This window comes from Scyliorhinus torazame, chromosome 20 (genome assembly GCF_047496885.1).
Source record: "Scyliorhinus torazame isolate Kashiwa2021f chromosome 20, sScyTor2.1, whole genome shotgun sequence".
NCBI lineage: Eukaryota > Metazoa > Chordata > Chondrichthyes > Carcharhiniformes > Scyliorhinidae > Scyliorhinus > Scyliorhinus torazame.
In genome coordinates, this window is record NC_092726.1 from 118939921 (window position 1) to 119012009 (window position 72089).

A 72089-nucleotide genomic window follows, 5' to 3' on the forward strand; every position below is an offset into this window, starting at 1 on the left:
TTTTAGAGAAAAGGCACGCGACAAAAAAACAGTCCTTTTCAGTGCAGAGAATCTCGCAGCTTGTGGTCGATGCGGGAAGTGGGTGGACTATTTCACCGTCCAGTCTTTTCTTTACGACAACCATTGATGATTGAGGCTCATTCTTAACTCGCCGAATTTTAGGGCGGCCGGTTTTGTAAAGTTTCTTCGTCCCAGGGTCCAGAGGTGGTTCGCGTACAGCAGAATCTGTGGCACCCAAGTGTGTCAAACGTGTAAATCGCAGGTGGGGTCGCGGAAGGTAAAGGGATGAGTGCACAAACTGTGGCAAAGGGCATTCTTTAAACCTCAATAAAGAGCAGAGCAGGGAATACTAAGACCCGCAAAAGACAGTGCAAAGTGTAAAGAACCATTTCGGAGTACTCAAAGTGACGGGAACATGAGGTAGGTGTGGGCCGCGGCAGGGCGAGACTGGGTGGGATTTCCGTGTCATGCGGAGGTCAGTGCCGTTGCTCCATACCCGAGCTTAACTGGCCGGATGCACTTGGGGTCCTCAGGCAGGGCGGGGATTAGTGCCGTTACTCCACTATCTGGGTGACCGAAACGAGCGGAAAGAATTTGTAATACATGTGAGATCCAACAATTGTTCCTTTAACGGCCATTGGTCAGTAAATTACATCGGACGAGTAAGTATGACTGTATCAAGAAATTGCGTGTTCGGCCGACATTAATTATAACCATGTAGCAATAGGAAAGACAGAAGGAAATAAGGCGGGCAGGCTCCATCAGGAAGTAGGACACCTTAATTCTTATGCTGCTCCTTTTTCCTCATCACCTGGACACCATAGGGTTCTGTATCAAAAAGCGTTGTAAAAGGGGAACCGTAACGGGATGAAGACTCGGAATCGTCACCATCTCTCGGTTGACAGACTCGAGTCTGCCGTTTTCGTGCCGTGGCCGCGTGGGCCGTCGTGGAATCCGAATCGTCATGTCTTACGAGTCTACAAAAGTTGTTGCGGTGCCAAAGAGGGGTTCGCTTGTCTTGAGAGGCGGCGGCAGCAAAGGGCAAATCACTGTTGTCTGGCGGTGGCTGTGACTCTGGCGTTGGAAGGGAATATTGGAGGCCAAACATGTCCTGGTCTTGGTTCCAGGGGCTGGAGTGACTGGGGCCGGGGAGGTTGTACCAGTGGTCAGTGATCGTGGTCAATTCGGGAAGGCTGGCGCTATCGCCTGAACCAAGCTCAAGGTGGAAAGTGATACGTGTGGGCAGAGACAAGGTCTGGTCCGTGGGCGTGGACGTGCTGTCATGGCTGGGGGAGGGTTGGACTAGGTTGTCGATGGGCGGGGCGGAACCATCTGCTATTGCCAAGGAGACGTAGTGGGAGTGGCTACATTGGGTTCCATAGACTTTGAGGTGGTTGATGTGGAACCAACCAGGTTTACAATTGGCTAACGTTACGTTGTACACAGAGGGGCTCACTTTGTCCGAAATGGAGTAGGGTCCTGCAAATTTAGAGGAGAGGTACGACATGGGATTGTACACGGAAACTATCATTTGCTCATCGTATACTCTACGGGTGCACTGTTTTATCAATGCAGGCCTTACTCTGCTTTTTCCTAGCGCCGAGTCGGACAGCTGCAGCGAGCTGTGCTTCTTTAATATTTTCCGTGACTTGATGGACTGCGTTTTTATGGGGAGGGCGGTGACAGTGGGGCTTGCCAAATCGAGACCTAATAAATATTCAGTTCCTTTCAAGGGCCGTCCGGTCATGAGAGTGTGGGGGGTGAAACCTCTGGAACTGGATACTGTGTTCCTAATAAACATGAGGGCGAATGGGAGGACTTTGTCCCATGTGGTGATAGGCTGTTGCACCATTTTCCTAATAGTAGCTTTCAAGGTGCGATTCATTCGTTCAACAATGCCGCTGGATTGGGGGTGATACGCTATGTGAAATTTTTCGTGATTCCAAAAATCGTTAGGACATTTTGCATGGCTCTGCCGGTGAAATGGGAACCTGTGTCTGACTCAATGCTGCGGGAATACCACAGCGTGTAAATATCTGTTGGGTCAAAATCTGAGCTCCGGCTTTCGCTGTGTTCGTCCGGGATGAAATGCTTCTACCCATTTTGTAAAGGTGTTGATGACTACGAATACATATTTACACCATTTCTGCGGGGGAGGGGGGGGAACGGGGGGGTGGGGGGGGGGGGACACACACCAATGTAGTTGAACTGTAAATTTGCCCATAGCCCATTAACAGGTCGGGTATTCCTCAATTGTTCTTCCTTTAAGTACATTTCAGAATTGTTCTATGCACAGATTAAACAATTCTCAACATAATGCATGACGTCGGCTTTTAAATGAGGCCACCAGCACAAAGGTCTTAAATGGGCAATTGTATTGTCTATCTCCTGATGTCCGTGTCCGTCACGAAACTGGTAAATTATCTGGTTTCTGTCCTGGGTGGGGACCACATAAATTCTATTTTTCAAAATTATTCCGTCCTGTACCGTCAGTGTGTCCTTGAATTTGTCGTAGGGGGCTGGGACATTACATATAATTTACAGTGCAGAAGGAGGCCATTCGGCCCATCGAGTCTGCACCAGCTCTTGGAAAAAGCACCCTACCCAAGGTCAACACCTCCACCCCATCCCCATAACCCAGCAACACCACCCAACACTAAGGGCAATTTTGGACACTAAGGGCAATTTAGAACAGCCAATCCATCTAACCCGCACATCTTTGGACTGTGGGAGGAAACCGGAGCACCCGGAGGAAACCCACGCACAGACAGGGAGGATGTGCAGAGTCTGCACAGACAGTGTCCCAAGCCTGAATCGAACCTGGGGTCCTGGAGCTGTGAAGCAATTGTGCTATCCACAATGCTACCGTGCTGCCCTGTCTAAAACCTGCTTTAGAGTGTCGTCTGCCTTTTGGGCCTGGGCTAAGTCTTCGATATGTGTCTGTTAAACCTGGACTGCGTGTATCGGTTCACTTTTGGGGGGGTTACAAAAAGTGTCCGTGGCGTGATCCTGACTTGGCTAAGTCCTTTACGTTACCCGATGGGGAGGAACGATGATGGGTTCTCACTTTGATTCGGCCATATGGGCGGTCTCTTGCTGTCTTAAGGATATGCTTCAACAATGGGGCTGAGGGTAGTGGTTTACCATCAGCGGATACGAATCCTCGAGATTCCCATAGGGGCAGGAATTCTGTCAGACTATTGCAGATATATAACCTGTCCGAATGTATGTCCGCTGGACTCGGAAATGAATCTGGCTGCTGCACTACATATGCTACAGCTGCTAACTCGGCTGCTTGTGATCCTGGTGGCCGAGTAATTTTTAGGACATTTCCTCTAATGCGCTTCCCTGGGCGTCTTCCTCATACATCCCACAACCAATCATTCTCTTTCCATTCTCAATGGTGAAGGAACAGTCTAAGTAAATTTTTAAAGCGTTGTCCGTGGTCTGGGGATTCTGTGTTCTGATGCTTGCTCGTGAGTGTAGCGACTTCGGAATAAAGGTTCCTGTGTGGTGTTTGGCTGCAATGAGCTGGCACTCATGTGCGGATCCTGCATACTGAAGGTTGTCTACTAACAATGTGTGTGTCTTTGTACGTTTAACTGTCATGTCCCTTCCCTGTAACAACATTGGCCAGCCACCTGCTCTAATCCTGCTGACTGAACCGCCCTTCAACCTACTATCGAACAACAGCTGCGTTGGGGTGTGCTCAGTTACAACCCTTACTGGGTTAAGGCCTTTGATATAATCAAAATACTGCACTGCCCAAAAGACTGCGAGCAAGTGCCGCTCGCAGGCTGATAATCCTTGCTCTACGGGATCCAAAATTCGTGAGGCATAGGCTACGGGTCCTAAGCAGTCATGTCTTTCCTGTAGGAGTTTTGCTGATAGATTCGGTCGATGGTCGCTACTACTATGGCGTAGGGAGAATGTGGGTTTCGAACTTGCAAAGCAGCGGCTCTGCCCAGGGCGCCTTTTAATTCATCGATGGCGTCCGTGTGCTGAGGAAGCCATTTAAATGGGGCGTTCTTTTTAAGGAGCTCTGAGAGTGGGGCTGCTTTTGTGGCAAAACCATCTATGCAGTTCCTACTATATCCAACTATTCCTAAGAATGACCGGAGTGCAGTGACATTGTGGGGCAGGGGCAATTTAAATATTGACTCAATTAGATTGTTCAATCTCTCTATTCCCGTGGGTAGAGAAGTGCCTAACCTAATGGTGCCTAAATAAAGGACCTTTCGTTTTAGGATCTGGGATTTTTTCGAGTAAACCTTGCATCCAATTGATTGTAAGAGACCTAGCAATTCTGAAAGAAGCTTAACATGCACTTCCTTTGTGTCCATCTGTAGGAGTAAGTCGGTCACATACTGAATAAGGCATTCGGGGCGGGAAAAATTGGAAAGTTCGTTGGCCAAATGTCGGTGAAAAACGGAGGGGGGGTTGTGGAAAAGTTTGCGGCAGACATGTCCACGTATACTTCTGCCCTTGAAATGTGAACGCGAACTTGTATTGACAGGCCTTATCTAAGGGGATGGGCCAGAAGCCATTGCTAATGTCCAGCACTGTAAAGTACTTTGCGTGTACCCCCTGTTTGAACATGGTTTCGGGACCCGTGGCAACGGTGGGGGCTGCTCATGGCGTGACCTTGTTGAGCTCTCGGTAGTCAATGATTAATCTCCATGAACCGTCGGGTTTCTTTACGCGCCAAATTGGGGCGTTGTTTGTTGAGGCTACGGGCCAAATTATTCCTTGATCTCGTAAGCTATTGATGACTTTTCAGATCTCACCTTCGGCTTGCTGTGGGAAACCGTATTGCTTCTGGGACTTGGGATCGGGACCTGAAATTATGACCATGCCAGGGATCGTCCCACAATCGTGTTTGTGTTGGGCGAAGGATGCTTTATGTTTTCTCAGGACCTCCCTAATTGTCTGGTCTGTACTAATTGTTTGCGGACCAAACCAATAGTCTCCTACTGAGCAAATCCGATGTTCGTAGTCCCCTACTGTGAGCGTGGGGAGGGCTCCCGCTGTTTTGGCCATTTTCCATACACACCAATTCACGGGGTCAAAGGAAATGTTGTGGGAGCTCATATAGTCGATTCCTAGAATGTGCTCGGCTATTTGGGGCAAGTCGACTAAAACAACGGAGTGCCTGGTGTTTATGGTTCCTATCTGAATATCTACGGGGGAATATCTATCCCTGCTGTAATGTCCTGTAAATCCACTAAGGGTGATGGTGTCTGTGGTGGGCCATGTGTCGCACTGAAACATTGCGGAGGAGTTTAACGTGGTGCAGAACCCTCCTGTGTCCCAAAGGAATGTCCTACTGGTGTCCCCGGACTGTGCCTGTGACTACTGGTCTGCCTGATTTGTCCAGAGTGTGTCGCAGACCCAAGTTGGAGAGTCTGAACACCGTCAATCTGTGGTGATGATTAATGCATTATCTGAACGGGCGCTGATGCAATGTATGGGCCTAACATTGTTCCGAGTTGGGGCGTTCGATTGCTGGTGCCATTGCTGGTTCGGGGGTTTTGGCTGCATTAGCGGACGTAATGTCCCACGTGTCCACAGTTACAGCAACCTGGTGGTGCCTGTTCTCTGTGATGCTGTCCTTCATGTCCGCCCTCTTTTACCCATGCTGTGTCCTGGTTAGTCCGGACTGGGTGCATATTCGCCTCTGCCTTTTCCTGATCTGCCTTCCTATGTATGGATTATCCCCAAACTCTGGAGAGTCGCTTTAACACCCAAGCTTCATTATGTGTGGCGTCTGCGGGGTGGTAATTTACACAAGCCTTTTTACCTGCTTCTGGGGCGTGGGAGACAGAAGTGCGAGCCCATTTAATTGTGTCATCGTAATCTAAGTGTGCGTGGGTCAAATCCCCAAATACGGCTTTAAAATGGACCCAGCGGCGACCTGCAAATGCAGTCGGATGCTCTCCCTTCTTTTGCTTACTGCGGTTCAAACATTCTATGGGGTCTCCCTTGTTGTACAATCGGATCTAAATTAGCTGTTTTCATTTCTTGTAGAGGTTCTCCTCCTACATCCTGTGGTTCTGGTAAAGCTGAGCTAACGGACGGGTCAAGGCTCATGGTTGTAAGCTTAACTTCCTCCCTTTCGTGCAGACCGTACATAACCGTTTGCCGTCGTACTCTCTCAAATAAATTATGTGGGTCTGCTGTGGGTTCGATTGGTTCAATTTTGGCGCAGGCATCTCTCAATTGGGTGATGGTTAGTGGGGTGGTGTACACAAAGTCAGGCTCATCCCGATCCGATGACCTGCGCTGTGTGGTTACTGGATTCATGGGGGTGTGTGCTGCCTGTGCAGTCGGTGATGCGGGGGCTTTCCTTTTCGGGGCCGGGGGCTCTATTGTGATTTTCGGTATCCTCCACATATCTATGGGCGGTTTCATTTAGTTCTTGCCAATTGGGGCCATTCTCCTCATCTAACCCTTGTCCAAAGGTATCTCTGAATCCGTTTTGCACTGACAACAGTGACTGCAACTTCTCTATTTGTCGTCTCCATTTCGCGTGATCTACTGTGCTCTGTCTTTGTTCTGTGGTGGAGCTATGGAGTGCTCGTAAAGCTGCCTTCAAATCCGCACACTGTCTCGTTAACTGTGCTACCTGCTGTTCTGTCTCGTCTCGTACCAGGACTGCGCGCTGTGTATCTTGGTCGGCTTTATCGTACTGGGTCTGAAAGCTGCTAAGGTGAAGTAAACAAGATTGGTGTGCCCGTTGCACATCAGCCATCTCTTTATCTTTAGCTGCCAATTGTTCCCGGAGTGCTCATTAATCTTTTCACATTCACTATAGTTCCCCTCATTCGTCTCTTTCCCAACTAGCTCTCTGCGGAGCGTCCTCACGACCTCCGCTGAACAAAGAACGTAAAACAAAGAAATGTACAGCACAGGAACAGGCCCATCGGCCCTCCAAGCCCGTGCCGACCATGCTGCCCGACTAAACTACAATCTTCGACACTTCCTGTGTCCGTATCCCTCTATTCCCATCCTATTCATGTATTTGTCAAGATGCCCTTAAATGTCACTATCGTCCCTGCTTCCACCACCTCCTCCGGTAGCGAGTTCCAGGCACCCACTACCCTCTGCGTAAAAAACTTGCTTCGTGCATCTACTCTAAACCTTGCCCCTCTCACCTTAAACCTATGCCCCCTAGTAATTGACCCCTCTACCCTGGGGAAAAGCCTCTGACTATCCACTCTGTCTATGCCACTCATAATTTTGTATACCTCTATCAGGACTTCCCTCAACCTCCTTCGTTCCAGTGAGAACAAAACGAGTTTATTCAACCGCTCCTCATAGCTAATGCCCTCCATACCAGGCAACATTCTGGTAAATCTCTTCTGAACCCTCTCTAAAGCCTCCACATCCTTCTGGTAGTGTGGCGACCAGAATTGAACACTATACTCCAAGTGAGGTAACTAAGGTTCTATACAGCTGCAACATGAGTTGACAATTCTTATACTCAATGCCCTGGCCAATGAAGGGAAGCATGCCGTCTGCTTCTTGACTACCTTCTCCACCTGTGTTGCCCCTTTCAGTGACCTGTGGAGCTGTACTCCTAGACCTCTCTGACTTTCATTACTCTTGAGGGTTCTACCATTCACTGTATATTCCCTACCTGCATTAGACCTACCAAAATGCATGACCTCACATTTGTCCGGATTAAACTCCATCTGCCATCTCTCCGCCCAAGTCTCCAAACAATCTAAATCCTGCTGTATCCTCTGACAGTCCTCATCGCTATCGGCAATTCCACCAACCTTTGTGTCGTCTGCAAACTTACTAATCAGACCAGTTACATTTTCCTCCAAATCATTTATATATACTACACACAGCAAAGGTCCCAGCACTGATCCCTGCGATCACCACTGGTCACAGACCTCAAATTAGAAAAGCATCCTTCTCTTGCTACTCTCTGCCTTCGGTGACCGAGCCAGTTCTGTATCCACCTTGCCAGCTCACCCCTGATCCCGTGTGACTTCACCTTTTGTAGTAGTCTACCATGAGGGACCTTGTCAAAGGCCTTACTGAAGTCCATATAGACAACATCCACTGCCCGACCTGCATCAATCATCTTTGTGACCTCCTAGAAAAACTCTATCAAGTTAGTGAGACACGACCTCCCCTTCACAAAACCATCCTGCCTCTCACTAATACGTACATTTGCTTCCAAATGGGAGTAGATCCTGTCTCGAAGAATTATCTCCAGTAATTTCCCTACCATTGAAGTAAGGCTCACCGGCCTGTAGTTCCCTGGATTATCCTTGCTACCGTTCTTAAACAGAGGAACAACATTGACTATTCTCCAGTCCACCGGGACAACACCTGAAGACAGTGAGGATCCAAAGATTTCTGTCAAGGCCTCAGCAATTTCCTCTCCAGCCTCCTTCAGTATTCTGGGTGTAGATCCCATCAGGCCCTGGGGACTTATCTACCTTAATATTTTTTAAGACGCCCAACACCTCGTCTTTTTGGATCTCAATGTGACCCAGTCTATCTACACACCCTCCTCCAGATTCAACATCCACCAATTCCTTCTCTTTGGTGAATACTGATGCAAAATATTCATTTAGTACCTCGCCCATTTCCTCTGGCTCCACACATAGATTCCCTTGCCTATCCTTCAGTGGGCCAACCCTTTCCCTGGCTACCCTCTTGCTTTTTATGTACGTGTAAAAAGCCTTGGGATTTTCCTTAACCCTATTTGGCAATGACTTTTCGTGACCCCTTCTAGCCCTCCTGACTCCTTGCTTAAGTTCCTTCCTACGTTCCTTATATTCCACACAGGCTTCGTCTGTTCCCAGCATTTTAGCCCTGACAAATGCCTCCTTTTTCTTTTTGACGAGGCCTGCAATATCTCACGTTATCCATGGTTCACAAAAATTGCCGTATTTATCCTTCTTCCTCACAGGAACATGCCGGTCCTTTCAACTGACACTTGAAAGCCTCCCACATGTCAGATGTTGATTTGCCCTCAAACATCCGCCCCCAATCTAGGTTCTTCAGTTCCCTCCTCATATTGTTATAATTAGCCTTCCCCCAATTTAGCACATGCCTCCTAGGACCACTCTTATCCTTGTCCACCACCACTTTAAAACTTACTGAATTGTGGTCACTGTTTGCGAAATGCTCCCCTACTGAAACTTCTAACTCCTGGCCGGGCTCATTCCCCAATACCAGGTCCAGCACCGCCCCTTCCCTAGTTGCACTGTCTACATATTGTTTTAAGAAGCCCTCCAGGATGCTCCTTACAAACTCTGCCCCGTCGAAGCCCCTGGCACTAAATGAGTCCCAGTCAATATTGGGGAAGTTGAAGTCTCCCATCACCACAACTCTGTTGTTTTTACTCTTTTCCAAAATCTGTCTACCTATCTGCTCCTCTATCTCCCGCTGGCTGTTGGGAGGCCTTTAGTAAACCCCCAACATTGTGACTGCACCCTTCTTATTCCTGATCTCCACCCATATAGCATCACTGCCCTCTGAGGTGTCCTCCCGTAGTACAGCTGTGATATTCTTCCTAACCAGTAGCGCAACTCCGTCACCCCTTTTACATCCCTCTCTATCCCGCCTGAAACATCTCTATCCTGGAACGTTTAGCTGCCAATCTTGCCCTTCCATCAACCAGGTCTCTGTAATGGCAACAACATCATAGTTCCAAGTACTAATCCAAGCTCTAAGCTCATCTGCCTTACCCGTAAAACTTCTTGCATTACAACATATGCACATCAGGCCACCAGACCCGCTGTGTTCAGCAACCTCTCCCTATCTGCTCTGCCTCAGATCCACATTTTCCCTATTCCCTAGTTCTCCCTCAATGCTCTCAACTTCTGACCTATTGCTCCCGTGCCCACCCCCCTGCCATACTAATTTAAACCCTCCCGTGTGACACTAGCAAACCTCGCGGCCAGGATATTTATGCCTCTCCGGGTTAGATGCAACCCGTCCTTCTTATACAGGTCACACCTGCCCCGGAAGAGCTCCCAGTGGTCCAGATAACGGAAACCCTCCCTCCTACACCAGCTGTTTAGCCACGTGTTTAGCTGCTCTATCTTCCTATTTCTAGCCTCACTGGCACGTGGCACAGGGAGTAATCCCGAGATTACAACCCTCGAGGTCCAGTCTTTTAACTTTCTGCCTAGCTCCCTGAACTCCTGCTGCAGGACCTCATGCCCCTTCCTGCCTATGTCGTTAGTACCAATATGTACAACGACCTCTGCCTGTTTGCCCTCCCCTTCAGGATGCCCTCTACCCGATCGGAGACATCCTGCGCCCTGGCACCAAGGAGGCAACATACCATCCTGGAGGCTCTTTCACGTCCACAGAAGCGCCTATCTGTGCCCCTGACTATAGAGTCCCCTATTACTATTGCTCTTCTGCGCTTTGACCCTCCCTTCTGAACATCAGAGCCAGCCGTGGTGCCGCTGCCCTGGCTGCTGCTGTTTTCCCCTGATAGGCTATCCCCCCCCGACAGTATCTAAAGGGGTATACCTGTTCGAGAGGGGGACAACCACAGGGGATTCCTGCACTGACTGCCAGCCGTTTCTGATGGTCACCCATTTCTCTGCCTGCACCTTGGGTGTGACCACATTTATATAACTGCAATCTATGACGCTTTCCGCCACCTGCATGCTCCTAAGTGCATCCAATTGCTTCTCCAACTGAACCATGCGGCCTGTGGGGAGCTCCAGTTGGGTGCACTTTCTGCAGATGAAGCCATCCGGGACGCTGGAAGCCTCCCGGACCTGCCACATCTCACAGTCAGAGCACTGCACCCCTCTAACTGACATTGCGTCAATTAATTAGTAAATTAAAATTAAAAGTTAAATTTTTTTAAACAAAAAAGTTACTGTTAACTATCTGTTTCCTAGCACTAGATTTCTACTATAAATGTGAAAGCTAAATATAGTACTCTCCGATCTCTGGCTTAGATACCCCTCTGAATTATAATTAAGCACATTATGTTTAATTACAGTCACCCCAGTCACCCCAGTCCAACGCCGGCATCTCCACATTATGTTTAATTAGTTAGCAATGCTTAATTTTTTTAAATTTAGTGTAGATTCCCAACCAGCCACTCAGGTCACAGCTTTTATGTGATGTCACTTCAGTTCCCCCCCCCCTCCCCCCCCCTCACACACACACACACACACACACACACACACACACAATTTGAAAAGGTAATCAAAGTAAAAATTAGTAAAAATCACTTACTTACCTTCTGAGGGCCTTACATGTTCTCAGGTTCTCTCCCTGGCAGAGAATGCTCCTCCTCCGCACGGCTCCCGAAACTAGGCTGCGATCTTTTTAAATCTCCGCTCCAACTCGCAGCTCCCGCTCTTTTTAAATCTCTGCTCCGACTCGTAGCTCCCGCTCTTTGTAAATCTCCGCTCCGACTCGCAGCTCCCGTTCTTTTTAAATCTCTGCTCCGACTCGCAGCTCCTGCCCTTTTTAAATCTCCGCTCCGACTCCCAGCTCCTGCGCTTTTTAAATCTACGCTCCGACTCCCAGCTCCCGCACTTTTTAAATCTCCGCTCCGACTCGCAGCTCCCGCGCTTTTTAAATCTCCGCTCCGATTCGCAGCTCCCGCGCTTTTTAAATCTCCGCTCCGACTCGCAGCTCCCGCGCTTTTTAAATCTACGCTCCTACTCGCAGCTCCCGCGCTTTTTAAATCTCCGCTCCGACTCGCAGCTCCCGCGCTTTTTAAATCTCCGCTCCGACTCGCAGCTCCCGCGCTTTTTAAATCTCTGCCCCGACTCGCAGCTCCCGCGCTTTTTAAATCTCCCCTACAACTCGCAGCTCCCGCGCTTTTTAAATCTCCGCTCCGACTCGCAGCTCCCGCGCTTTTTAAATCTCCACTCCGACACGCAGCTCCCGCGCTTTTTAAATCTGTGCCTCGCAACTGTGCCAAACAGGACACGATTGGCATCGGCTTTCGAACTTACGCGGCGTTTTACTTATGTACCTCGGTTAGGTTGTCCCACCAGGTTTGTCCAATATTTCCTGCACCTGAGTCATCATTTCTTTTTTTTTGTTTTAAAAATAAATAAATTTAGAGTACCAAATTCATTTTTTCCAATTGAGGGGCAATTTAGCATGGCCAATCCACCTACCCGGCACATCTTTGGGTTGTGGGGGCGAAACCCACGCAAATACGGGGAGAATGTGAAAACTCCACATGGACAGTGAGTCAGAGCCGGGATCGAACCTGGGACCTCGGCGCCGTGAGGCTGCAGTGCTAACCCACTGTACCGGAGGAGGTATCTGGGACGGATGAGGTGGTGAAAAAATCCATCTTAAGTGCATATGAACTAGTGCCTGAAACGTACAGACAAAGGTTTAGAAAATTAAGGAAATAATTTGGTCAAACATACATGGAGTTTGAAAGGGTCAACCAATAATTTTGATAGGTGGATAAGGACTTTGAAAATAGGCCAAACGTATGAAGCTCTCAGAGGAATTATACTTTTGGAGGAGGTTAAAAATTCAATTCCTCATATAGTGAGAACTCATGTGGAAGAGCAGAGGGTTAAAACTGCGAGATTAACAGCGGAAATGGCAGATGATTAAGAATTAGTTCTTAAATCAAAGCTTGGTTTCCGACATCAGTTTCAGCCTGTGAGGGATATAAACTGGGGACATGAGAAATACTCAAGTGGTAAAGGTACCGGTGATCTGTTGGGAGATAAAAAGGAGAGTATACCTCAGATTTAAATTGAAATCCAGGAGGGTGGAAAATAAATGAAAATTTTCAAATGTTTTGACTGTAATCAACTAGGCCATGTAAAGTCACAGTGCTGGTGGCTGAAGAAAAGCACTGGGAAGGTTGATGTGGTAAAACAGGATAAGGGTTTCTTAGAGTGGTAAAGGGAATCCCAAGGGAAACGAATTAGGTGCAATAGATTGCACAGACTGTTCAAGAGGTGATTGATAAGAAGGTGCCAGATGTGTTTCAAGAATTTACTTGTGTGGGTAAAGTTTACTCACGTGTATCAGGAGGAGCAGGCAAATAAGTCACAATTTTAAGAGATACGGGAACGAGTCAATCTTTAATGGTAAGAGATGATGAGTTATACATGTTCGGAAGAATGTTGCCAGTAAAGGTGGTAATATGTGGAATTTAGGCTGAGAGGAGTGGCGTTCCATTATACAATGTAAGGTTGGAAATTACAGTGAAGAGTGGTGAAGTGGTAGTAGGAGTAATAGAGAAACTATCTTGTCCAGGAATACAGTTTACCTTGGGTAATGATATAGCTGGATCGCAAGTGGGAGTGATGCCTAATGTGGTTGATACGCCAGTGAAAAATCAGACACCTGAAGTGTTGAAGGACTAATATCCTGGGATTTTTCCGGATTGTGTAGTAACAAGGTCGCAAAGTCATTGGTTACGTCACGAGGAGAAATCTAAGAGTGAAGATGAAGTTGAAGTGCAATTATCAGAAACGATTTTTGATCAGATGGTTGAAAAAGAACAAGAACAGGAGGAGGATGAGGCGGTTATTTTTAGTTCAGGAAAATTGGCGGAGTTACAACAGAAAGATATAAAAATAAAACGGATATATCAGAAAGCATATACGGTAGAGGAATGTGAGTATAAACCAGAGTGTTATTACCGTGATTATTGATGAGAAAATGGAGACCTTTACATATGCAGGCGGATGAAAAGTGGGCATAAGTTCATCAAGTAGTATTGCCGGTAGGGTAAAGAAACGAGGTGTTGCGAGTTGCACATGAGGTACCAGTGGGAGGTCATTTGGGGAGAAAGAAATCTCAAGCTAAAATGCAGAAACATTTATTGGCCTGGACTATATAAAGATGTAGTAAAATTTTGACAATCATGTCACAAATGTCAAGTGACAGGGAAACCTTAAGCAGTGATAAACCCAGCGCCCTTAATATCCAATCCAGCATTGGATGAACCTTTTACAAAGGGTCCTAATTGCGTAGGAACGCTTCCGAAATCTAAAAGTGGGAATCTATATCTATTGACTATAATGGATGTGTCTACTAGGTTTCCAGAGGCCATTCCAGTCCGTAATATTACAGCTAAAAAAGATTGTGGAGGAATTACTTAAATTTTTTACGAGATTGGACTTCCCACAGAAATACAACCGGATCAAGGATCAACTTTTACATAAGAACATAAGAACTAGGAACAGGAGCAGGTCATCTGGCCCCTCGAGCCTGCTCCGCCATTCAATGAGATCATGGCTGATCTTTGTGGACTCAGCTCCACTGTCCGGCACGTACACCATATCCCCTAATCCCTTTATTATTTAGAAAGGTATCTATCTTTTTCTTAAAAACGTTTAAAGAAGGAGCCTCAACTGCTTCACTGGGCAAGGAATTCCAGAGATTCACAACCCTTTGGGTGAAGATGTTCCTCCTAAACACGGTCCTAAATCTACTTCCCCTTATTTTGAGGCTATGCCCCCTAGTTCTGCTTTCCCCGATCAGTGGAAACAACCTTTCCGCATCTATCCTATCTATTCCCTTCATAATTTTATATGTTTCAATAAGATCCCGCCCCCCCCCCCCCCCCCGCATCCTTCTAAACTCCAATGAGTACAGTCCCAGTCTACTCAACCTCTCGTCAAAATCTAATCCCCTCAACTCGGGGACCAACCTAGTGAATCTCCTCTGCATTCCCTCCAGTTCCTAGATGTCCTTTCTCAGGTAAGGAGACCAAAACTGAACACAATACTCCAGATGTGGCCTCACCAACACATTATACAATAGCAGCATAACGTCCCTTGCCTTGAACTCCATCCCTCTAGCAATGAAAGACAAAATTCGATTAGCCTTCTCAATCACTTGTTGCACCTGTACACCAACATTTTGCGACTCGTGCACCAGCACACTCAGGTCCCTCTGCACAGCAGCATGTTTTAACATCTTACCATTTACATAATAATCCATTCTGCTGTTATTCCTCCCAAAATGGATAGCCTCACACTTGGAAACATTGCATTCCATCTGCTAGATCCTAGCCCATTCACCTAACCTATCCAAATCCTTCTGCAGACTTCCGGTATCCTCTGCACTTTTTGCTTTACCACTCATCTTAGTGTCATCTGCAAACTTTGCCACATTGCACTTGGTCCCCAACTCCAAATCATCTATGTAAATTGTGAACTGCGGGCCCAACACTGATCCTTGAGAAACCCCACTAGTTACAGGTTGCCAACCAGAGAAACAGCCATTTATCCCAACTCTCTGTTAGTTAACCAATCCTCTACCCATGCTACAACTTTACCCTCAATGCCATGTATCTTTAGTGTATGCAGCAACCTTTTGTGTGGCACCTTGTCAAAAGCTTACTGGAAATCCAGATATACCACATCCATTGGCTCCCCGTTATCTACTGCACTGGTAACGTCCTCAAAAAATTCTACAAAATTAGTCAGACACGACCTACCCTTTATGAACCCATGCTGCGTCTGCCCATTGGGACAATTTCCCTCAATGTGCCCCGCTATTTCCTCCTTAATGATAAATTCCAGCATTTTCCCTACAACCGAAGTTATGCTTACCAGCCTATAATTACCCGCTCTCTGCCGACCTCCTTTTTTAAACAGTGGTGTCACGTTTGCTACATTCCAATCTTCTTGGTCCACCCCAGAGTCTAGTGAATTTTGATAAATTATCACTAGTGCGTTTACAATTTCCCTAGCCATCTCTTTTAACACTCTGGGATGCATCCCATCAGGGCCAGGAGACTTGTCTACCTTTAGCCCCATTAGCTTGCCCAATACTGCCTCCTTAGAGATTACAATCATCTCAAGGTACTCACCTATCATATCTTTATTTCCATCAGTCACTGGCATGTTATTTGTGTCTTCCACTGTGAAGACTGACCCAAAAAACCTGTTCAGCTCTTCAGCCATTTCCCCGTCTCCTATTATTAAATCTCCCTTCTCATCTTCCAAAGGACCAATATTTACCTTAGCCACTCTTTTTTGTCTTATATATTTGTAGAATCTTTTACTGTCTGCTTTTATGTTTTGAGCCAGTTTACATTCATAGTCTACCTTACTCTTCTTTATAGATTTTTCAGGAGCTTTCTGTTGTCCCCTAATGACTTCTCAGTCCTCTAGTCTCCCACTAATATTTGCCAATTTGTATGTTTTTTCCTTCAATTTGATACTCTCCCTCACCTCCTTAGATATCCACGGTCGATTTTTCCCCTTTCTACCTTCTTTCTTTTATGTCGGTATGAATCTTTTCTGAACACTGTGAAAGATCGCTCGGAAGGTTCTCCACTGTTCCTCAACTGCTTCACCATGAAGTCTTTGCTCCCAGTCTACCTTAGCTAGTTATTCCCTCATTCCATTGTAATCACCTTTGTTTAAGCACAAAACACTAGTGTTTGATTTTACCTTGTCATCCTCCAACTATATTTTAAATTCCACCATATTGTGGTCGCTCCTTCCAAGAGGATCTCGAACTATGAGATCATTAATCAATCCTTCCTCATTACACAGGATCAGATCTAGGAACGCTTGTTCCCTTGTCGGCTCCATTACATACTGTTCCAGGAAATTATCCCGGACACATTTTATAAACTCCTCCTCAAGGCTGCCTTTACCAACCTGGTTAAACCAATCGACATGCAGATTAAATTATCCCATGATAACCACTGTACCATTTCTACATGCATCCGTTATTTCTTTGCTTATTGCCTGCCCTACCATCCTGTTACCATTTGATGGCCTATAGACTACTCCTATCAGTGACCTTTTCGCCTTACTATTTCTGATTTCCACCCAAATTGATTCAACCTCGACTTCCATAGCACCAATATCACCCCTTACTATTGCCCGGATGCCATCCTTAAACAACAAAGCTACACCACCGCCCTTACCATCCATTCTATCCTTTCGTATAGACTGATACGCTTGGATATTTAACTCCCAGTCGTGACCATCTTTTAACCATGTTTCAGTAATGGCCACTATATCATAGTCATTCACGATGATTTGCGCCATCAACACATTCACCTTATTCCGTATACTACGAGCATTCAGGTAAAGTACACTTATGCTGTTTTTTATGTCTTTGTTATGAATCCTAACACCTTGATCTGTAACTTTTCGCAAATTATTTTTCCTCTTATCCTTTCTCCTAATTTTCCTTGTCTTTGAACCCATATCTCTACATAATAACCTGTCACGTAACCTGCTGCCTTGCTCTCCATTAACCATTATACTGTCCATAGCTTTACCCTTCCCTTCCCCCCAACTTGCTAGTTTAAAGTCCTTGTGACCAACCTATTTACCATATTCGCTAGAACACTGGTCCCAGAATGGTTCAGGTGAAGACCGTCCCAACGGTACAGGGCCCTCCTGCCCCAATACTGATGCCAATGCCCCATTAAATGGAATCCCTCTTTCCCACACCACTCCTTCAGCCACGTGTTAACTTCCCTAATTTTTACAACCCTATGCAAATTGGCACGTGGCTCGCGTAGTAATCCAGAGATTATAACCCTGGAGGACCTGTTCTTTAATTTAGCCCCTAGTGTTTGATAATCCCCAAACAGGTTCTCTTTCCTAGTCTTACTTATGTTGTTAGTCCCAAGGTGGGCCACAACAACTGGATCCTCCCCCTCCCTCTCCAAAATCCTTTCAAGCCGTTTTTCAATGGGTAGGTTAGGAATAAAACAATTTAAATCAACTGCGTACCATCCAGAATCGCAGGGAGCGTTAGAAAGGTGGCATCAGACATTAAAGACAATGTTGAAGGTTTATTGTCAAGATTATCCAGAGGATTGGGAGAAAGGAATTCCATTCGTACTGTTTGCAATTAGGGATGCTTCTAATGAATCAACCAAATTTAGTCCTTTTGAACCAATTTTTGGTCATGAGGCCAGAAGACCACTCAAATTGATTAAGGAAAAATTGGTGGGTGAGAAATCGGAAATTACACGATTGGATTAAGTGTCAAATTTTAGGGAACGAGAAAATAGAGCAGGTGAATTGGCTGGACAACATTTGAGAGTTGCACAAAATGTGATGAAACGGGTAGTGGACAAGACATCCAAAGTTCGTAGTTTTGCCAGTGGGGATAAAGGTTTAGTGTTGTTACCAGTGGTAGGGGAGCCTTTAAAAGCTAGGTTTTGTGGACCTTATCAGATTGAAAGGAAATTAAGTGATGTGAATTATGTGGTAAAACACGAGATAGAAGGAAGACTCACCGAGTGTGTCTTGTGAATATGCTTAAAAGGAACTTTGAAAGGGAAGGAAAGAAAAAGGAGTATGTTTTTATGATTCTAACTCAAAGTGACGAACCAAATCCAGAAGACTGTGAATTTGACATACCTAAAATGAAATTGGAAAATGAGGATGTCTTTAAAAATTGGCATAAATTGTTGAGTTATCTTCCAGAGGAAAACGAACTGACCTGAAAGAGTTATTGATATCAGATGGGCAAGTTTGTGGAGATAAATTGGGAAGTACTAAAATGGCTATACAGCATGTAGATGTGGGAAATCTTGTTCCAATCAAACAGCATCCATGTAGACTTAATCCTTTAAAATTGGCACAGGTTAATAGAGAGATTGAAAGTATGCTTAGAAATTGCATAATTGAAGTGGGTTGCAGCCAATGTAACTCACCCATCGTGACGGTGCCTATCCCAGACGGTTCACAACTGCTGTGTGTGGACTATAGAAAGTTTAATGCAGTTACAAGAACGGAGTCTTATCCTATCCCACGTTTGGAGGATTGCATTGAGAAAGTGGGACAGTCAGCTTTTATTTCCACTTTGGATTTACTTAAAGGTTAGTGGCAGGTACCTTTATCCGAAAGGGCGAAGGAGATTTCAGCTTTTGTGACTCCAGATGGTATATATCCATTCAAAGTTATGCCATTTGGCATGAAAAATGCCCCAGTCACATTTTAACGGTTAACGAATCCAGACGTTTCAGGATTACCCAATTGTGCGGTATACATCGACGATCTGTTAGTTTTCAGCCAGACATGGAAAGAACATGTCAAACATCTGAGGGAGTTATTCGATCGACTTCAGGAGGCGGGTTTGGTGATAAACCGAGCTAAAAGTGAATTTGGAAAAGCCCAAGTCACTTTCCTTGGCCATACAATCGGACAGGATCGACTGGTCACGGGACGTAAAAACAAAAGTTATTGGGGAGTTTCCGATACCCTCGACACGACGGGAAATAATGCGATTCCTTGGTATGAGTAGATTTTACGGGAAATTTGTACCAAATTCTAGCAGTGTGGTCGCTCCACTGACGGACTTGCTCAAGAAGCGTAACAAATTACAGTGGACAGCGGAGTGTCAACAGGCATTTGACGGCCTGAAGGCTGTGTTAACCACTGTTCCTGTGTTAGTCATCCCAATTTATACCAAACCATTCAAAGTGGCTGCTGATGCGAGTGATGTGGGCGTAGGTGCGGAGCTTCTACGAGACAACGACTAAGGGCGTGAACGGCCTATTGGTTTTTTTTCAAAGAAATTGAATTCTCACCAGAAGAAGTATTCAACGATTGAGAAGGAGACTTAGAGTTTGGTGCTGGCTTTGCAACATTTTCACATTTATGTGACCATCAATCCATCTGACACCATTATATATTCTGATCATAATCCGTTAACGTTTTTGGAGCGATTCCGGAATAACAATGCGCGGCTGTTTCGCTGGAGTTTGGTGTTACAGCCATTTCATTTAAAAATAGTACATGTGGCAGGACGGGGAAACGTAACAGCCGATGCTTTGTCACGAATGTGATGAAGAGAAGGATTTCAGTTGGAGGAAGAAGAACGAAAAAAAAAGGACTATTATTATACCAGTTTGCGTGTGTTGTTTTTTGCAAAGCTAAAGTATATTTACTGTGTGCATTTCTTAAAGGATGGTGAAAAGCATCTTGAAGTTGATGCTTTATTCTTTTTTCTTGGGGGGAGGGGTCATGAGAATGTCGCTTTAAGGAATGGTTAGCTGCTCATGTTACTGCAGTGATGTCAGAGTGTGGGTGGAGCTGAGCTCTGGTTCTGCTTTTTAGTTTTACTTTGAGAAAAAGCTTGAGTTTTCCTGTGAGCTGGAGCTGAAGTTAAACAAAGAGCTGTCCTGTTGATCTCTGCCAGCCAAAGACTATCTCTGGAACAATTCAGAATTGTATGTGTTCTGAATAGTGAATGTCAACCTAATGTGCTCCTGTTGAAAGGTGTGTTAAGTCTTTTGGATGTTAAATGGACAGCTTAAAGGATTACTTAGTGTTATAAGAACTAGGAACAGGAGTAGGCCATCTGGCCCCTCGAGCATGCTCCGCCATTTAATGAGATCATGGCTGATCTTTGTGGACTCAGCTCCACTCTCCGGCCCGTACACCATATCCCCGAATCCCTTTATTCTTTAGAAAGGCATCTATCTTTTTCTTAAAAACGTTTAAAGAAGGAGCCTCAACTGCTTCACTGGGCAAGGAATTCCAGAGATTCACAACCCTTTGGGTGAAGACGTTCCTCCTACACTTCGTCCTAAATCTAACTCCCCTTATTTTGAGGCTATGCCCCCTAGTTCTGCTTTCCCCGATCAGTGGAAACAACCTGCCCGCATCTATCCTATCTATTCCCTTCAGAATTTTATGTCTCAATAAGATATCCTCGCATCCTTCTAAACTCCAATGAGTACAGTCCCAGTCTACTCAACCTCTCGTCATAATCTAATCCCCTACACTCTGGGATCAACCTAGTGAATCTCCTCTGCACTCCCTCCAGTGCCAATATGTCCTTTCTCAGGTAAGGAGACCAAAACTGAACACAATACTCCAGATGCGGCCTCACCAACACTCTATACAATTGCAGCATAACCTCCCTAGTCTTGAACTCCATCCCTATAGCAATGAAATACAATACTCGCTGAGCCTTCTTAATCACCTGTTGCACCTGCATACCAACTTTTTGCGACTCGTGCACCAGCACAGCCAGGTCCCTCTGCACAGCAGCATGTTTTAACATCTTACCGTTTAAATAATAATCCATTCTGCTGTTATTCCTCCCAAAATGGACAGCCTCACACTTGGCAACATTGAATTCCATCTGCCAGACCTAAGCTCATTCACCTAACCTATCCAAATCCTTCTGCAGACTTCCGGTATCCTCTTCCCTTTTAGCTTTACCACTCATCTTCGTGTCGTCTGCAAACTTTGACACATTGCACTTGGTCACCAACTCCAAATCGTCTATGTAAATTATGACCAACTGCGGGCCCAACACTGATCCTTGAGGGACCCCACTAGTTACAGGTTGCCAACCAGAGAAACACCCATTTATCCCCACACTCTGCTTTCTGTTAGTTAACCAATCCTCTACCCATGCTACCACTTTACCCTCAATGCCATGCATCTTTAGTTTATGCAACAACCTTTTGTGTGGCACCTTGTCTAAGGCTTTCTGGAAATCCAGATATACGACATCCATTGGCTCCCCGTTATCTACTGCACTGGTAACGTCCTCAAAAAATTGAACCCCATTAGTCAGACACGACCTACCCTTTGTGAACCCATGCTGCGTCTGTCCAATGGGACAATTTCCCTCCAGGTGCCCCGCTATTTCCTCCTTAATGATAGATTCCAGCATTTTCCCTACAACCGAAGTTAAGCTTACCGGCCTATGATTACCCGCTTTCTGCCGACCTCCTTTTTTAAACAGTGGTGTCACGTTTTCTACTTTCCAATCTTCTGGGACCACCCCAGAGTCTAGTGACTTTTGATAAATTATCACTAGTGCGTTTACAATTTCCCTAGCCATCTCTTTCAACACTTTGGGATGCATCCCATCAGGGCCAGGAGACTTGTCTATCTTTAGCCCCATTAGCTTGCCCAATACTGCCTCCTTAGTGATTACAATCATCTCAAGGTCCTCACCTATCATATCCTTATTTCCATCAGTCCCTGGCATATTATTTGTGTCCTCCACTGTGAAGACTGACCCAAAAAACCTGTTCAGCTCCTCAGCCATTTCCCCGCCTCCTCTTATTAAATCTCCCTTCTCATCGTCCAAAGGACCAATATTTACCTTAGCCACTCTTTTTTGTCTTATATATTTGTAGAAGCTTTTACTATCTGCTTTTATTTTCTGAGCCAGTATACTTTCATAGTCTACCTTACTCTTCTTTATTGCTTTCTTAGTAGGTTTCTGTTGTCCCCTAAAGACTTCCCAGTCCTCTAGTCTCCCACAAATTTTTGCCACTTTGTATGTTTTTTCCTTCAATTTGATACTCTCCCTCACCTTCTTAGATATCCACGGTCGATTTTTCCCCTTTCTACCGTCTTTCTTTTTTGGCGGTATGAACCTTTTCTGAACACTGTGAAAGATCGCTCGGAAGGTTCTCCACTGTTCCTCAACTGCTTCACCATGAAGTCTTTGCTCCCAGTCTACCTTAGCTAGTTCTTCTCTCCTCCCATTGTAATCACCTTTGTTTAAGCACAAAACACTAGTGTTTGATTTTACCTTGTCATCCTCCAACTATATTTTAAATTCCACCATATTGTGGTCGCTCCTTCCAAGAGGATCTCGAACTATGAGATCATTAATCAATCCTTCCTCATTACACAGGACCAGATCTAGGACGCTTTTTCTCTTGTAGGTTCCATTACATACTGTTCCAGGAAATTATCCCGGGCACATTCTATAAACTCGTTCTCAAGGCTGCCTTTACCAACCTGGTTAAACCAATCGATATGCAGATGAAAATCTCCCATGAGAACCGCTGTATCATTTCTACATACATCCGTTATTTCTTTGCCTGCCCTACCATCCTGTTACTATTTGGTGGCCTATAGACTACTCCTATCAGTGACCTTTTCGCCTTACTATTCCTGATTTCCACCAAAATTGATTCAAGCTTGTCCTCCATAGCACCAATATCATCCATTACTATTGCCCGGATGCCATCCTTAAACAACAAAGCTACACCACTGCCCTTACCGTCCATTCTATCCTTTCGTATAGTCTGATACCCTTGGGTATTTAACTCCCAGTCTTGACCATCTTTTAACCATGTTTCAGTAATGGCCACTAAATCATAGTCATTCACGATGGTTTGCGCCATCAACTCATTTACCTTATTTCGTATACTACGAGCATTCAGGTAAAGTACACTTATGTTTTTTTTTATCTCTTTGTTATGAATCCTAACACCTTGATCAGAAACTTTTCGCAATTTAGTTTTCCTCTTACCCTTTCTCCTAATTTTCTTTGTCTTTGAACCCATATCTCTACATAATAACCTGTCACGTAACCTGCTGCCTTGATCTCCATTAACCATTATACTGTCCAGAGCTTTACACTTCCCTTCCCCCAACTTGCTAGTTTAAAGTCCTTGTGGCCAACCTATTTATCCTATTTGCTAGAACACTGGTCCCAGAATGGTTCAGGTGAAGACCGTCCCAACGGTACAGGTCCCTCCTGCCCCAGTACTGATGCCAATGCCCCATGAAATGGAATCCCTCTTTCCCGCACCACTGCTTTAGCCACGTGTTAACTTCTCTAATTTTCTCAACCCTATGCCAATTGGCACGTGGCTCGTAATAATCCAGAGATCATAACCCTGGAGGATCTGTTCTTTAATTTAGTCCCTAGTGTTTGATAATCCCAAAACAGGTCCTCTTTGCAATGTGGAGGAGCAGAGAGATCTTGGGGATCGATGGTCATAAATCTTTAAAAGTTGCCACTCAAGTGGATGGAGCTGTGAAGAAGTCCTATGGTGTGCTAGCGTTCATTAACAGAGGGATTGAATTTAAGAGCCGTGAGGTGATGATGCAGCTGTACAAAACTTTGGTAAGGCCACATTTGGAGTACTGTGTACAGTTCTGGTCGCTTCATTTTAGGAAGGATGTGGAAGCTTTGGAAAAGATGCAAAGGAGATTTACCAGGATGTTGCCTGTAATGGAGAGTAGGTCTTACGAGGAAAGGTTGAGGGTGCTAGGCCTTTTCTCATTAGAACGGAGAAGGGTGAGGGGCGACTTGATAGAGGTTTATTAGACGATCATGGGAATAGATAGAGTAGACAGTAAGGGACTTTATTGCCCAGGTGTAACAAAGCATTACATGGGGACATAAATATAAGGTGAATGGTGGAAGATATAAGGGGGATGTCAGAGGTAGGTTCTTTACCCAGAGAGTAGTGGGGGCATGGAGTGCACTGCCTGTGGAAGTGGTTGAGTCGGAAACATTAGGGACCTTCAAGCAGCTATTGGATAGGTACATGGATTCCGGTTAAATGATATAGTGTAGATTTATTTGTTCTCAAGGGCAGCACGGTAGCATTGTGCATAGCACAATTGCTTCACAGCTCCAGGGTCCCAGGTTCGATTCCGGCATGGATCACTGTCTGTGCGGAGTCTGCACATCCTCCCCGTGTGTGCGTGGGTTTCCTCCGGGTGCTCCGGTTTCCTCCCACAGTCCAAAGATGGGCAGGTTAGGGGGATTGGCCATGATAAATTGCCCTTAGTGTCGAAAATTGTCCTTAGTGTTGGTTGGAGGTGTTGACCTTTTTGTAGGGTGCTCTTTCCAAGAGGCGGTGCAGACTCAATGGGCCAAATGGCCTCCTTCTGCACTGTAAATGCTATGATAATCTATGATTAATCTAGGACAAAAGTTCGGCACAACATCGTGCGCCGAAGGGCCTGTTCTGAGCTGTATTTCAATGGTCCCTGGGTAGAATATCATTTTTGCAGTGGTTCCTGTTGTATTCTGTTGTACCACTGGGCAGCCAGCGCAGAGAGGGTGAAGGGATGTTTAAGGGAGCTGGAGGTGGACTGGGTCTGAATGGAGGAGGCCTCCTGCACGGGTAACTCACTCTGAGCGCTGGATACAAGTCCACTCCCGACCAGCCCAAACACACACTCCAGGCCATTCCCTGCCAGCCCACACACACAATCCAGGCCACTCCCGCCCAGCCCAAACACACACTCCAGGCCACTCCCGGCCAGCCCACACACACACTCCAGACCACTCCCTGCCAGCCCAAACACACTCCAGGCCACTCCCGGCCAGCCCAAACACACACTCCAGGCCACTCCCGGCCAGCCCACACACACACTCCAGGCCACTCCCGGCCAGCCCAAACACACACTCCAGGCCACTCCCGGCCAGCCCACACACACACTCCAGGCCACTCCCTGCCAGCCCAAAGACACACTCCAGGCCACTCCCGGCCAGCCCAAACACACACTCCAGGCTACTCCCGGCCAGTCCACACTCACACTCCAGGCCAGGTCACTCCCGACCAACCCGCACACACACTGCAGGCCAGGCCATTCCCGGCCAGCCCACACACACACTCAGGAGCCCAGTGGTAGGAGCCATCTTAATGACGTGGAAACAATTCATGCGCCGGAATGTGGCGACTAGGGGCTTTTCACAGTCACGTCATTGAAGCCTACTTATGACAATAAGTGATCATTATTATTGAACTGGGCGAGAGGCCCGCGGGCCCTCCTCTCGGCACGGTACAGGTTCGGGCCGGAAGCGATGGACGGTACATTTTAGATGTCCGGGGGGGGGGGGGGGAGAGACAGAGGGATGCTGGCGGTTGAGGACATGTCCGCACACGGCAGGCTGTCGATTCTTGGAATCTCACAGAGAAGCTCCAACTCTCGAGGAAAAAGCCTCAGATTGCTGCAGCTGTGTAACCTCCCCCACAAGGAGATGTAAACCTTCCCCCAGAAACACACACATTCCTGGACACGGTGACAGGACTGGATTGGTTAGGGGACGGCAAATGCGGCCACATATACAGGAGACAGGTAGAAAACGTCAGGACTCCACTGGAGGGGACCGGACAAAATTGGGAGGGAACTGGACAGAGAGAGGGAGAGGACTCTGGATCGAGGCGCAGCACAGAGTCAACTCCACCTGCTCCTGCGCCGGGATCAGCCTGATGCAGCTCAAGGTGGTGCACAGAGCGACCTCACCAAGCCGCGTCTGTGCGGGTTCTTCCCGGAGCTGGTGGACAATGCGAGAGGTTCCCGGGGGAGGAGGGCAGCCAAACACACCCGCATGTTCTGGTCCTGTCCCAGACTCATGGAATTCTGCACGGCCATCTTCGAGGCTGTGTCCAAGGTGGTGGGAGTCGGGATGGAGTTATACCCGACACTGGTGGACTTGAGGGTGTCAGAGCATCCGGAGCTCTGGTAAGGGAAAGAGGGGGACGCCCTGGCCTTCGGGGTGTCAGAGCAGCCGGAGCTCTGGTCAGGGAGAGAGGGGGGCGCCCTGGCCTTCGGGGTGTCAGAGCAGAGAGAGCTCTGGTCAGGGAGAGAGGTAGACGCCCTGGCCTTCGGGGTGTCAGAGCAGAGAGAGCTCTGGTCAGGGAGAGAGGGAGAGGCCATGGCCTTCGGGGTGTCAGAGCAGACAGAGCTCTGGTCAGGGAGAGATAAGGACGCCCTGGCCTTCGGGGTGTCAGAGCAGCCGGAACTCTGGTCAGGGAGAGAGGGGGACGCCCTGGCCTTCGGGGTGTCAGAGCAGAGAGAGCTCTGGTCAGGGAGAGAGGGAGACGCCCTGGCCTTCGGGGTGTCAGAGCAGAGAGAGCTCTGGTCAGATAGAGAGGGGGACGCTCTGGCTTTCGGGGTGTCAGAGCAGTCGGAGCTCTGGTCAGGGAGAGAGGGGGACGCCCTGGCCTTCGGGGTGTCAGAGCAGAGAGAGCTCTGGTCAGGGAGAGAGGGAGACGCCCTGGCCTTCGGGGTGTCAGAGCAGAGAGAGCTCTCGTCAGGGAGAGAGGGGGACGCCCTGGCCTTCGGGGTGTCAGAGCAGCGAGAGCTCTCGTCAGGGAGAGAGGGGGACGCCCTGGCCTTCGGGGTGTCAGAGCAGCCGGAGCTCTGGTCAGAGAGAGAGGGGGACGCCCTGGCCTTCGGTGTGTCAGAGCAGAGAGAGCTCTGGTCAGGGAGAGAGGGGGACGCCCTGGCCTTCGGGGTGTCAGAGCAGCCGGAGCTCTGGTCAGAGAGAGAGGGGGACTCCCTGGCTTTCGGGGTGTCAGAGCAGCCGGAGCTCTGGTCAGGGAGAGAGGAGGACGCCCTGGCCTTCGGGGTGTCAGAGCATCCGGAGCTCTGGTCTGGGAGAGAGGGAGACGCCCTGGCCTTCGGGGTGTCAGAGCAGAGAGAGCTCTGGTCAGGGAGAGAGGGGGACGCCCTGGCCTTCGGGGTGTCAGAGCAGCCGGAGCTCTGGTCAGAGAGAGATGGGGACGCCCTGGCCTTCGGTGTGTCAAAGCAGCCGGAACTCTGGTCAGGGAGAGAGGGGGACGCCCTGGCCTTCGGGGTGTCAGAACAGACAGAGCTCTGGTCAGGGAGAGAGGGAGACGCCCTGGCCTTCGGGGTGTCAGAGCAGCCGGAGCTCTGGTCAGGGAGAGAGGGAGACGCCCTGGCCTTCGGGGTGTCAGAGCAGCCGGAGCTCTGGTCAGGGAGAGAGTGAGACGCCCTGGCATTCGGTGTGTGAAAGCAGCCGGAGCTCTGGTCAGGGAGAGAGGGGGACGCCCTGGCCTTCGGGGTGTCAGAGCAGAGAGAGCTCTGGTCAGGGAGAGAGGGAGACGCCCTGGCCTTCGCCTCACTGATCGTCAGGCGGAGACTCCTGCCGGAGGAGTGGGGGGGGGGGGGGGTGGAGACGGCAGCGCCCCCCCCCCCCCCCATCTCCCCGGGGCTAAGAATGACTCTCAGATCTCGCCGAATTCCTGAGGCTGGAGAAAATAACATTAGAAATAAGAGGGTCTGAGCCGGGATTCCACAGCACAGGCAGCAAATTCACAAGCCTATCTCCAGACCTGTTTGCAGCCAGCAGCTAGCCGGGGTGGGGGCTGGAGGAAGGCCATTTATTGGAGGGAGTGCAGGCCTCCCCTACACGGGGAGAAACCGGGGAAACAAGCAGACCCACCCTCCCTGGGCCCTACACGGGGACAAACCGGGGTAACAAGCAGACCCACCCTCCCTGGGCCCTACACGGGGACAAACCGGGGTAACAAGCAGACCCACCCTCCCTGGACCCTACACAGGGACAAACCGGGATAACAAGCAGACACACCCTCCCTGGACCCTACACGGGGAGAAACAGGGGTAACAAGCAGACCCACCCTCACTGGACCCTACACAGGGACATACCGGGTTAACAAGCAGACCCACCCTCCCTGGACCCTACACAGGGACAAACCGGGGTAACAAGCAGACACACCCTCCCTGGACCCTACACGGGGAGAAACAGGGGTAACAAGCAGACCCACCCTCCCTGGACCCTACACAGGGAGAAACCGGGGTAACAAGCAGACCCACCCTCCCTGGACCCTACACGGGGAGAAACCGGGGTAACAAGCAGACACACCCTCCCGGGGCCCTACACAGGGAGAAACCGGGGTAACAAGCAGACCCGCCCTCCCTGGACCCTACACGGGGAGAAACCGGGGTAACAAGCAGACCCACCCTCCCGGGGCCCTACACGGGGACAAACCCGGGTAACAAGCAGGCCCGCCCTCCCTGGACCCTACACGGGGAGAAACCGGGGAAACAAGCAGACCCACCCTCCCTGGACCCTACATAGGGACAAACCGGGGTAACAAGCAGGCCCACCCTCCCTGGACCCTACACAGGGACAAATCAGGGTAACAAGCAGACCCACCCTCCCTGGACCCTACACGGGGACAAACCGGGGTAACAAGCAGACCCACCCTCCCTGGACCCTACACGGGGAGAAACCGGTGTAACACGCAGACCCACCCTCCCTGGACCCTACCCGGGGAGAAACCGGGGTAACAAGCAGACCCACCCTCCCTGGACCCTACACGTGGACAAACCGGGGTAACAAGCAGACCCACCCTCCCTGGAAGACCTGTGAACCAAGAGAGGAATGGGACCTCCTCACCCCCCTCCCCCATTATCAGAAATAAATTGAGAAAGGCAGCAGGGTGGCGCAGTGGCTAGCACTGCTGTCTCAGGGCGCCGAGGTTCCAGGTTCAATCCCGGCTCTGGGTCACTGCCTGTGTGGAGTTTGCACATTCTGCAAACATTCCGAATTTCCTTAGTTTCCTGAGGAAGGATAGGCGTTGTTGTTCTTTCTTGGACGTAGCGTCGACGTGGGTGGACCAGGACAGATTGTTGATGGTGTTCACACCTAGTAATTTGAAGCTGTTAACCATCTCCACCTCGGCCCCGTTGATACTGACAGGGGCACTTTGCTCCCTGAAATCAATGATCAGCTCTTTAGTTTTGCTGGTGTTGAGGGATAGGTTGTTGTCGCTTCACCACTCCACTAGATTCTCTGTAGCCCTCCTGTTTTCTGCCTCATCGTTGTTCGAGATCCGGCCCACTATGGTCGTGTCGTCAGCAAACGTGCAGATGAAGTTTGAGCCAAATCTTGTCACGCAGTCGTGTATGAGCAGGGAGTATAGCAGGGGTCTAAGTACACAGCCTTGTGGGACCCGGTATTGAGAACTGTTGTGGAGGAGGTGTTGTTGTTTATTCTTACTGAGTGTGGTCTGTGGGTCAGAAAGTCGAGGATCCAGTTGCAGAGAGAGGAGCTAAGTCCTAGGTTTTAGAACTTTGATATGAGCTTGGTTGGGATTATGGTGTTGAATGCGGAGCTGTAGTCAATGAACAGGAGTCTGATGTAGGAGTCCCTGCTATCAAGATGCTCCAGGGATGAGTGTCGGCCCATGGAGATGGCGTCTGCTGTGGACCGGCTGCGGTGATGGGCGAATTGCAGTGGATGTAGGCATTCTGGGAGTATGGAGTTCATGGGACCACCCTCTCGAAGCGCTTAATTGCGTTCGATGCCAGGGCCAGTGGACAATTGTCCTCGAGGCACGTTACCTGGCTCTTCTTTGGCACCGGCATGATGGTGGTCTTCTTGAAGCAGGTGGGGATCTCGCAGCGGAGTATGCAGCTGTTGAAGATGTCCTTGAACTAATCTGCCAGCTGCTCCGCGCAGGATCTGAGTGCACGACCAGGGACCCCGTCCGGGCCCGTCGCCTTCCGAGGGTTCACTTCTAAGTTCGCCGATCTGATTTAGGAAGGTGTAACGTTGTGTTTGGTGTGGCCGGGGCTGCTGGGACAGTCGGCAGCGCTTTGATGGTATCCTGCACGAACCGAGCACAGAATGCATCGAGCTCATCAGGGAGGGGGGGTGGGGGTGGGGGTGGGGGGCGGGGGGCTGCTGCTGGACATTCTGTTCAGCTTCGCTTTGTAGCCCGGTATGATGATTATCCAGTTCCATTGTGAAATTTACTGTTGAAACTGCTCCCAGCCTGTCTTCAGACAGTGTATCCCAGGTTATAACAATCCCCTGTGAGTATTTATCCAGTTCCATTGTGAAATTTACTGTTGAAACTGCTCCCAGACTGTCTTCAGACAGTGTATCCCAGATTATAACAATCCCCTCTTAGTATTTATCCAGTTCCAGCGTGAAGTTTACTATTGAATGAGCTGCCATTGCTTCTTCAGACAGTGTATTCCAGATTTTCAGCATCGCCTGTCAGTGTGTATCTAGTTCCATTGTGAAACTTTCAATTGAAACTGCTCCCATCGTGTCTTCAGACAGTGTATTCCAGATTCTAACAACTCTTTATTAAATGTCCCAGCCGTCTTTGATGAATTATTGTAAATCTTGTTACTGTTGCTGGTTCCAGTGGAACCCTTTCTGCTCACTCTTTCTAAACTCCTTCCTAATTTGGAGTCCTCTGTCAAATTGCTCTTTACTTTAAACTGATCTACAGATTACAATTCCAGTTCACTAATCCCCATATTTAACTGAAATCCTCCATCCCTGACAACACTCCATTAAATATCCAGCACGGTAGCATGGTGGTTAGCACTGTTGCTTCACAGCCCCAGGATTCCAGGGTTCCAGTTCGATTCCCGGCTTGGGTCACTGTCTGTGCGGAGTCGGCACATCCTCCCCGTGTGTGCGTGGGTTTCCTCCGGGTGCTCCGGATTCCGCCCACGGTCCAAAGATGTGCAGGTTAGGTGAATTGGCCTTGCTAAATTGCCCTTAGTGTCCAGAGTTGCCCTTAGTGTTCAAAATTGCCCTTAGTGTTGGGTGGGGTTACTGGGTTATGGGGACAGGGTGGAGGTGTGGCCCTTGGGTTGAGTGCTCTTTCCAAGAGCCGGTGCAGACTCGATGGGCCGAATGGCCTCCTTCTGCACTGTAAATTCTATGAAATCCTTTGTTTTGTCTCCAAGATCCTCACATCCTTTAGTATATTTAGCGGCAGAACAAGATGCAATTCATCAGCTATGGTCCTATCTATAAACCTAGTTATAACTCTATAGGCTATTGGCAAAGTATTAGAAAGTGGGATTCAAATACTCAGGTGGTTGTTTTTGACCTGCCCAGTCCAGATGGGCAGAATGGCCTTTCTGTGCTCTGGACCTCGAGGACTCTATGATCCTAACATCATTCTTTTAGGAATCTCCGCCTCTATTGATCAAGTTAACTATCTTCTGAGGTTTTTCCAAACTTATCACCATGACCTTCCAGTGCAAAGTGTGGGCATGTCCCCGCTCCCTTCCTGTACACTTTTAAAACTTGTCCCGTTTAGTTTATATTTCCTGTCCTCAGCCCTCCTCCCGAATGCATCACCCACACAACAGTGATTTAAATTTACTTTCCCCGTGACTCTCCCTTTCACAGATCTGGGAACATGCTGCTGAAGATTGCTGCTACCTGCTCACTGTGTCATTGCTGAGTGTCTGTCATTTGTGAATGTTGAAATTCTTTCCATTGAAGTCTATTTCAGTGAATTGTATCTTGAAGAGCAATTGTTCTCATGTGGACCCCGAGTGAACATCAATGTCTCCTCCCCTCCTATCTGAATAACTATCATTCACCGCTTCTCTCTGCTTTCTGTTTCTTAGCCAATATCACATTCTCACTGTCACAGACCCTTTAATCCACGGCTTTGGGACTCGATAACATCTCTAATAAATGACATTTGATCACAATGTGTCCCAGTACATAAATTCATATCAGATCCCTCATTAATCCTCCAGTTATTTTGAAATATAACTGCAACAACAACATGCGATGTGATTTCCCACGAATATCGCCGTGTTTCTGTTCACATAACACCATTTCCTCGCGAAGGAGCAAGATTCCTGTCTGACCCCAAGAAATGTCCTGGTGACTAACATTATCCTGACTGCTCTGACACTCCAGGGTTTATCCCTCTCTCTCCTTTTATAAACAGGATGGGACATTAAAAATGCCCCAGTCCCCTGGAACCACTCAGAGTTCAATGAGGATTGAGTATCAGGATCAGTGTGCCCACTATTTCCACACTCCATCCCTCAGTCACTGTCACACAGCCAATCCAGACCCGGCTAATCTTCTCTTTCATTGTGATATAAAAAGTATTGGATTGAAAGGGGTTAACTGAGCCTGTTTGTTTAGTGACTGTGATTAATGTCAGTCTCTATGGATCTAACCGTGTCACTGGAGGGTTTTTCTCTGCTATTCATAAGGGATTCCTTTCATTGTGTTAACCCAAACTGTCAGCGGGAGCGTCAATTCCAACAGTGCCAGAGATCAGCGGCCCCAGAGAGACCGAGAGGAGGGAGCAGAACCTGGGAACTATCCACAGGAACGTTACAGCAATGGATCAGAATATGGGAACTATCCACAGGAACGTTACAGCAATGGATCAGAACCTGGGAACTATACACAGGAACGTTACAGCTATGGATCAGAATCTGGGAACAATCCACAGGAACGTTACAGCAATGGATCAGAATATGGGAACTATCCACAGGAACGTTACAGCAATGGATCAGAATCTGAGATCTAACCACAGGGACTTTACAGCAATGGACAGGAGTTGATTCCAGGGTCTTTATTGGATTGCACGAGATCCTTTCCCTTCACCAGATTGGATCGAAGATGTGCTTATGATAATTCAGGCGGGTTATTATCCCCTCCTGGCTGTTGTCGGTGTCCCTGGTATGCCTCACTATCCAGTTATTTATTGTGTAAACTACTTTAAGTGTATTATTGATCTGGACATTGCCATCTTGGAAAGATTGAATGCATGTTCTTCAGTTCCAGTCACTAATCTCAGTCCCTATCCAGAATCCAGACAGCGCTCTCTCGCTGAAATCGGAGACTTGGGTCACAATCTCCGCGCTCCCTTTGACACTGAAATTATTTATATCCAGATGTTCTTTATATTCCAAATCCTGCCCTCGTTCCATCGCCTCATCACAGCTGCAGAATAATCCATCATCTGTGTCTGTGTCAAATCTGGATTCGACTCTTGCGATTAGATTCTCGTCACCCAATTGCTGTTGCTAATCTTCAGGAAGCACAGATCACCCCCAACTCTGCTGTCCATATCCTAACCCACACACAATACCAGTCACGTACCATCCGTGTGCTCACTGATCTACATTGGTTCCAAATCTTGCAGCTCTCAAGAGCAATGTTCTCATTCTATGATTGAAATTCTCCACAGTCTCACGCAAAAAAATTATCCCGCTTCCAACGAATGGAAAAACAGTTAATTTTCATTCCATGTCCAGTTGAGATAGTGGAGGGGCTGTGGATGGGTCTCTGGAGGTTGTGTTATTGGGGAGTTAGTGGAGGTGATGTGGATGTATTTCTGGAGGTTGTGTTATTGGGAGGTTAGTGGAGGTGATGTGAATGGGTGTCTGGAGGTTGTGTTATTGGAAAGTTACGGGAGGTCATGTGGATGTGTTTCTGGTGGTTGTGTTATTGGGGCATTAGTGGAGGTGATGTTGATGGGTTTCTGGAGGAAGTGTTATTGGGAGGTTAGTGGAAGTGATGTGGTTGTGTTTCTGGAGTTTGGGTTATTAGGAAGTCAGTGGAGGGGCTGTGAATGTGTTTCAGGAGATTGTGTTATTGGGGAGTACCTGGAGGTGATAAGGATGTTTTTAGAGATTGTGGTATTGGGAAGTTAGTGGAGACGATGAGGATGTGTTTCTGGAGGTTGAGTTATTGGGAGGTTAGTGGAGTTGCTGTGGATGTGTTTCAGGAGGTTGTGTTATTGGCAAGTTATTGGGGGTGCTGTGGTTGGGTTTCTTGTGATTGTTAGGGGCTGTTTAGCACAGGGCATTATAGGGGCTGTTTAGCACAGGGCTAAATCGCTGGCTTTGAAAGCAGACCATGCCAGGCCAGCAGCACTGTTCAATTCCCGTAACAGCCTCCACGAAGAAGCGCCAGAATGTGGCGACTAGGGGCTTTTCACAGTAACTTAATTTGAAGCCTACTTGTGAAATTAAGCGATTTTCATTTCATTTATTGGGAGTTTAGTGGAGTTAATGAGGGTGGTTTTCTCGAGGTTGTGTTATTTGGAAGTTAGAGAGTGTGCTGTGGATGTGTTTTTGGAGATTTTGTTATTGGGAAGTTAGTGGCGGTGCTTTGAGCGAAATTCTGGAGGTTGTGCTATCGGGAAGCTAGTGGGGCTACTGTGGCAGGGTTTCTGGAGATTGTGTTATTGGGAGGTTAGTGGAGGTGATGGCGATGTGTTTCTGGAGGTTATGTCATTGGGAAGTTAGTGGAGGTGATGAGGATGTGTTTCTGGAGGTTGTGATATTGGGACGTTAGTGGAGGTGATGAGGATGTGTTTCTGGAGGTTGTGTTATTGGGAGGTTAGTGGAGGTAATGAGGATGTGTTTCTCGAGATTGTGTTATTGGGAGGTTGGTGGAGGTGCTGTGGATGTGTTTCTGGAGATTGTGTTACCGGGAGGTTAGTGGAGGTGACGTGGATGTGTTTCTGGCGGTTGTTTTATTGGGACGTTAGTGGAGGAGATGAGGATGTGTTTCTGAAGGTTGTGTTATGGGGAGGTTAGTGGAGGTGATGTGGATGTGTTTCTGGAGGTTATGTTATTGGGAATTTAGTGGGTTCTTGTGGTTGGGTTTCTTGCGATTGCGTGATTTGAAGTTTCGTGGAGGTGATGAGGATGTGTTTACCAAGGTTGTGTTATTGGGATGTTGGTGCGGGTGCTGCGAATGTGTTTCTGGAGGTTGTGTTATTGAAATTAAAAGGAAAATTGAACATCGCTTATTGTTACAAGTAGGCTTTAAATGATGGACCCTAGTCGCCACATTCCGGCGACTGTTGGTGGAAGCTGGTACGGGAATTGAACCATGCTGCTAGCCTGCTTTCACAGTGGAGGTTCTCTGGATGTGATTCTGGAGGTTGTGTTATTGGGAAGTTAATGGCGGTGATGATGATGGATTTCTGGAGGTTGTGTTATTGGGAAGTTAGTGGAGCTGCTGCGGATGTGTTTCTGGAGGTTGTGTTATTGGGAAGTTAGTGGAGGTGATTTGTATGTTTTTCTGGACGTTGTATTATTGCGTCCATAAGGGGGGGGGGTGTTTGCTAGAGCTGTTGGGAGGGTTGGAACTGCTGTGGCAGGGTGATGGGAACCGATGCAGGAAGTCGGAAGTTGGTAAAACAGCGTCAGAAGCAAAAGGCAGTGAGGGGGAAAGTGTAAGGCAGAGGAGCCACAGTCAAAAAGCAAAAACGGCGACAGTACAAGGAACAGTGAATATTAATATTAAACAGTGAACAGTAAAATTAAAAGGAATAAAACGGGAAGTAAAAACATTAATGGTAAGCGATGCGGCAGGTTGTTGCAGGAAGATATGGGTTCAACGACAAGGAAAATTCGGAGAAAAGTTAAGAGGAAATATAACTTAGGAGAGGTTACTGATCGAGGTGTTAAGATTCAAAACAGAGGTAAAAAAGCCGACATAAGTGTACTTTAGCTGAATGCTCGTAGTATTCGGAATAAGCTGAATGAGTTGATGGCTCAAATAATCGTGAGTGACTATGATTTAGTGGCCATTACTGAAACATGGTTACAGGATGGTCACGACTGGGAGTTAAATATCCGAGGGTGTCAACCTATTCGGAAGGACAGAGTGGATGGTAAGGGAGGTGGTGTGGCTCCTTTATTTAAGGATGACATCAGTGTTATGCAGGATAAGTTTGAATTCGTTTGAGTGGAACTCAGGGATAATAAGGCGAAAAAGTCACTGATAGGAGTAATCTATAGGCCACCAAATAGTAACATTATGGTGGGGCAGGCAATAAACAAAGAAATAACGGGTGCATGTAGAAATGGTACAGCAGTTATCATGGGGATTTTAATCTTCATGTCGATTGCTTTAACCAGGTCGGTCAAGACAGCCTTGAGGAGGAGTTTATAGAATGTATCCGCGATAGTTTCCTAGAACAGTATGTAATGGAATCTATGAGTCAACAAGCGGTCCTAGATCTGGTCCTGTGTAATGAGACAGGATTGATTCAGGATCTCATAGTTAGGGATCCTCTCGGAAGGAGCGATCACAATATGGTGGAATTTGAAATACAGATGAAGGGCGAGAAGGTAAAATCAAACACTAGTGTTTTGTGCTTTCACAAAGGCGAATACAATGGGATGAGAGAAGAGCTCGTTAAGGTAGACTGGGAGCAAAGACTTAATGGTGAAACAGTTGAGGAACAGTGGTGATTCATCCAAGCGATTTTTCTCAGTGCTCAGCAAGGTTTATACCAACAAAAAGGAAGGACAGTAGAAAAAGGGAAAATCGACCGTGGATATTTAAGGAAATAAGGGAGAGTATCAAATTGAAAGAAAACGCATACAAAGTGACAACTATTAGTGGGAGACTACAGGACTGGGAAATCTTCTAGGGGCAACAGAAAGCTACTAAAAAAGCTATAAAGAAGAGTAAGATAGATTATGAGAGTAACCATGCTCAGAATATAAAAAGATAGTAAACGTTTCTACAAATATATAAAACAAAAATGAGTGGCTAAGGCAAATATTGGTCCTTTAGAGGATGAGAAGGGAGATGAAGAAATGGCTGAGGAACTGATCTGGTGTTTTGGGTCGGTCTTCACAGTGGAAGACACAAATAACATGCCATTGACTGATTGAAATAAGGCTTTGACAGGTGAGGACCTTGAGATGATTGTTATCAGTAAGGAGATAGTGATGGGCAAGCTAATGGGGCTAAAGGTAGACAAGTCTCCTGGCCCTGATGGAATGCATCCCAGTGTGCTAAAAGAGATGGTTAGGGAAATTGCAAATGCACTAGTGATAATTTACCAACATTCACCAGACTTTGGGGTGGTCCCGGCGGATTCGAAATTCGCAAACGTGACACCACTGTTTAAAAAAGGAGGTAGGCAGAAAGCGGGTAATTATAGGCCAGTGAGCATAACTTCGGTAGTAGGGAAGATGCTGGAATCTATCATCAAGGAAGAAATAGCGAGGCACCTGGATGGAAATTGTCCCATTGGGCAGGCGCAGCATGGGTTCATAAAGGGCAGGTCGTGCCTAACTAATTTAGTGGAATTTTTTGAGGGCATTGCCACTGCGGTAGATGACGGGGAGACAATGGATGTGGTATATCCGGATTTCCAGAAAGCCTTTGACTTGTCACACCTTGGTGCCACACAAAAGGTTGATGCATAAGATAAAATGCATGGCATTAAGGGGAAAGTAGTAGCATGGATAGAGGATTGGTTAATGAATAGAAAGCAAAGAGTGGGGATAAATGGGTATTTCTCTGGTTGGCAATCAGTAGCTAGTGGTGTCCCTCAGGGATGTTGAGTCAACAATTGTTCACAATTTACATGGATGATTTGGAGTTGGGGACCAAGGGCAATGTGTTCAAGTTTGCAGACGCCATTAAGATGAGTGGTAAAGCAAAAAGCGCAGAGGATGCCGGAAGTCTGCACAGGGATGTGGATGCGTTAAGTGAATGGCCTTGACTCTGGCAGATGGAATACAATGGTGACAAGTGTGAGGTCATCCATTTTGGTAGGAATAACAGCAAAAGGGATTATTATTTAAATGATAAAATATTAAAACATGCTGCTATGCAGAGAGACATGGGTGTGCTAGTGCATGAGTCGCAAAAGGTTGGTTCACAGGTGCAACAGGTGTTTAAGAAGGCGAATGGAATTTTGTCCTTCATTGCTAGAGGGATGGAGTTTAAGACTAGGGAGGTTATGCTGCAATTGTATAAGGTGTTAGTGAGGACACACCTGGAGTATTGTGTTCAGTTTTGGTCTCCATACCTGAGAAAGGACGTCCTGGCGCTGGAGGGTGTGCAGAGGAGATTCACTAGTTTAATCTCGGAGCTGAAGGGGTTGGATTACGAGGCGATGTTGAGGAGACTGGGACTGTACTCGTTGGAATTTAGAAGGATGAGGGGGGGATCTTACAGAAACATGTAAGATTATGAAGGGAATAGATAGGATAGATTCGGGCAGGTTGTTCCAACTGGCGGGTGAAAGCAGAACAAGGGGGCATAGCCTCAAAAGGGGAAGTAGATTCAGGATTGAGTTTAGAAGCAACTTCTTCACCCAAAGGGTTTTGACTCTATGTAATTCCTTGCCCAGTGAAGCAGTAGAGGCTCCTTCATTAAATGTTTTTAAGATAAAGATAGATTGTTTTTTTGAAGAATAAAGGGATTAAGGGTTATGGTGTTCGGGCCGGAAAGTGGAGCTGAGTCCACAAACGATCAGCCATGACCTCATTGAATGGTGGAGCAGGGTCGAGGGGCCAGGTGGCCTAATCGTGCTCCTAGTTCCTAAGTTTCTATGTTCTTAAAGATCATTGTGATGTTGATGGGTTTCTGGAGGTTGTGCTATTGGGAAATTAATGGAGGTGATGAGGATGTGTTTCTGGAGATTGTGTTATTGGGAAGTTAGTCGAGATGGTGAGGATGTGTTTCCGGATGTTGTGTTATTGGGAAGTTAGTGGAGGTGATGAGGATGGATTACTGGAGGTTGTGTTATTGGGATGTTACTGGAGGAGATGAGGATGGGTTACTGGAGGTTGCGTTATTGGGAATTTAGAGGAGGTAATGAGGATGAGTTAGTCGAGATGATTATGGATGTTCGTGGACGCGATGAGGATGTGTTTCTGAAGGTTGTTTTATTGTGGTGTTAGCGGAGGTGATGTGGATGTATTTCTGTTGGTTGTGTTATTGAGCAGTTAGTGGTGGTGATGAGGATGTGTTTCTGTAGGTTGTGTTATTGAGGAGTTAGTGGAGGTGATGTGGATGTGTTTCTGGAGGTTGTGTTATTGGGAGGTTAGTGGAGGTGATGAGGATGTGTTTCTGGAGGAAGTGTTATTGGGAAGTTAGTGGAGGTGATGTGGATGTGTTTCTGGAGGAAGTTTTATTGGGAAGTTAGTGGAGGTGATGTGGATGTGTTACTGGAGTTGGAGTTATAGGGATGTTAGTGGAGGTGATGTGGATGTGTTTCTGGAGGTGAGTTATTGGGAAGGTAGTGGGTGTGATAAAGATCCGTATCTGGACGTCGTGTTGTGAGCTGCTGCAGATATTCAGTGAGAACAGATAGTTTGGTGACCCAGTTCTGGACGAGGTCTGTGGGACTACAGTTACTGTGAAACTGGGCCTGTAACATGACCAAATAATGGAGCAAACTCTGCCGAGAGGGGAAAGGCTGTAAAGAGAGAGGGGGATGTTCTCTGTACCAGCATCATGGGGAATTAAAAGAACACTTTAACAATCTACTCCTAACCCAGGAGCAGAGCGTCTGGCACATCTGGTACAACAAGGAGCTGGACACAAAACAGTGTCGCCTCCTTCAGCACGGTCTGGAGCCTGACACAAGGCTGTGGATGGTCCTGTCAAATCTGATATAACAAGGAGCTGGTTACAGAACAGTGTCGCCTCCTTCAGCACGGCCTGGAGCCTGACACCAGGCTGTGGATGGTCCTGTCAAATCTGATATAACAAGGAGCTGGTTACAGAACGGTGTCGCCTCCTTCAGCACGGCCTGGAGCCTGACACCAGGCTGTGGATGGTCCTGTCAAATCTGATATAACAAGGTGCTGGTTACAGAACGGTGTCGCGTCCTTCAGCACGGCCTGGAGCCTGACACAAGGCTGTGGATGGTCCTGTCAAATCTGATATAACAAGGTGCTGGTTACAGAACGGTGTCGCGTCCTTCAGCACGGCCTGGTGCCTGACACAAGGCTGTGGATGGTCCTGCCAAATCTGATATAACAAGGAGCTGGTTACAGAACGGTGTCGCCTCCTTCAGCACGGCCTGGAGCCTGACACCAGGCTGTGGATGGTCCTGTCAAATCTGATATAACAAGGAGCTGGTTACAGAACGGTGTCACCTCCTTCAGCACGGCCTGGAGCCTAACACCAGGCTGTGGATGGTCCTGTCAAATCTGATATAACAAGGAGATGGTTACAGAACGGTGTCACCTCCTTCAGCACGGCCTGGAGCCTGACACCAGGCTGTGGATGGTCCTGTCAAATCTGATCTGACAAGGAGCTGGTTACAGAACGGTGTCGCCTCCTTCAGCACCGCCTGGAGCCTGACACCAGGCGGTGGATGGTCCTGTCAAATCTGATATAACAAGGAGCTTGTTACAGAACGGTGTCACCTCCTTCAGCACGGCCTGGAGCCTTACACCAGGCTGTGGATGGTCCTGTCAAATCTGATATAACAAGGTGCTGTTTACAGAACGGTGTCACCTCCTTCAGCACGGCCTGGAGCCTGACAACAGGCTGTGGTTGGTCCTGCCAAATCTGATATAACAAGGAGCTGGTTACAGAACGGTGTCGCCTCCTTCAGCACGGCCTGGAGACTGACACCAGGCTGTGGATGGTCCTGTCAAATCTGATATAACAAGGAGATGATTACAGAACGGTGTCACCTCCTTCAGCACGGCCTGGAACCTGACACCAAGCTGTGGATAGTCCTGTCAAATCTGATATAACAAGGAGCTGGTTACAGAACGGTGTCGCCTCCTTCAGCACGTCCTGGAGCCTGACACCAGGCTGTGGATGGTCCTGTCAAATCTGATATAACAAGGAGCTGGTTACAGAACGGTGTCGCCTCCTTCAGCACGGCCTGGAGCCTGACACCAGGCTGTGGATGGTCCTGTCAAATCTGATATAACAAGGAGCTTGTTACAGAACGGTGTCACCTCCTTCAGCACTGTAGAAGGCGGGTATTTCGAATACAACTAGTATAGGTAAAGATAGCTTTTTAAGCATTAATATTAAGCCCCAGTTTTAAATACCCATTTATACAGCATAATTCACTTTTACTTAGGTCCGTTGTTCTTGTAAATGCATATTTTCAAACTCAGTTTGACATTAAAACAGCACAGTTGCAAGACAATTTAACACTGCTTGTGCTAATTGTCAAGGACAAGGATTGAATACCATAGCAACATGAAGGCACCATTGTTCACAATGCAGATAACAGCTAAGTCAGAAAAACTGATGTTGCACATTGAAGATGGACGGCTTGCCATCAAATCAAATTTGTTTGAGTCTAACCCAAACCAATTCGGATTATATTGGGGTGTGATTAGATGACTTAAGGCAGACATGAAAGTGTACAACTGAAAAGTTTCCGCCCGCCATTTTAGAGTCTTTCTGTTAGTATTTGTGTTTTGCTGTGTTGTCTGTCCTTAGTTTCTGTCTTTAATTCTCTTAGTCTGTCTGTTAATGTGAGACGTCTTTTGGGGGTTGTGTCTTTTTGTTAGTCTGTGTCAGTGATGTAGTGTACTTTTGACTTTGAGTTTGAGTTATGCTGAAGATTAGCTTTCTCTCTCTCTTCATGTTTCATTGCCAGACTTTGACCTTTTAAAAGTGACTTTCGAGCTGTCTGCCTAAGCAAAGAAAGATAATGTCTGTAATTCTCTGAAAGCTTCGAATTGTCTACGAATTGCCTTTTAAATGACTTTCAAATTGTAATCAAGCGACTACAAATAAAACAATTCCTTTTGGCACCTGAGGAGTTTATACTGCAAATTCCTGCTTAGTTCCAGTATTCGCAAAGTGCTACTGGTAACCGAATAGTGGAATTGATATAAATTCCTTCAACTTTACACAGTCGAATAATACTAGGAATCCAACAACTTGGCGTAGTCCAGAAATAGTACAAATCTTACAACTTGTTGTATTGCGCCAGGACTTTGATTCATCAACTAAGTTTCCCCCAACTTGGCGTAGTTTGGCAAGTTAAGATCCCATTAATTAAAGATTAGTGTCTGTATGTGTATTAGTGTCTCAGTGTGTGCGTATTAGTGTATGTGTGTATTAGTGTGTGTGTGTGTCTGTTAATTTGTATTAGTGTATCTGCGTGTCAGTGAGTGTGTGTACTAGTGTATCTGTATGTCTTTGAGTGTGTGTATTAGTGCCTCTGTTTCTGTGAGTGTGTGTATTAGTGTATCTATGTCAGTGAGTGTGTGTATTTGTGTCTGTTTGTGAGTGTGTGCATTAGTGTCTTTGTGAGTGTGTATTAGTGCCTTTGTGCGTGAGTGTATTACTGTCTCTGTGTGTGTGCGGTTATTAGTGTCTGTATGAGTGTGCGTGTATTACTGTGTGTGTGTTAGTGTATGTGTGAGTGTGAGTTTATTAAAGTCCCTGTATGTGTGTTTGTGAGTGTGTGTCAGTGTCTGTGTGTGTGTGAGAGTGTTAGTGTCTGTGTGAGCGTGAGTGTATTACTGTCTCTGTATGTGTGTGTGTTAGTGTCGGTGTGAGTGTGAGGGTATTACTGTCTCTGTATGTGTGTGAGTGTGTGCCAGTGTCTGTGTGAGTCTATTACTGTCTCTGTCTCTGTGTGTGTGAGTGTATTACTGTGTGTGTGTTAGTGTCTGTGTGAGTGTATTACTGTCTCTGTATGTATGTTTGTGAGTGTGTGTCAGTGTATGTATGTGTGAGTGCATTACTGTCTTTGTATGTGTGTGTGTGTTACTGTCTCTGCGTGTTAGTGTCTTTGTGTGTGTGTGTGTTACTGTCTGTGTGTGTGTGTGTGAGGGTATTACTGTCTGTGTGTGAGTGTGTGTCAGTGTCTCTATGTGTGTGTCAGTGTATTACTGTCTGTGTGTGTGTGAGTGTATTACTGTATGTGTGTGTGAGTGTGTGTGTGTGAGTGGATTACTGTCTCTGACTATGTGTGTGTGAGTGTATTACTGTATGTGTGTGTGAGTGTGTTAGTGCCTGTGTGAGTGTGAGTGTACTACTGTCTCTGTCTGTGTGTGAGTGTATTACTGTGGTGTGTGTGTTAGTGTCTGTGTGAGTGTGAGTGTATTACTGTCTCTGTATGTGTGTTTGTGAGTGTGTGTCAGTGTATGTGTGTGTGAGTGCATTACTGTCTTTGTGTGTGTGTGTTACTGTCTGTGTGAGTGTGTTAGTGTGTGTGTGTGAGGGTATTACTGTCTCTGTGTGTGTGTGTGTGTGTCAGTGTCTTTGTGTGTGTGTCAGTGTATTACTGTATGTGTGTGTGAGTGTGTGTGTATTACTGTCTCTGTCTGTGAGTGAGTGTATTAGTGTGTGTGTGTGTGTTAGTGTCTGTGTGAGTGTGAGTGTATTACTGTCTCTGTTTGTGTTTGTGTGTGTGTTAGTGTGTGTGTGTGAGAGTGTGCTACTGTCTGTGTGTGAGTGTGTTAGTGTCTCTGTCTGTGTGTGTGAGTGTGTTAGTGTCTGTGTGAGTGTGAGGGCATTACTGTCTCTGCCTGTGTGTGAGTGTGTGTGTCAGTGTCTGTGTGTGTGTGTGTGAGTGTATTACTGTATCTGTCTGTGTGTGTGAGTGTATTACTGTATGTGTGTGTGTTAGTGTCTGTGTGAGTGCGAGTGTATTACTGTCTCTGTCTGTGAGTGTATTACTGCGTGCGTGTGTGTTAGTGTCTGTGTGAGTGTTAGTGCATTACAGTCTCTGACTGTGTGTGTAAGTGTATTACTGTATGTGTGTGTGTATTACTGTCTCTGTATGTGTGTGTGAGTGTGTTAGTGTCTGTGTGAGTGTATTACTGTCTCTGTCTGTGTGTGTGAGTGTATTACTATGTGTGTGTGTTAGTGCCTGTGTGATTGTGAGTGTATTACTGTCTCTGTATGTGTGTTAGTGAGTGTGTGTCAGTGCATGTGTGTGTGTGAGTGTATTACTTTCTCTGTATGTGTGTGTGTGTGTGTCTTAGTGTGTGTGTGTGTGTTACTGTCTCTGTGTGTGAGTGTGTTAGTGTCTCTGCCTGTGTGTGTGTTACTGTCTCTGTGTGAGTGTGAGTGTGTTAGTGTGTGTGTGTGAGTGTGTCACTGTCTCAGTGTGAGTGTGAGTGTGTCAGTGTCTGTGTGTCAGTGCGTTACTCTCTCTGTCTGTGTGTGTGTGAGTGTGTTACTGTATCTGTGTGAGTGTGTGTGTGTCAGTGTCTGTGTGTGAGTGTGTTACTGTCTCTGTGAGAGTGTGAGTGTGTCAGTGTCTGTGTGTGAGTGTGTTACTGTCTCTGTGTGTGTATGTGTGTGAGTGTGTTACTGTCTCTGTATGTGTGTGAGTGTGTGTATTTGTATATATTTATTTGACTCCCTCAACACCACGTCGACCATACTTGTGATGTCTTTCCCAGGCTGATGTATAATTTCATTGTGTATTTCCCTCCCTCACAGTGAACCTCATCACAATTGTGATCCTGAAGAGAAGAAACTGTGGGCTGTCCAAATGTGTGACTTGTTACCTGGTGGCCATGGCAGTGGGGGATCTACTGGTCGTTATTCTCGACCTGATATTGAGACACATTCCCATTGTTTTTAGGGAACAGTTTTATTTCCTGCGGTTAATCCGCGTGTGTAATATCCACGCCGCCCTGCTTTATGCAGCCACTGACTGTTCTGTCTGGTTCACCGTCACTTTCACCTTTGATCGATTTGTGGCCATTTGCTGCCCGAAGCTGAAAAGTAAATATTGCAGCGAGAAAACGGCGGCTGTGGTTCTGGGAACAGTGGCTGTGCTGAGCTGTTTGAAGGACATTTCCTGGGGGTTTATGTTGTCCGGTCTGTATTATCTGTGGAACGCCCCCTGGTTTTGTTTTGTCACAATGGATGTTGGGTACTCGCCGGTCTGGACAACAATCGAGTTCCTCCACCACATTCTAACCCCGGGTGTTCCATTCGCCCTGGTTCTACTGCTCAATGTTCTCACCGTCAGACACATTGTCCTGAGCAGTAGGGCCCGCAGGAGACTCCGGGCTCACAGCAGTAGGCACAGTCCCAGAGACCCAGAGATGGAGAGTCGGAGCAAATCCATCATTTTACTCTTCATTATCTCCGCCAATTTCATCCTGTTATGGTCAACGTTAATGGTTTATTCTATATGGAACCGGATGTGGTTACTGGGGTTTCAGTCTGTGTGGTTAGATGATTATGTTCGGGAATTGGGCTACATGCTGCAGCTCCTGAGTTGCTGCACAAACACTGCGATTTACGCCGTGACACAGACTCAGTTCAGGCAGCAGTTGAAGAATGTGCTGGAAGTTCCCTTTAGTTCAATACTTCAATTCATTAAATACTGAGAGGAAACCCCACCCACTCGGCATCTCTCTCCTCGCACTGCCGATAAAACTGACCACCACCAGCCAGCCTCACCCTGATTTACCATTCTGCATCACCAGGAGGGACTATCGGTGGGTGGGTGTGACCCTCCCCCCCCATGGCCGATCAGCTGGGTCGGTCATTCCCCGCATTGCCGATCAGGTGGGTGCGTGCATCCCCCCATGGCCGATCCGCTGGGTCTGTCCTTCCCAGCATTGACGATCAGCTGGGTCTGCCCTTCGCCCCATTGCCGATCAGCTGGGAGTGTGCTCCCTTTGCATGGCTGATCAGCTGGGTGTGCGGGTTCCCGCATTGCCGTTCTGCAAGGTGTGTGCTTCCCCCCATTGCCGATCAGCTGGGTGTGCGGCTTCCCACCATTGCCGTTCAGCTGGGTGTGTGCCTCACACTTAAACACAGTCTGTGCAGCAGAATGTGTCCCAGACAGAGAGAGAGACTGAGACACAGAGACACAGAGAAACACAAACAGAGACACAGAGAAAGAGACACAGAGACACAGAGACGCAGAGAGAGAGAGGCAGAGAGAGAGAGGCAGAGAGAGAGAGGCAGAGAGAGAGGCAGAGAGAGAGAGGCAGAGAGAAAGAGGCAGAGAGAGAGGGGCAGAGAGAGAGCGAGGCAGAGAGAGCGAGGCAGAGAGAGAGAGGCAGAGAGAGAGAGGCAGAGAGAGAGAGGCAGAGAGAGAGAGGCAGAGAGAGAGAGGCAGAGAGAGAGAGAGGCAGAGAGAGAGAGAGGCAGAGAGAGAGAGAGGCAGAGAGAGAGAGAGGCAGAGAGAGAGAGGCAGAGAGTGAGAGAGGCAGAGAGAGAGAGGCAGAGAGAGAGAGAGGCAGAGAGAGAGAGAGGCAGAGAGAGAGAGAGGCAGAGAGAGAGAGAGGCAGAGAGAGAGAGAGAGGCAGAGAGAGAGACAGGCAGAGAGAGAGGGAGGCAGTGAGAGAGGGAGGCGCAGGCAGAGGCAGAGAGAGAGACGGAGGCACAGGCAGAGGCAGAGGCAGAGAGAGAGAGATGCAGACGCAGGCAGAGGCAGAGAGAGAGAGAGAGACGCAGACGCAGGCAGAGGCAGAGGCAGAGGCAGAGAGAGAGAGACGCAGGAGCAGGCAGAGACGCAGGCAGAGACGCAGGCAGCGACGCAGGCAGAGACGCAGGCAGAGACGCAGGCAGTGGCGCAGGCGGTGGCAGAGACGCAGGCAGTGACGCAGGCGGAGGCAGAGACGCAGGCAGAGACGCAGGCAGTGGCGCAGGCGGAGGCAGAGACGCAGGCAGAGACGCAGGCAGAGACGCAGGCAGAGACGCAGGCAGTGGCGCAGGCGGTGGCAGAGACGCAGGCAGAGACGCAGGCAGAGACGCAGGCAGTGGCGCAGGCGGTGGCAGAGACGCAGGCAGAGACGCAGGCAGTGGCGCAGGCGGTGGCAGAGACGCAGGCAGAGACGCAGGCAGTGGCGCAGGCGGAGGCAGAGACGCAGGCAGAGATGCAGGCAGTGGCGCAGGCGGTGGCAGAGACGCAGGCGGAGGCAGAGGCGCAGGCAGAGGCAGAGGCGCAGGCAGAGGCAGAGTCAGTGACGCAGGCGGTGGCAGAGACGCAGGCAGAGGCAGAGGCAGAGACAGAGACAGAGACGCAGGCGGAGGCAGAGACGCAGGCAGAGGCAGAGGCAGAGGCAGAGGCAGAGACAGAGACAGAGACGCAGGCGGAGGCAGAGACGCAGGCAGAGGCAGAGGCAGAGGCAGAGACGCAGGCGGTGGCAGAGACGCAGGCGGAGGCAGAGGCAGAGACAGAGACAGAGACGCAGGCGGAGGCAGAGGCAGAGACAGAGACAGAGACGCAGGCGGAGGCAGAGACGCAGGCGGAGGCAGAGGCAGAGACAGAGACAGAGACGCAGGCGGAGGCAGAGACGCTGGCAGAGGCAGAGGCAGAGACAGAGACAGAGACGCAGGCGGAGGCAGAGACGCTGGCAGAGGCAGAGGCAGAGACAGAGACAGAGACGCAGGCGGAGGCAGAGACGCAGGCAGAGGCAGAGGCAGAGGTAGAGGCAGAGGCAGAGGCAGAGACAGAGACAGAGATGCAGGCGGAGGCAGAGACGCTGGCAGAGGCAGAGGCAGAGACAGAGACAGAGACGCAGGCGGAGGCAGAGACGCAGGCGGAGGCAGAGGCAGAGGCAGAGACAGAGGCAGAGACGCAGGCGGAGGCAGAGACGCAGGCAGAGGCAGAGACGCAGGTGGAGGCAGAGACGCAGACAGAGGCAGAGGCAGAGGTAGAGGCAGAGGCAGAGACAGAGACAGAGACGCAGGCGGTGGCAGAGACAGAGACAGAGAATCTGACAGAAACACAGACAGAATCACAGACAGGGAGACAGACAGAGAGAGACACACAGATACAGGCAGAGACACTGACAGATACAGTGACACAGGCAAAGACAGAAACAGAGACACAGGCACAGGCACAGACACAGATAGAGTTGTGACAGAGACACAGACACAGACAGAAACATAGACAGAGACACAGACAGAGTAACAGACGGAGACAGATACACAGGCAGATACAAAGGCACAGACAGAGACACAGGCACAGGCACAGACAGAGACACAGACCGAGACAGAGAATCTGACAGAAACACAGACAGAATTACAGACAGGGAGACAGACAGAGAGAGACACACAGATACAGGCAGAGACACAGACAGATACAGTGACACAGGCAGAGACAGAAACAGAGACACAGGCACAGGCACAAACACAGATAGAGTTGGGACAGAGACACAGACACAGTCAGAAACACAGACAGAGACACAAACAGAGTAACAGACACAGCACAGACAGATACAAAGGCACAGGCACAGACACAGGCACAGACAGACACAGACACAGATGGAGACACAGATTGAGACACAAACAGAGACACAGACACAGGCAGAGACACAGGCAGAACCGCTGACCGATTCAGAGACACAGACAGAGACACAGTCTCACACAGAGACCCAGACTCAGACACATACACAGACAGAGACACAGATACAGACACCGACCCAGACAGAGACATAGACGGAGGCACAGACGCAGACAGAGACACAGACAGAGACACAGACAGAGAATCTGATATAAACACAGACATAATCACAGACAGAGAGGCAGACAGGGAGAGAGACACAGCTACAGGCAGAGACACAGGCAGATACAATGACACAGACAGAGACACAGACAGAGAAAGAGACGGAATCACAGACAGGGACATAAAACAGACACAGACAAAGACAACGACACGGACAGAAACAAAGACAGAGCCACTGACACAGACACAGCCAGAGACATGACAGAGACACACACAGAGACAGACACAGATTGAGAGACAGTGAGCGACACAGTCAGAGACACAGACAGAGACACAGGCACAGACACAGGCACAGGCACAGGCAGAGACATAGACAGAGACACAGACACAGATATAGACAGAGACGCAGACACAGACAGAGAGACAGTCAGCGACACCGACATAGACACAGACCGAGACACAGGCAGATACATATACATAGACAGAGACACAGAGCGAGAAAGAGTCAGAATCACAGATAGAGGCACAAACACAGACACAGACACAGACAAAGATAGAGACACGGATAGAGACAAAGACACAAACACAGAAGAGACAGGGACACAGACAGAGACACGGGACACAGGTAGAGACAGATACGAATACACAGACACAGACAGGGACACAGACATAGATCGATACCGAGACACAGAGAGAGACATTACACAGACAGAAACACAGACAGAGGCACAGGCATAGACAGAGACACAGGTACAGGCAGAGGCGAAGACTGAGGCACAGTCAGAGCCACAGACACAGACAGATATACAGGCACACACAGAGACACAGATAGAATCACAGACAGAGAGACAGACAGAGAAAGACACACAGGTACAGGCAGAGACACAGACGGAGACAGAGACACTGACAGAGACAAAGACACAAATGGAGAGACAGTCAGTGACACAGTCAGCGACACAGACATAGACACAGGCACAGACACAGGCACAGACACGGGCACAGACACGGGCACAGGCAACGGCACAGACAGAGGCACAGACAAAGATATAGACAGCGATGCAGACAGAGACACTGTAAGAGACACAGACAGAGACACGGACAGACACAAAGACACAGGCCCAGACACAGCCTAAGACACAGACAGAGACACAGAGAGAGACAGAGACACAGACACCGACAAACTCAGCCCAAGCCGCTCTCACTGCTCGCCAGCTGCTGTCCCTCCAAGGAAAGGGGAATGGGTGTTTCAGCACCGAGAGTGAAGCCGGACGGTCTGGAGGCAGAGGCGGGCTTATCATTTGAGGAACGGTTGAGGACTCTGGGGCTTATGCCAGTAATAATAATGCTTCAGACAATGGAGGCTTCACACAGAGCTGTCCGTGCGCATGTGCGGGACGGTCACTATCCCAGCAGGCAGTGCGCGGGCCACCCACTGACTGGCATCGTCTCCCCTGGCAACACAATATGGCCACCCGGAGTCTCCCCTGGCAACACAAGATGACCACCTGGAGTCTCCCCTGGCAATACAAGATGACCACCTGGAGTCTCCCCTGGCAACACAAGATGACCACATGGAGTCTCCCCTGGAAACACAATTTGGCTGCCGGAGGACCTACTGGCAACACATGACCGCCGCCGGCACGCAGGGCATGCTGGGATGGGTACGGCACAGACGAGGTGGCGGCTTCTGATGCCGATTGGCCCCATTGAGGGTCGTCAGGATTATTGTGTCTCAATAGACACAGGAACACTGCCCCTCCCCCACCCCGGGTATCCCCTCCCCAATATCATCCACTCCCCGATATCACCCCCTCCCCAATATCACCCCCTCCCCGATAACACCCCCTCCCCAATATCACCACCTCCCCGATATCGCCACCTCCCCGATATCGCCACCTCCCGGATATCACCCTCACCCTGATATCACCCCCACCCCGATATCACCCCCTCCCCAATATCACCCCCTCCCCAATATCACCCCCTCCCCGATATCACTCCCTCCCCGATATCACCCCCTCCCCGATATCACCCCCTCCCCAATATCACCCCCTCCCCGATATCACGCCCTCCCCAATATCACCCCTCCCCAATATCACCCCCTCCCCGATATCACTCCCTCCCCGATATCACCCCCTCCCCGATATCACCCCCTCCCCGATATTACCCCCTCCCAATATCACCCCCTCCCCGATATCACCCCCTCCCCGATAACACCCCTCCGCGATATCACCCCTCCCGATATCGCCACCCGGATATGACCCTCACCCTGATATCACCCCCACCCCGATATCACTCCCTCCCCAATATCACCCCCTCCCCAATATCACACCCTCCCCGATATCACTCCCTCACCGATATCACCCCCTCCCCGATAACACCCCTTCCCAAATATCACCCCCTCCCCGATATCACCCACTCCCCAATATCACACTCCCCAATATCAACCCCTCCCCGATATATCTCCCTCCCCGATATCACCCCCTCCCCGATATCACCCCCTCCCCGATATCACCCCCTCCCCGACATTACCCCCTCCCCAATATCACCCCCTCCCCGATATCACCCCCTCCACGATATCACCCCCACCCCGATATCACCCCCTCCCCGATATCACTCCCACCCCGATATCACCCCTCCCCGATATCAACCCCACCCCGATATCACCCCACCCCAATATCACCCCTACTCCGATCTCACTCACACCCCGATACCACCCCCTCCCCGATATCCCCCTTCCCCGATATGACCCCCTCCTCGATATCACCCCCTCCCCCGATATCACCCCTTCCCGATATCACCCCGCCCCGATAGCACCCCCTCCCCGATATCACCCCTTCCCGATATCACCCCCTCCTCGATATCAACCCCTCCCCCGATATCTCCCCTTCCCGATATCACCCCCTCCCCGATATCACCCCCTCCCCGTTATCACCCCCTCCCCGATATCACCCCCTCCCCGAAATCACCCCCACCCCGATATCACCCCCTCCACGATATTGCCAACTCCCGGATATCACCCTCACCCTGATATCACCCCCTCCCCGATATTATCCCCACCCCGATATTACCCCGTCCCCGATATCACCCCCTCCGCAATATCAACCCCCCGATATCGCCACCTCCCGGATATCGCCACCTCCCGGATATCACCCTCACCCCGCTATCACCCCACCCCAATATCACCCCTACTCCGATCCCACTCTCACCCCGATATCACCCCCTCCGCGGTATCTCCCCTTCCCAGATATCACCCCCTCCCCGATAGCACCCCCTCCCCGATATGCCCCCTCCCCGATATCACCCCCTCCTCGATATCACCCCCTCACCCGATATCACCCTTTCCCGATATCACCCCGCCCCGATAGCACCCCCTCCCCGATATCACCCCTTCCCGATATCACCCCCCTCCTCGATATCACCACTCCCCCTATATCACCCCTTCCCGATATCACCCCGGCCCCGATATCACCCCCTCCCCGATATCACCCCCTCCTCGTTATCACCCCCTCCCCGATATTACCCCCTCCCCGAAATCACCCCCACCCCGATATCACCCCCTCCCCGATATCGCCACCTCCCGGATATCATCCTGATATCACCCGCTCCCCGATATCACCCCCACCCCGATATCACCCCCTCCCCGATATCTCCCCCTCCGCAATATCACCCCCTCCCCGATATCGCCACCTCCCGGATATCGCCACCTCCCGGATATCACCCTCAAACTGATATCACCCCCTCACGACATCACCCGCTCCCGATATCCCCTCCCTGATATCACCCCCACCCCGATATCACCCCCTCCGCGATATCACCCCCTCCCCGATATCGCCACCTCCCGGGTATGATCCTCACCCTGATATCACCCCCATCCCGATATCACCCCCTCCCAAATATCACCCCCTCCCCAATATCACCCCCTCTCCGATATCACTCCCTCCCCGATATCACCCCCTCCCCGATAACACCCCTTCCCCAATATCACCCCCTCCCCGATATCACCCCCTCCCCGATATCACTCACACCCGATATCACCCCCTCCCCGATATCACCCCCACCCCGATATCACACCACCCCAATATCACCCCGACTCCGATCTCACTCCCACCCCGATAGCACCCCCTCCCCGATATCCCCCTTCCCAGATATCACCCCCTCCTCGATATCACCCCCTCCCCCGATATCACCCCTCCCAATATCACCCCGTCCCGATAGCACCCCCTCCCCGATATCACCCCTTCCCGATATCACCCCCTCCTCGATATCACCCTCTCCCCCGATATCACCCCTTCCCGATATCACGCCCTCCCTGATATCACCCCCTCCCCGTTATCACCCCCTCCCCGATATCACCCCCTCCCCGAAATCACCCCCACCCCGATATCACCCCCTCCACGAAAGCGCCACCTCCCGGATATCACCCTCACCCTGATATCACCCCCTCCCCGATATTACCCCCACCCCGATATTACCCCATCCCCGATATCACCCCCTCCGCAATATCAACCCCTCCCCGATATCGCCACCTCCCGTATATCGCCACATCCCGGATATCACCCTCACCCCGCTATCACCCCACCCCAATATCACCCCTACTCCGATCCCACTCCCACCCCGATATCACCCCCTCCGCGGTATCTCCCCTTCCCAGATATTACCCCCTCCCCGATAGCACCCCCTCCCCGATATGCCCCCTCCCCGATATCACCCCTCCTCGATATCACCCCCTCACCCGATATCACCCCTTCCCGATATCACCCCCGCCCCGATAGCACCCCCTCCCCGATATCACCCCTTCCCGATATCACCCCCTCCTCGATATCTCCCCTCCCCCGATATCACCCCTTCCCGATATCACCCCGCCCCGATATCACCCCCTCCCCGATATCACCCCCTTTCCGTTATCAACCCCTCCCCGATATCACCCCCTCCCCGAAATCACCCCCACCCCGATATCACCCCCTCCCCGATATCGCCACCTCCTGGATATCACCCTGATATCACCCCCTCCCCGATATCACCGCCACCCCGATATCACCCCTTCCCCGATATCACCCCCTCCGCAATATCACCCCCTCCTCGATATCGCCACCTCCCGGATATCGCCACCTCCCGGATATCACCCTCAAACTGATATCACCCCCTCACGACATCACCCCCTCCCGATATCCCCACCCTGATATCACCCCCACCCCGATATCACCCCCTTCATATCATCCTCCCACACACATCATCCCCCGTCGGATATTCGCCTCTGTGATATTGTTACCTCGGAGTTAGGGTGTCACTGGGTTACTGGGATGGGGCAGAGGTGTGGGGATCGGTGAGGCACTCTTTCCAAGGGCTGGTGCAGACGTGATGGACCGAATGGCCTCCTTCTGCACTGCTGATGCTATGATTCTACTTTATGATCCCAACAAATCCAGCCCGCCCCCCCACCCCCACAACCCACCCCCCTCCAGGTATCGCCCCCGCCCAGGTCAGCCCCTCGATATCATCAAATCCCCCCCCCCCTCCCCGGCAGATGTCACTTCTCTGGGATATCATCTCCGCCCCTCCCTCGGATATCACCCCCGCCGGCCAAATGTCACCCGTCCCAACCGGACATCACCCCCGCCCGCCGAATGTTACCCCACCCATCCGAATGTCACAACCCCTAAATATCACTGCCCACCACCCCCCCCACCCCCGCGTATATCAGTCCTAGCTATAACGACCCTCGATATTAGCCTCCGGATATTACCCACAACCCCCGGATGTCCCCAGGCAGGTATCATCCCGCCCGATGACAACCCCAAACCCCCGAACTAGCCCAACAGGGGCTGGATTAGCACAGTGGGCTAAATAGCCGCCTTGCAAAGCAGGACAATGCCAGCAGCGCGGGTTCACGTCCAGTGCCGGTCTCCACAAACAAGGGCCGTAATATGGCAACTAGGGGCTTTTCACAGTGACTTCAGTGAAGTATACTTGTGCCATTAATTGATTATTAATTTTAATATATCATCCCACCCCTCCGATATGAACCCAGCCGGTAATTCATGTCCCCCCCCCAAACATCACCGCAGAACGGATATCTACCCACCACCCCGATATCACCCAAACCGCAGATATGATCCAACGCCAGGTAATACTGAACCCCAGATATCACCCGACCCCAGATACCACCCAACCCCAGAGATCACCCAACACATGATATCACCCAACCCCACCTATCACCCAACCCCAGCTATCACCCAACCCCAGATATCATCCGACGCCAGAGATCACCCAACCCCAGAGATCACCCAACCCCAGATACCACCCAAACCCAGAGATCACCCAAACCCAGCTATCACCCAACCCCAGATATCACCCAACCCCAGATACCACCCAACCCCAGAGATCACCCAACCCCAGCTATCACCCAACCCCAGCTATCACCCAACCCCAGATATCATCCGACGCCAGAGATCACCCAACCCCAGAGATCACCCAACCCCAGATACCACCCAACCCCAGAGATCACCCAACCCCAGCTATCACCCAACCCCAGATATCATCCGACGCCAGAGATCACCCAACCTCAGAGATCACCCATCCCAGATATCACCCAACACCAGAGATCACCCAACCCAGAGATCACCCAACCCCAGATAGGATTCTATGATAATCCTATGATAATCACCCAACCGCAGATATCACCCAACACCAGGTATCACCCAACCCCAGATGTCACCCAACCCCAGAGATCACCCAACCCAGAGATCACCCAACCTCAGAGACCACAGAACCCCGGATATCACGCAAACCCTGATATCACCCAAACCCTGATATCACCCAAACCCAGATATCACCCAACCCCAAATATCACCAAACCCAGAGATCATCCAACCCCAGATATCACCCAACACCAGAGATCACCCAATCCCAGATATCACCCAATCCCAGAGGTCACCCAACCCCAGAGATCACCCAACACCAGATATCACACAACGCCAGAGATCACCCACTCACAGATATCACCCAAACCCAATTATCACCAAAACCCTGATATCACCCAACCCCAGATATCACCCAATCCCAGATATCACCCAACCCCAGAGATCACCCAATTCCAGAGGTCAGTCGATTTCGGCAGGAGTGGAGCTGGTGAGTCAGTTTCAGCGGGAGCATTGCGGAAGTGGCTGCTGGGAGGTAAGTCAACCTTTAAAAGCACTTGTCTTTGCAGGGGCAGGCCAGTCGATTTCGGCTTGAGAACAGCTGGTGAGTCAGTTTCAGCGGGAGCATTGCGGAAGTGGTTGCAGGGAGGTAGGTCTGTCCTGTAAAAGCACTTGTCTTTGCAGGGGCAGGCCAGTCGATTTCGGCGGGAGAACAGCAGGTGAGTCAGTTTCAGCGGGAGCAGTGAGGTAGTCGCTGCTGGGAGGTAAGTCAACCTTTAAAAGCACTTGTCTTTGCAGGGGCAGGCCAGTCGATTTCGGCGGGAGAACAGCTGGTGAGTCAGTTTCAGCGGGAGCATTGCGGAAGTGGTTGCTGGGAGGTAAGTCTGTCCTTTAAATGCACTTGTCTTTGCAGGGGCAGGCCAGTCGATTTCGGCGGGAGTGGCGCTGGCTGGTTAGTCAATTTCAGCAGGAGCTGAGAATTTTTCTTTTTTTTTAATTCGTTTTTTAGGCGGGAACAGGAAGTGGACCCGCGGACGTCTGGGAAGACCCTCACCAATAAATTCTGGGGAGAGGAGCAGAGCATTAGTAATTGGGGACACGACAGTCAGGGTCACAGATAGGAGATTTTGTGGGAGCGAGAGAGACTCACGGTTGGTATGTTGCCTCCCAGGTGCAAGGGTACGTGATGTCTCGGATCGTGTTTTTCGGGTCCTTAACGGGGAGGGGGAGCAGCCCCAAGTCGTGGTCCACATTGACACTAACGACATAGGTAGGAAAGGTGACAAGGGTGTCAGGCAGGATTTCAGGGAGCTAGGATGGAAACTCAGAACTAGAACAAACAGAGTTGTTATCTCTGGGTTGTTGCCCGTGCCACGTGATAGTGAGATGAGGAATAGGGAGAGAGAGCATTTAACCACGTGGCTACAGGGATGGTGCAGGTGGGAGGGATTCAGATTTCTGGATAGCTGGGGCCCTTTCTGGGAAAGGTGGGACCTCTACAGACAGGATGGTCTACATCTGAACTTGAGGGGCACAAATATCCTGGGGGGGGGGGGGAGATTTGTTAGTGCTCTTTGGGGGGGGGGGGGGCGGGGTTTAAACTAATGCAGCAGGGGCATGGGAACCTGGATTGTAGTTTTAGGGTAAGGGAGAATGAGAGTATAGAGGTCAGGAGCACAGATTTGACGTCGCAGGAGGGGGCCAGTGTTCAGGTAGGTGGTTTGAAGTGTGTCTACTTCAATGCCAGGAGTCTACGAAACAAGGTAGGGGAACTGGCAGCATGGGTTGGTACCTGGGACTTCGATGTTGTGGCCATTTCGGAGACATGGATAGAGCAGGGACAGGAATGGGTGTTGCAGGTTCCGGGGTTTAGGTGTTTTAGTAAGCTCAGAGAAGGAGGCAAAAGAGGGGGAGGTGTAGCGCTGCTAGTCAAGAGCAGTATCACGGTGGCGGAGAGGATGCTAGATGGGGACTCTTCTTCCAAGGTAGTATGGGCTGAAGTTAGAAACAGGAAAGGAGAGGTCACCCTGTTGGGAGTTTTTTATAGGCCTCCTAATAGTTCTAGGGATGTAGAGGAAAGGATGGCGAAGATGATTCTGGATATGTGTGAAAGTAACAGGGTAGTTATTATGTGAGACTTTAACTTTCCAAATATTGACTGGAAAAGATATAGTTTGAGTACAATAGATGGGTCGTTTTTTGTACAGTGTGTGCAGGAGGGTTTCCTGAAACAATATGTTGACAGGCCAACAAGAGGCGAGGCTACGTTGGATTTGGTTTTGGGTAATGAACCAGGCCAGGTGTTGGATTTGGAGGTAGGAGAGCACTTTGGGGACAGTGACCACAATTCGGTGACGTTTACGTTAATGATGGAAAGAGATACGTATACACTGCAGGGCAAGAGTTATAGCTGGGGGAAGGGCAATTATGATGCCATTAGACGTGACTTGGTGGGGGGGGGGGGGGGATAAGGTGGAGAAGTAGGCTGCAAGTGTTGGGCACACTGGATAAGTGGGGCTTGTTCAAGGGTCAGCTACTGCGTGTTCTTGATAAGTATGTACCGGTCAGACAGGGAGGAAGGTGTCAAGCGAGGGAACCGTGGTTTACCAAGGAAGTGGAATCTCTTGTTAAGAGGAAGAAGGAGGCCTATGTGAAGATGAAGTGTGAAGTTTCGGTTGGGGCGATGAATAGTTACAAGGTAGCGAGGAAGGATCTAAAGAGAGAGCTAAGACGAGCAAGGAGGGGACATGAGAAGTATTTGGCAGGAAGGATCAAGGAAAACCCAAAAGCTTTCTATAGGTATGTCAGGCATAAGCGAATGACTAGGGAAAGAGTAGGACCAGTCAAGGACAGGGAGGGAAGTTGTGTGTGGAGTCTGAAGAGATAGGCGAGATACTAAATGAATATTTTTCGTCAGTATTCACTCAGGAAAAAGATAATGTTGTGGAGGAGAATGCTGAGCCCCAGGCTAATAGAATAGATGGCATTGAGGTACGTAGGGAAGAGGTGTTGGCAATTCTGGACAGGCTGAAAATAGATAAGTCCCCGGGACCTGATGGGATATATCCTAGGATTCTCTGGGAGGCCAGGGGAGAGATTGCTGGGCCTTTTGCTTTGATTTTTATGTCATCATTGGCTACAGGAATAGTGTCAGAGGACTGGAGGACAGCATATGTGGTCCCTTTGTTCAAAAAGGGGAGCAGAGACAACCCCGGCAAATATAGACCGGTGAGCCTCACGTCTCTAGTGGGTAAAGTCTTGGAGGGGATTATAAGAGACAAGATTTATAATCATCTAGATAGGAATAATATGACCAGGGATAGTCAGCATGGCTTTGTGAAGGGTAGGTCATGCCTCACAAACCTTATTGAGTTCTTTGAGAAGGAGACTGAACAGGTAGACGAGGGTAGAGCAGTTGATGTGGTGTATATGGATTTCAGCAAAGCGTTTGATAAGGTACCCCACGGTAGGCTATTGCAAAAAATACGGAGGCTGAGGATCGAGGGTGATTTAGAGATGTGGATCAGAAATTGGTTAGCTGAAAGAAGACAGAGGGTGGTGGTTGATGGGAAATGTTCAGAATGGAGTACAGTCACAAGTGGAGTACCACAAGGACCTGTTCTGGGGCCGTTGCTGTTTGTCATTTTTATCAATGACCTAGAGGAAGGCGCAGAAGGGTGGGTGAGTAAATTTGCAGACGATACTAAAGTCGGTGGTGTTGTCGATAGTGTGGAAGGATGTAGCAGGTTACAGAGGGATATAGATAAGCTGCAGAGCTGGGCTGAGAGGTGGCAAATAGAGTTTAATGTAGAGAAGTGTGAGGTGATTCACTTTGGAAGGAATAACAGGAATGCGGAATATTTGGCTAATGGTAAAGTTCTTGAAAGTGTGGATGAGCAGAGGGATCTAGGTGTCCATGTACATAGATCCCTGAAAGTTGCCACCCAGGGTGATAGGATTGTGAAGAAGGCCTATGGAGTATTGGCCTTTATTGGTAGAGGGATTGAGTTCCGGAGTCGGGAGGTCATGTTGCAGCTGTACAGAACTCTGGTACGGCCGCATTTGGAGTATTGCGTACAGTTCTGGTCACCGCATTATAGGAAGGACGTGGAGGGTTTGGAGCGGGTGCAGAGGAGATTTACCAGAATGTTGCCTGGTATGGAGGGAAAATCTTATGAGGAAAGGCTGATGGACTTGAGGTTGTTTTCGTTGGAGAGAAGAAGGTTAAGAGGAGACTTAATAGAGGCATACAAAATGATCAGGGGGTTGGATAGGGTGGACAGTGAGAGCCTTCTCCCGCGGATGGATATGGCTGGCACGAGGGGACATAACTTTAAACTGAGGGGTAATAGATATAGGACAGAGGTCAGAGGTAGGTTCTTTACGCAAAGAGTAGTGAGGCCGTGGAATGCGCTACCTGCTACAGTAGTGAACTCGCCAACATTGAGGGCATTTAAAAGTTTATTGGATAAACATATGGATGATAATGGCATAGTGTAGGTTAGCTGGCTTTTGTTTCGGTGCAACATCGTGGGCCGAAGGGCCTGTACTTCGCTGTATTGTTCTATGTTCTATGTTCACCCAACCCCAGAGATCACCCAACCCCAGATATCACCCAACGCCAGAGATCACCCAACCCCAGATATCACCAAACCCCAGATATCACCCAACGCCAGAGATCACCCAACCCCAGATATCACCAAACCCCAGAGATCACCCTAGCCCAGATATCACCCAACCCCAGAGATCACCCAAGCCTAGATATCACCCAACCCCAGAGATCAACCAACCCCAGAGATCACCCAAGCCCAGAGATCACCCAAGCCCAGATCTCACCCAACCCCAGATATCACCAAACCCCAGAGATCACCAAACCCCAGAGATCACCCAACCCCAGAGATCACCCAAGCCCAGATATCACCCCACCCCAGAGAGGGATGAGTGGGCTGCGGGATTTGGAGACGACATCAGTAACTGCAACAGGTCCCTTTTCAAATGTCCTTTTGTTGAGATTGTCCTGAGGGCCAACACTTTTTATACTGCTTGGATTCCGGATAAAAGTGAAGAGCAAATTCTTCATAAGTCCAAGAGTTAGAGTAACTAACTTTTAATCATTACACCCAATAATCAAAGCGAATATGGAAGAACTAGCTGTTAAAATGGCTCAGATATTTTAATCAATGATTGCCAGTTTCCCAACATTAAATGTCTTTAAACTGGTAAAGTCCTGACGGATCTGGTGCTTTTTAATTGAATTATTTAATTATTTTTTAATGGAAGATTAATCACCTGTTAACATCGTTCATCCCAATAATCAGAGAGAACTTGAATTGATTGTTTGGTCCAATAAACAATTATCTAATTCATTCATTGCGAGGTTGAATTAAATCAGTGAACAGCTCATTATGTTAAAGTCCAACAAGCATTACACAACTAATTGTTATTTGTGCAACATTGATAGAAAATACCAAATTCGTTTCCAGTCCATTAAACACAGCAACTAACTGAAAACATTTCATTGCATCTTTCACTGTGATTGTCAAAGGATTGTTCATTGCAATAATCACAGGCGGTTTCTAATTATTGTTCAGACCATAATCAAATTGAGATTGTTATTCAGTGGAATAGACTCTGTAATTCCTGACCACACAACAGTAGTAGGATCAATTAAAAATGCATTTGTTCAGCTCACAATCCCAATCAATGGGATTCTCCCTCGGCAGCATCCTCCAATTCCGCCGGCAGCGCACCCATGTCGGCGGGTTTCTCGATGGCGTGGGGTGGACACAATGGGAAACCTCATTGCCCGGCTGCGGGAACGGAGAATCCCGTTGTGGCGGTGGGTGCGCCGCGCCGGATAACGGGGCTGCCGGGATGGAGAACCGGGTACAGGGCATTAAACCGATGGTCATTTTCCAAGAGAATTATCATGGCAAGATACTGATTAATCCATTGATCACTAACGGAATGAATAAATCTTTTAACTTCCCACAATAATATGTATTGGGAAATATTTTCCATGTCTATGATACCAGCAATTATATCTCAGGATTTAATTTCATTGATAATAGTTGTGCCAGGACTGAATAGTGTGAGAATTCTCTCTGCCTGTTTCCACCAAAGAAAACTGAGCAAGTCGGGCAGCACGGTAGCATAGTGGTGCCACTATGACGTCACAGCGCCAGGGTCCCAGGTTCGATTCCCGCTTGGGTCACTGTCTGTGCAGAGTCTGCACGTTCTCCCCGTGTGTGCGTGGGTTTCCTCCGGGTGCTCTGATTGTCTCCCACAGTCCAAAGATGTGCAGGTTAGGTGGAATGGCCACACTAAATTGCTCTTAGGATAGATGGGGTTACTGGGTTATGGGGATAGGGTGGACGTGTGGGCTTGGGTAGGGTGCTCTTTGCAAGAGCCGCGGCAGACTCGATGGGCCGAATGGCCGCCTTCTGCACTATAAATTCTATGATTTATGATCTATGAAATCCAATGCTGAAGGCACGATGACATCATGTTTGCACAACATTGATAGACAGCATCACGTTCTTTTGCAGTCCATTGAACACAGTAAATAACCAAAAACATTTAATTGCAGCATTGAATGTGATTATTGAAGGATTGATTCTTCCAGTAATCACAGGCGTAAAGAAATATTGTTAGACAATATTCATACTAAGATTGTTCTTTCAAATAGAGTCAGTAATTCCTGACCTCACTACAATAACACAATAAATTGAACATAGACATTTCTGCTCACAATTAACTAAACTGTGATTATCTTTCTATAGAATCATCATGCCAGGAACATGATTATTTTCAGTCCAATGATTACTGAATATATCTAGAAATCTTTATACTTTTCACAATAATATGCATTTGGAAATGTCTATGAGTATCAGAAATTATCTTTCAGTTTTTAATTCCATGAATTACTAGAAATATCGCTGCTATGTGGTGGAATACAATGTGATCTCTCTGGCTGTTTCTACTGAAGACGTCTCAGCAATTTGAATGATGGAATCCGGGAAGTAATGGGCTCAAAAACAATTATATATTGTGTCACATATTTATATTAATTATTGATCCTACCTGACTGCCGCAACTGGATAACTACAAACTCCCGCTGGTGTTGTTGGGGAGACCGGTCCTTTTGGTTCCCTTCTGTATCCTCTAGTGTTTCTCCTCGGGAAAATACTGACTGGTTCACAATAAGAGAGTGATCAACCATTGTTTCCATTCATTATTTATCAATTAGAGTCTGTTCCCCAGGTTTAATGGACTAATCAATGCCGGGGTCTAATGCGATGGTTAAGATTGGAGCTGGCGGATTGTAGGAGAATCAAACCCTGCCATGGCCTTGGTGATTTATTTCTCAGTATTACACAGCAGATCCATAGCTCTCCGTGATACCGACACTCTCCCAATTCTTGAGGATTCCTGATGTGAAGGCCGGCACAGTAGCACAGAGGCGTGAAGCCTGTTGCTTCACAGCGCCAGGGTCCCAGGTTCGATTCCCGGCTTGGGTCACTGTATGTGCGGAGTCTGCACGTTCTCCCCGTGTCTGCGTGGGTTTGCTCCTGGTGCTCTGAGGATTACTCACATGATTACTCCCTGTGCCACGTGACAGTGAGGCCAGAAATAAGAGGATAGTGCAGCTAAACACGTGGCTAAACTGCTGGTGTAGGAGAGAGGATTTCAGATTTCTGGGCCATTGGGCTATCTTCCGGGACAGGTGGGACCTGGACAAGAAGGGCGGGCAGCATCTAAACTGTAGGGGCATCACTATCCTCGCTGGGAGGTTGCGCACATTGATATTGGCTGGGAGGATGTGATGGGAATCACAGAGACGTGGCTGCAAGGTGATCAGGACTTGCATCAAAATATGCAAGTGTTCTATCGAAAGGACTGACAGACGGGCAAAGGGAGCGGGGTTGCATTGTTAGTGAGGAATGAAGTTAAATCGATAGCGAGGAGCGATATAGGATCAGAAGGCATAGAATCTCTGCGGGCAGAGTTGCGGAATCGAATAGATAAAAAGCCCCTGATGGGAGTTATTTGCAGGGCCCCTAGCAGTAGGCAGGATGTGGAGCAGAAATTAAATCAGGAGATAGAAAAGGCATGTAAAAAAGGCAATATTACAATAATCATGGTGGACTTCAATATGCAGGTAGACTGGGAAAATCAGGTTGGGCGTGGATCCCAAGGAAAGGAATTTGTGGAAAGTCTAAGAGATGTTTTTTTTGAGCAGCTTGTGACAGAGCCGACTAGGGAACAGGCAATTCTGGATTTGGTGATGTGTAATGAAGCAGACTTGATTAGGAACTTAAGGTGAAGGAACCCTTAGGCAGCAGTGACCACAATATGCTGGAATTTACCCTGCAGTTTGAGAGGGAGAAGCTGCAATCAGATGTAACGGTATTACAATTAAATAGGGGCAACTGAAAAGACATGAGGGAGGAGCTGGCCAGAGTTGATTGGAAAAGGAGCCCAGCAGGGAAGACAGTGGAACAGCAATGGCAGGAGTTTTGGGGGGGCTATTTGGGAGGAACAACAGAATTTCATCCCAAGGAGGAGGAAACATGCTTAGGGGAGAACAAGGAGTCCATGGCTGACGAGGGAAGTCAAGGACAGCGGTAACGCAAAATACAAAGCATACAATGTGGCGAGGAATAGTGGGATGCCAGAAGATTGGGAAGCCATTAATAGCGAGCAGAGGACAATTGAAAAAGCAATAAACGAGGAGGAGATGAAGTATGAGTGCAAGCTGGTTAGTAATGTAAAAGACGATAGGAAGATATTTTTTCAATATATAAAAGGTAAGAGAGAGACAAGAAAAAGACATTGGACCACTGTAAAATGTGATTTGGGAAGTAATAACAGGTATAACTGTATAGTTATTTTGCATCATTCTTCACGTTGGAAGACACCAGTGGGATGCCAGAGCACCACGAGAGCCAGGGTGCAGAGGGGAGTGCCGTGGCCATCACTAAGGAGAAGGTTCTGCGGAAACTGAAAGGTCTGAAGGTGGATGAATGACCTGGGCCGGGTGGACTACATCCCAGGGTTCTAAAAGAGATAGCTGAGGAGATTGTGGAGGCAGTGGCGGGAATCTTTCAGGAATCACTGAAGGAAGAAAGGGTCCCAGAGGAATGGAAAGTGGCTAGTTTAGCGCCGCTGTTTGAGAAGGGAGGGAGGCAGAAGACGGGAAATTATAGGCCGGTTAGCCTGACTTCGGTCATTGGTAAGATTTTAGATCCATTATTAAAGATGAGATCGCGGAGTACTTGGAAGTGCATGGTAAAATAGGACTGAGTCAGCTCGGCTTCGTCAAGGGGAGGTCGTGTCTAACAAATCTGTTAGAGTTCTTTGAGGAAGTAACAAGGAAGTTAGACAAACGAGAACCAGTGGACGTGGTTTATTTAGATTTCCAGAGGGCCTTTAACATGGTGCCGCATAGGAGATTGTTAAATAAGTTAAGAGCCCATGGTGTTCAGGGTAAGATCCTGGGATGGAAAAAGAATTGGCTGACTGGCAGAAGGCAGAGAGTGGGAATAAAGGGGTATTTTCCAGGATGGCAGCCTGTGACTAGTGGTGTGCCTCAGGGGTCTGTGCTGGGACCACAACTTGCCACAATATACATTAATGATCTGGAAGAAGGATCCGAAGGCAGTGTTGCAGAGTTTGCCGATGATGCGAAGATCTGTAGAGGGACAGGTAGTATTGAGGAAGCGGGGGGTGGGAGGGTGGGGATGGGGTTGGGCGGGGGCTGCAGAAGGACTTTGAAGTTAGGAGACTGTGCAAAGAATTGGCAGATGGAATACAATGTGGAAAAGCGTGAGTTTATGCACTTTGGAAGGAGGAATGGAGGCATTGACTATTTTCCAAATGTGGGAATGCTTCGGAAAGCAGAAGCACAAAGGGACTTGGGAGGCCTTGTTCACGATTCTCTTAAGGTTAACGTGCAGGTTCAGTCGGCAGTTAGGAAGGCAATTGCAATGTTAGCATTCATGTCGAGAGGGTGAGAGTACAAGCGCAAGGATGTACTTCTGACGCTGTCTCAGGCTCTGGTCAGACCTCATTTGGCGTATTGTGAGCAGTTTTGGCACCGTATCTGAAGAAGGATATGGTTCTCTTGGAAAGGATCCAGAGGAGGTTCACTAGAACTATCCCTGGAATGAAGAGCTTGTCGTATGAGAACGGTTGAGGACTCTGGGTCTGTACTCGTTGGAGTTTAGAAGGATGAGGGGGATCTTATTGAAACTTTCAGGATACTGCGAGGCCTGGATAGAGTGGACGTGGACAGGATGTTTCCACTTGCATGAAAAACTAGAACCAGAGGACACCATCTCAGACTAACGGGACGATGCTTTAAAACAGAGATGTGGAAGAATGTCTTCAGCCAGAGGGTACTGAATCTGTGGAACTCTTTGCCACAGAAGGCTGTGGAGGCCAAATCACTGAGTGTCTTTAAGACAGAGACAGATCGGATCTTGGTTAATAAGGAGATCAGGAGTTATGGGGAGAAGGTGAGAAGGTAGGAGAATGAGGATGAGAAACATATCAGCCATGATTGAATGGCGGAGCAGGCTCGCTGGGCCGAGTGGCCAAGTTCAGCTCCTGTGTCTTATGGTCTTATGGCCGTAAATGTCCAACTCGGTTTGAAATGCTTTGGGTGTCTGCCTCCATTATTCTTACAGAAAATGAGGTAATGAAAGGATGTGAGGAACAAGCGGGAAATGACATTGAGGCAGAAGCTGAGCAGTGATTCAATTGAATGGTGGAGGAGGTGTGAGTGACCGTGTCGTCTCCCCATGTTGCCATTTGTTATCAGTTCCGGCTCTGCATTACTCACTGATGAATGTAGCTGCATGATCATACATTTCAGTTACATCTTTCCAACAGATATTTATATTGTTCATGGAAACAGTTCGTTTACATCCAGATTATCCAACATTTTATCATCTTAAATGTGTGGAGCGAATCTTACCTCATCGTCTTTTATTCCAAATAACCCAACTCCAGCCAATCTAATCACCCCTAAGGGAAAACTGCTTCTAAACGATTCACACAGCGAGTGATTCTGATCTGGTCTGCACGGCCTGGGACACTGGTACAGGCAGATACAACAGTGGTTTCACAGGGAATGGTAGGAGTGACAGAAATAAAATGTATTTCTCCAAGGAAAGGGTGGTGCCGTCGGATTGAATCATCTGCTCATCTATAGAGCCGCTGAGGTCAAACGGAATCAATGTCCTCCTTCGGTACTTCACCCAGTTTTAATGCTTTGGATGTCTTCTGGCTCTGAGATGATGTGGACCAACACCTGCAGGTTCCCTCCAAGTTCCCCAGCACCGCGAGTATTCTCACTGTAATCCTTTCTATTCACTATGTCCATGTGTGAACTCAGCGTCCGCTTTAGCTCACTGCTTACTTCACAGCATCAACTTCGTTGTAAGTTCCAATCTGTCTGACCCTGGGCGCTGCCTGTGCTGTCAATATTGAAAACATCTGTGTTGCTCCCAATAAAAGCAGACGCACATTTAATAATTAGAGGGAGGTCTATCTTTTCTGAGGTAGCTTTACAATTATTTTTAAAAGCGGCTGTACCACGTGTTTGTTTTCTGGCCTCTCACTGGGGAAAGACAAGTTCTATTCCACCTCTGCACAATAACTGACCTGTCACACTCTGTCAGTGATTCACAACTTAAATGGTGCAATACTGCATGAAGGAGATTTACTCCGTACAAAGTCTTACAACACCAGGTTAAAGTCCAACAGGTTTGTTTCGATGTCACTAGCTTTCGGAGCGCTGCTCCTTCCTCAGGTGAATGAAGAGGTCTGTTCCAGAAACACATATATAGACAAATTCAAAGACGCTAAACAATGCTTGGAATGCGACCATTAGCAGGTGATTACATCTTTACAGATCCAGAGATGGGGTAACCCCAGGTTAAAGAGGTGTGAATTGTATCAAGCCAGGACAGTTGGTAGGATTTCGCAGGCCAGATGGTGGGGGATGAATGCAATGCGACATGAATCCCAGGTCCCGGTTGAGGCCGCACTCATGTGTGCAGAACTTGACTATAATTTTCTGCTCGGCGATTCTGCGTTGCCGCGCGTCCTGAAGGCCGCCTTGGAGAACGCTTACCCGGTGATCAGAGGTTGAATGCCTTGACTGCGGAAGTGTTCTCTGACTGGAAGGGAACATTCCTGCCTGGTGATTGTTGCGCGATGTCCGTTCATTCGTTGTCGCAGCGTCTGCATGGTCTCGCCAATGTACCACGCTTCGGGACATCCTTTCCTGCAGCGTATGAGGTAGACAATGTTGGCCGAGTCGCACGGGTATGTACCTCGTACCTGGTGGGTGGTGTTCTCACGTGTAATAGCGGTATCCATGTCAATGATCTGGCACGTCTTGCAGAGATTGCCATGGCAGGGTTGTGTGGTGTCGTGGTCACTGTTCTGAAGACTGGGTAGTTTGCTGCAAACAATGGTTCGTTTGAGGTTGCGCGGTTGTTTGAAGGCAAGTAGTGGGGGTGTGGGGATGACCTTGCAAGATGTTCATCGTCAGCAATGACGTGTTGAAGGCTGTGAAGAAGATGACGTAGTTTCTCCGCTCCGGGGAGGTACTGGACGACGAAAGGTATTCTGTCGGTTGTGTCCCATGTTTGTCTTCTGAGGAGGTCGGTGCGGTTTTTCGCTGTGGCGCGTTGGAACTGTCGATCGATGAGTCGAGTGCCATATCCCGTTCGTACGACGGCATCTTTCAACGTCTGTAGATATCTGTTACGCTCCTCCTCGTCTGAGCAGATCCTGTGTATACGGAGCGCTTGTCCATAGGGGATGGCTTCTTTAATGTGTTTAGGGTGGAAGCTGGAGAAGTGGAGCATCATGAGGTTATCCGTGGGCTTGCGGTAAAGCAAAGTGCTGAGGTGACCGTCCTTGATGGAGACGAGTGTGTCCAAGAATGCAACTGATTTTGCAGAGTAGTCCATAGTGAGTCTGATGGTTGGATGGAACTTATTAATGTCATCGTGTAGTCGTTTCAGTGATTCTTCGCCGTGGGTCCAAAGGAAAAAAATGTCATCGATGTATCTGGTGTATAACATCGGTTGAAGGTCCTGTGCGGTGAGTAGGTCCTGTTCAAACTTGTGCATGAAGATGTTGGCGTATTGGGGTGAGAATTTGGTCCCCATGGCTGTTCCGTGCGTCTGGATGAAGAACTTGTTGTCGAAGGTGAAGACGTTGTGATCCAGAATGAAGCGGATGAGTTGCAGAATTGCGTCTGGAGATTGGCAGTTGTCGGTGTTGAGTACTGAGGCTGTTGCAGCAATGCCGTCGTCATGGGGGATGCTGGTGTAGAGTGCCAAGACGTCCATTGTGACGAGGAATGTTCCTGGTTCAACTGGTCCATGGGTGCTGAGTTTCTGGAGGAAGTCCGTCGTGTTGCGACAGAAGCTGGGTGTACCTTGTACGATGGGTTTCAAGATGCCCTCGATGTAGCCAGAGAGGTTCTCACACAGGGTCCCATTGCCTGAAACGATAGGGCGGCCTGGTGTGTTGGCCTCATGTATTTTTGGGAGGCAGTAGAGATCTCCAATGCGGGGAGTACGTGGGATGAGAGCACGTAGGGTGCTCTGAAGATCTGGATCCAAGGTCTTGATCAGTCTGTTAAGGTGGCGGATGTGTTCCTTGGATTCACCATTGGGTTGTGAAGGCATAACCCACGCAAACACGGGGGAAACGTGCAAACTCCACACGGACAGTGTCCCAGAGCCGACATCGAACCTGAGAACTCGGCGTCGTGAGGCAGCAGTGCTAACCACTGGGCCATCGTGCTGCCCGTTTGTCATTCTAACGGTGCAATGAATCCGGTAAATTCTGCTTCAGAGGAAACTGAATATCATGTATTTCTAACAGCATGAATCCTTGAAGACAGAAACAACGTGCTTGCTGCAGTAAGGTGGAAGGGAGTGGTGTGCAATATACTCCAGCAGTAAACGCTCTCTCCCCCTTTCTCTCTTTACCGTTCTCCTTTACTCTGTTTCTGTTTTGTTTCTATTGGTATCGGCTGAAGATTTGATTTGCTGTGGGGCTCTTGTGCAAGATATTCTTCTACATTTTTTCCAGTCAGACACATTCTGCGACTTCGTTGCTTTTTGGAACCACTGCAAACATGATGAATAATTGGAAATTCACAACACTGAAGGAGGCTCCTTGTTCCACAATTAATATTTCTGTGCCCGTTATTACTATTCTACAGTACATGGTCTATATCTTTCGAATAATTATTTTAATGTTCTGGGATACAGTTCAGTTATCTAGTCTGCACTGCCTGTGAGATTGGTGGAGGCTGATACAACAGTGGCTTTCAAATGTCAATGCGAGAAATGACAGGAATCAAATGCATGCCTCTTGGGAAAGGTCGATCGAGTGGGATTGAATGAACCGCTAATCAAAGAGCCGCTGAGGTTAAACGGAATAAATGTGCTCTGTCGGTACTTCACGCACTTTTATGTTTTTGGTCACGTCTGGCTGTGAGATGATGTGCACCAACAACTGGAGTTTCTCGTCAATATTACCGACCACGGCGATTATGATCACGGTAATCATTCATATACAATGTGTCCATGTTCGAAGCCAGCGTCAGCTTTAGCTCGCTTGTTACTTCATAGCATCAACTTAACTGTAAGTTCGAACCTGTTTCACCGTGGGCGCTTTCTGGCGTTTTTAATATTCCCAAAATATGTGTGTTGCTTAAATAAAAGCAGCAGCACATTTATAATTAGAAGTAGATGTATTTTGTTTAGAGGTTGCATTGATCTGTTTTAAAAAGGGGCTTGTGCCACGTGTTTACTTTCTGATCTCACACTGCGGAAACACAAGTTCGATTCCAGCTCTGTACACCTTGAAGGTGGTTTGTGGAGGAGCTGTTGTCAAGTGACAGTTTACCCGAATCAGTTCTTCAGTGTTTCCCTCCCTACCTCCTCCTCTAACCGAAAAGAAAGACAATCACTGTAAGGATCCCAGCCGAGTAAAGATCAGGAGGGAGACTCGAGGGCAGGTGGAAGTGGAAAGAAGTTGAACCGTGACGTCACAGCCTGCAGTAAAAGAGCGCGAAGGAGAGCGGCGGAGACTCAGTGAAAGAGCGCGAGGAGAGCGGCGGGGACTCAGTGAAAGAGCGCGAGGGGAGCGGCGGGGACTCAGTGAAAGAGCTCGAGGAGAGCGGCGGGGACTCAGTGAAAGAGCGCGAGGGGAGTGGTGGAGACCCAGTGAAAGAGCGCGAGGAGAGCGGCGGAGACTCAGTGAAAGAGCGCGAGGAGAGCGGCGGAGACTCAGTGAAAGAGCGCGAGGAGAGCGGCGGAGACACAGTGAATAGCGCGAGGAGAGGGGCGGGGACACAGTGGAAGAGCGCGAGGAGAGCGTCGGAGACTCAGGGAACGAGCGCGAGGAGAGCGGCGGGGACTCAGTGAAAGAGCGCGAGGAGAGCGGTGGGGACTCAGAGAAAGAGCGCGAGGAGAGCGGCGGGGACTCAGTGAAAGAGCAAAAGGAGAGCGGCGGAGACTCAGTGAAAGAGCGCGAGGAGAGCGGCGGAGACTCAGTGACAGAGCGCGAGGAGAGCGGCGGGGACACAGTGAAAGAGCGCGAGGAGAGCGGCGGGACTCAGAGAAAGAGCGCGAGGAGAACGGCGGGGACTCAGTGAAAGATCAAAAGGAGAGCGGCGGAGACTCAGTGAAAGAGCGCGAGGAGAGCGGCGGGGACTCAGTGATACAGCGCGAGGAGAGCGGCGGGGACACAGTGAAAGAGCGCGAGGAGAGCGGCGGGGACTCTGTGAAAGAGCGTGAGGAGTGCGGCGGGGACTCAGTGAAAGAGCGCGAGGAGAGCGGCGGGGACTCAGTGAAAGAGCGCGAGGAAAGTGGCGGGGACTCAGTGAAAGAGCGCGAGGAGAGCGGCGGGGACTCAGTGAAAGAGCGCGAGGAGAGCGGCGGGGCCTCAGTGAAAGAGCGCGAGGAGAGCGGCGGGGACACAGTGAAAGAGCGCGAGGAGAGCGGCGGGGACACAGGATAAAAGGGCATGAGGAGGTGAGCGGGGACCGAGGATAAAAGAACGCGAGGAGAGCGGCGGGGACACAGCTGCCGGAGAAGCAGCCTTCAGATTTTCGGCGGGAGCAGTGGCCAGGGGTCTGTCGGGAAGGTACGTTTTCCTCTTTAAAAACTTACCTTGAAGAGTGACATCACAGCAAAGCAGTGACCTGATTGGCTGGGAAGGAAACTGCTCCAATTAGCAGTAGCTGGGAGAAACTTAACTCTTTGTGTGTCGGTAAGTGTGGAAGGAAGTTAATGAGTTACCAATTTAGAAGCATGCTGGGAATATTAACTATATTTTACCACTGCTTTTGAGCGAAAATAAGGAGGTCAAGTAATGTAAACCAAATACTGCTGAGTATGTGGTACTGGCCTTATTATGATAATAAGTTGTTCTTCCGAAGGACAACAAAATGCGGACTCGAATTGTTTTTAAACCAAGGGCAAAACATTCATATTTCCTCTTGCGTATGTTCCCAAGCTTTATCTCTTCAAAGTTGTTTATTTCAACCTATAAATATAATGGTTTTTGACTGCAGAACTCAGAGTGCAGTGCCTTGGCTTTGCAGCTGAAACATTCTCTCGCCACAAGTATATTTGTGTAAATAAATTTCCTTAAATCGAACCTCGAGGAATTTGTCTTCATTATGATTTTCACGACAAATTGGCGCAGTCGGTGCAGTTTCCTGAATTTAACGGGACGTGAACCCCGAAACGAATCTCTAAACAGGAATCTCTCAGCTGAAAAGGAGAGAGCTATAGCGCGACCCCAGCTGAAAGGGGGGTCTGCGGCTCGGCAGCCTTAATTACTGGCCAGTGACTCATGCTCGGAGAGTTATCTTAGTTGATAAATTAATGATAGCTGCATGGGAAGAAAAAGGTTCCTTAGAGACTGAAATAAATAAAAAACGACTTCGAGGTTCGTGAAATTATAAACAGCGGTGTGCGCTCCCTGTAGTATTTGTAAATGATTTC